This window comes from Lissotriton helveticus, chromosome 1_1 (genome assembly GCF_964261635.1).
Source record: "Lissotriton helveticus chromosome 1_1, aLisHel1.1, whole genome shotgun sequence".
In the NCBI taxonomy this organism is placed as follows: Eukaryota; Metazoa; Chordata; class Amphibia; order Caudata; family Salamandridae; genus Lissotriton; species Lissotriton helveticus.
Genome location: NC_136057.1, coordinates 1,738,320,200 through 1,738,392,288, shown reverse-complemented (window position 1 = coordinate 1,738,392,288; position 72,089 = coordinate 1,738,320,200).

The following is a 72,089-nucleotide window of genomic DNA, read 5'->3' as shown; positions in this document are numbered from 1 at the left end:
GGATCCAGTCGGGTGCCCCTTACCCTGGCTGCAGCGCACCGGCCTTCTCGCAAAGGCAGACACCGGTGCAATCCACATAGTCTGTTCCATTATGAGTTCAATGTGGGTGAGTCCCAGCTTTTGAGGCTCTACAACAGTAAAAGCTAGAAAAATTAGTTGTTCAAAAAGCAAAAAATCTGGGCAGCACAGATGGTCAGAACCACCTTCTAACAGAGACAGTTAGTTGTAGATTCCTTACCTTTAGAATTTCCCCCAGGCATCAGTCTGGATCCGGAGATTTTTCTTTAGCAGTATCCCTGCACGTTGGTAGGTGGCATTGGTCAACTGTTTGCTTCGTAGTCTCCAGGACTAGGTCACGGTGCCTACTGAAGACGCCACCCCGGCACGCTGATGTCAGTTCTTTCTTTTTCTGTGCCTGCCTAGTGCAGGTCGTAGAATTTTTGACTAGCTTTTCGTGACTTTTTATCTACTTTTTGTGTCTTTCACTCCTGGTGCATCCATACGTCGGACTTGCTTCAAGCCCTGCGGCGCCTGTCACAAGTTGTCTGACGGATCTGCACCTTGTGTGCTTGTGGTGTCTGGAGCGCAACCCGAACTACTGCTCAGACTGGCGTGTCATGAACCCAAACACTTTGCTGGAGCGGTCCCGAAAGTTACTGGAGGCCCGGCGGTCGGCTCCGCGTTGCTCCCGATCTTGTTTGAGAGTAAGGTCTCGGCCGATGGTGTAGCCCCCACTCCTCGTCGCACTACAAGTCGTCGGTCATCGGGTAAGTTCAAATACAAGAAGGCGAAGAAGCACAAGCGCTCTTCACCTTCTCCCCAGTCGGTCGGCTAATGCGACGTGGGATTCGGACCCGGACAGCCATCCGAACAGATGCCAAGGGGTACATTTGTTTCCCTGTTCATCCCTGGTGTTCCCTACCGACCAGAGGGTGGTGATGAGGACTGGGAGGGGTTGCTGGACCCTTTAACAGACCAGCTTGAAGACCTGGACTGGTGAGAGGACCAGGGTGATGCTAGTGGTCTGGACACTTCTCTAAACGCTCGTTTGCTTTCTCAACCTAACGTGGCTATGGAGGAGGGAGCATCCTACACTGTGGTGGTAAGGGTGGCTGAGGTCTTGGGATTCGAGTCCCCTTCAGTGGAAGTCAGGACTAACCTCCTGACAGAGGTGCTTCAGTCCACCGTTCCTCTTCTGAACCCCTATTGCTGTTCAATGAGGCCCTCACTGACGTTCTCCTGGGTACTTGGTCCAAGCTTAGCACAGGGGCACCTGTGGAGAAGACAGTTGCTGGCTGCCACTGCCTGGTTCCAGGCGACCCAGTGTTCCTGACCCAACACACTTCCCAGAGAGCTTGGTAGTCCAAGCCTCTACTTCAAAAGGCGCTTTCCTTCTGCCCCTCCAGATAGAGAATCCATAAGCTGTACCATTTTGGGAAGCATATGTTCTCTACCTCCAGCTTGGCACTGCGGTCCGGGAATACAGCGTGCCTCTTGCATATGGATACCATTTGGGATACGGTCACGCAGATGCTGCCTCAGGGCCTGGAAGAGGCCTGGACCGTTTTCTCCCCGGCAGTGGTGGACGAGAGAGACGCAGCCAAATTCGCCTTCAGGTGTTGACTGAAGCACACAAGAGGTGTGGTGCAGTGGCCAGGGCGGCTTGTCATGTATTCCTATAGGTTCTGAATCGATCCCCCTATTCCTGACCCTATTCTGGTTAAACTAACTATCAAGTTAACTAACAGTCAGCCCATGAGGCAAGAAAAGCCCCCATGATGCAGATACCGTTATCTGACGCAGTCACACTACGGCACAGGAACGTGTTATCTGATTAGGTCATAACGCTTGAGATCTAATTAGACAAGCGACATTCCTCCAGCCCCTGATAAGGCATACGACGTTCTCATAACAAATCAAACCTATGACAACCTGGAAAATCCGTGCGGCCATTGTTTTGATTTCACAGAGAACTTCAGTAAAAGAATGTGCTAACGAGCAAGTCGTATGACATCTTTATTGACGCATCTATGTCCATCCTTACGTCAATCTCGGCACCTTTAAGGTATAAATATTGCCGATCTTGCCCTATGCAAACACACGCGTGGTGACGAGACGGAGCAGCCATACTTGCCGAAGCCCAGAAGCAGAGCAGACCCCGCTGGCAGCAGCCCCGCCTTCCTGACGCGCTGAGAGACGCGCTGCTATCTCTTGCCGAGAGACCCAGCACCGGCGCTTTCGGGCAGCCCTCGCAGGCAGCCTGGAATATCGAGACCAGAGAAAGAGATACCATTCCTCATTCATCCTAACTTCCAGGTACAGAACTGAATAACCCCTCACAGAGAATTCTTTAGTTATTCACTTGGCAAAAACAAACTTAACTTAAACTGTAACTTTCTATTCCCGCCCACGCATTAGACTTAGGTCAGGTACACGGGGTAGGCGTATTTAGAAACACCAGTTGAGTACGTTTAGTCAAATGTATATGTGTATGTAAATATATTTTAATCATTTTAAAACATCATATGGCTCAGAAACCATATCAATGTTTTTACAGTATTATTTTATACTATTGCTTTTAATGTATGCACTTTACTTAACTATAAGTATTGCAATAATATCGATCCATTTCTCTTGTACGAGAAAAGAGACTGATCAATAAATAACACCTTTTTATTGAACACGCCCGTCTCTTCCTTTTCTCTACAATCTGATGAGACTAAGAATGCACGTACTGACTGAGTAAAATAATTGCCTTGTGCTCACACGACTCTGGAGATACACTCTTGATTAGGGGAGAGCAAAGTTGTCATGTTCTATGGTTGTCAGAAACTAAATCCCTTCTTGTCTAATCAGGGGAGTTAATTCTTTCCTGAACATTCGAGAAAGTTTCTAGCGAACTCTGAGCTACGCTGGCAAACCCAAAACTTAAGTCTAGTATCGACAGTAGTAGACCTAGTTAACGTCTGGCCTAGGCCTTTACTGCTGTAGGTATTATTCCAATGCGCAGAGCCTATTGGGAAGATAGGAACTACACTACATGGCGCCCAAAGCGTTTGGAAAGGGCGATAAAACTAACGTAAGACATTTAGAGTAACTCAGTCGTGCTTTCTCACTCAGACCCCTTTTCCCAAATACTCCAAAGACGTCTGGAGTGGGTGAAAGGTAATATCCTCCAAAACCTCACAGGAGGGAACTCCTATGTATGGTTCTTGGTATAAGTCAACGTTGAAGGATACACTGTTCCAAAATGTTGTGCATCTAATCTTTGTTCCATAAGAAACCTGATCTGCAAACAAACAAAATAACCACCCTGACAGTAAAATGTCAGAAAGTGATGAAGAAAGAGAGGCAGTTAGATTAGCAGCTGAAATAGCAGCAGCAGATACTGCACTAAAGGATGCAGACGCGGACATAATACTCATTCCGGTCAGCAAAAGGAAATCTATAACCTTAAAACTTATAGAAAATGGACTGACACCTAGAGGTGGCACAGTCATATTCGTAATTGAGGCACACGAATATCGGCAGACAGAGGTATACTATACATGGATAAATTTTCCAGCAGCAAATGCTGTAACAAAGTACTTCCACTATTACAAAATAGAGGTTCCACCCGACATTTACACTCCTTTCGAGGAGGTGGAAGTACCACTCAAATTCCAAGAGCATTTGCTCTTATTTGATGGCGCCCTAATACATAATAATCACATCACCAGGCTCGGTCCTTTAGGTAGACCAGGAGCAACGTGGCCGGTCTTAGCCGGATACACACCACACCCAGACATCGAAGGAATGTCTACTGGAGAGCTGTTAATACAGCTAAAACAATTACTAAGAATTCATAGACAATTAGTCCAGTATGTAATGCGGACTTCAACAATTCAGCCAGCGATTAAACTTCCACAGCTGACCCCTCACCAGGGGAACACAAATAAAATCACACCACAGAACATCCAATCCTGCCTAGGTAAAGTTCCGGCTAAACGAGAACAAATACCATTCTGGTTGGCACAGAAAATCACCCAAATAGAGGCGGTGTTTCCTGACACCACCCCGCTAGAAAAACACCGGATTCTGACTATATGTCTCCCAATGGGAATCGCACCACACATAGAGGACTGTGATACTTGGGGTACAGTCTTTGCTTCAATCTACACAAAAACGCACGGTGTTCCATCCATTTCGGTAATACCAGATGTGCTAAAACAAATTCAAGATGAATACGGTCCAGAACCAGCTTTAACTCTTGGTATGAAATTACTGAAAGACTTCAAGCAGGTCTCGGCTATATTATTAGCCAACATAAAAGGTGAAGCAGCAAACGTGGCGATCCGCCAGAGGTTAAAAGAGACAGATATAGCAGACCAACCAGCTGAAATTGCCAGAATCATAGAAAAATCTTATGAAGAACTAGGTAGAGATAGTTTAGGTGGAATACCAGTAAAACCGCAACTGACTGAAAGTCCAGAAAAAATATTTTTTAATAATAATTCACCAAAAAAGAACTGGGATGGAAACAAACAATCCAATCCAAAAGAAAAGAAATTCCAGTCCCGAGGAAGGTCTCCTAGGCGAAGGGAGAAATCTCCGAACCAGAGACACAGGTCACCCCAGAGTGACCCCTCTGGGAAAAGATATAACCTTAGAAATAGGGATAATATTAAAAAACCTGATAGATATCAAGACATTGATACACGTCCCTCTCAATCTTTTCAGACTTCCTCGCAGAAATCGGAAAGAAGAGGACGATCAGAACAAAGAGAAGAGCACGCCAAGTCCAAAGACAAGGAACCTGCTCAACAAAAAAAGAAATTACAATTTCCAAAAAAGAAGGTAGCCAGTATCAAGGTAGTTAACAATGCCGAGAATACTGAGGACACATCTGAAAAACGGAGAGTGGGCTCAGACAATGCTAGACAGCGCAGCAGAAGTGAGCATAGCTCGCAAAGTCCTTATGAATCATCTGGAGACAGTGGACACGAATGAATATCTTCAAGTGGAAACTGCAGACACCAGAGTTAGCAAACCCCACAAGATATACGAGATAACATTACGTATAGAGGGATATAAGACTAGGAAAATAAGGGGACTATTTTGGGATAACCTCTCCAAGGGCTATGACATCCTTCTAGCTGAAAAAGACTGGCCACCAGAGTTTGTCAGGGAGTGCCCTCATGGCGAAGAAGTAATTATGCCTGCCTTCTCGAATCAAATCCCGATTCATAAAAAATACACACTTGCTAGAAAGTGGGCAGTGGCCTTAGCACCTGCTTTATATAAAAATCATGTAGGATGGGATGAGGATTCTCCTCCTCACAAAATCCAGTTAAAATCACAACCTACTGCACAAAGGCAGTACCCAATTAAGCAAGAAGCTAAAAAACAGGTAAATGAAATACTAGATCAGCTAGAATACCAGGGGGTGATTGAAACTTGCACCTCACAAATGAACAATCCTTTGTTTCCGGTCTCCAAACCAGACAATTCATATCGTCTAGTTTTGGATTACCGACACCTTAACACATGTTGCAAAACCTTTGCAGTGCAAAACTCACACAGTGCTGCACTAATGAATAACATAGTGCGCAAAAAATACAAAACAACCTTGGACATCTCCAATGGATTCTTTTGTCAAAACATAGCACCAGAGAGCAGATATTTAACTGCATTCTCAGTAAATGGCACTCAAAAGCAATTTTGTCGGTTAGCCCAGGGGTACAAGAACAGCCCGGGGGTATTCTCAGCGAGAGTAACAGAATTACTACAATTATATGATAATGAAGCATTATCTTATGTCGATGACATTTACTTAACAGATGATGACTTGGATACTCACTTGAAAAGAGTGAACACCATAATACTTGGGTTCGCAGCAGAGGGTTACAAATTCAACTTTATAAAGTCCAGAATTGCCCATCTGACGGTCCTGTTCTTAGGATATGAATTATCAAGTATAGCCTGGTTGACAATTTTCTAAAGAACTAGAAGAATTAAAAAATCTAAAATATGAAAAGACATATCCTCTACCAATCGACATTCTGCCTCTACGACATTACGCCTGTGTAATCTATACAGACGGACATGCTCAACCCTCCGTTTGGGGAGAACATGCATACAACCCCACATGTGAGATTACAAAAGAAGAGTGGCGCGGAGGTAAACTAAGACCTCTATTAACAAAAACACACTCAGTTGAAACTAATTCAGAACTACAAACTGAAATAATAGCATTAAAAATGGCGCTAGATAATGCGAATCGCGAATTCCCGACACTTATAGTGTCAGATTCATATTACTGCGTCAAAGCATATAACAAGGATTTGCAGACATGGATTCAGAACGGTTACAAAGATGACACAGATGCACCAATAAAGCAGAAATTGCTCTGGGAACAAATAGCTCTTTTACAAAAAGAACTACCAAAGACTCACGTGACACACTCACTGAGTCATCAGCGTACATTAAAATACATTGACGGTGAAACAATGCTGGCGGTGAAAACGTCATCAAAAGGCGACTGCTCAGCGTTACCGATCAACTATCCACTCAATTATACATACATAATCGATGCAAACTCCGTCCCTTTTGCTCGAATCCCTGGAGTGGGGGATAGAGTGATTCCAAACATGGACAGGAGAAGCTTGTTAATCGCAGACGCACACATGGGCGAGGGTCTCAGACACCTCAAACTGAAAGATTCTCTGGAAGAATTACAATCACGGTACTGGTGGCCAGGCATGAGCCTGCATTACACCATGTTTGTAAAAAACTGCCCAAACTGCAACAGAGATCGCAGTGGGGAGAGAAACAGTTTAATACCTCGTCGTATCAAGGCAGATAATATGACCAATAAAAAGCAGGGCTTGCGATTAACATATACAGGCTAAGTTTCCACTTATAATGTAGATCACCAGCACTCGGCTGACGTCCGGACTGTTATACAAAGATTTGCGAGTCTAAATGGCATATACGCTAAGAGTATGTTACGTTTGACCATAGTCTTCACTCTAGCCCTCCGGCCGGGGGGGAAACATGGCCAAATGAGCACAGCCCAGCGGGAATCTTCTCACTTCCTTCCTGAGGGTACGGGATGGTGTAAAGAAAAAACCAAGGCAGAAAGCAATCTATAATGGAAAGGATATTAGGTTCGGGAGCTGGGTGGGTCAAACATCTAATAAGTGTCCAACGTAGTCTAAATAACTTGCCAAGAAATTCTCTGAAGGGATTCAGTCTGTACGAATTATTATTTGGAATTAGAATGATTATCTCTGACCTCGACAGTCAGACTTCAGTGGTTAAAGAAAAAAGCTTTGATGTCAAAGACCGTTTGGCTATTTTGCAGGACTTAAACAAAACAAGAAAAGACCTGAGCAACATACAGTTGAAACAACAGCCAACAACCACTGAAGAATCACCACCTGTCCCAGCAAGACCTGTCTGGATTCCAAAAGTCGGGGATCTAGTCAGGGAGAAGATCGCGGTAAAGAAGGAATTTGGGCCTTCTTACAGAAAAGCAGTTCCTGTCTTGTCTGTCAACGGGACAAGATCAGTTGTACTACCGCCACTTGCTGGTAAAAAGGAGAACCGAGTTGTATCCATCGACCTGGTAAAACCACAACATGTGGCCGATAACAAACAGTAGGCCAAGTGGACTCCCAATAAGTAGCAGAACACCAAGGTTTGCTACCAGTACAGAGGTCCTAACAAAGAGGCTCATCACATTCGAAACGCCTACAGAAGAACAACAAGGACTATGCAACGATGCAATAGAACTCAGACCTCTGAAAACCCAAATAAAAACATTTAGCAGAGACACACCAATCTATAATGAAGTACCAAGTGAAAATGCAAGAAACAAAAATCCTGAAGCAATTGGAACAATTGACAGAACTGCATCCGGCTACTTCATCAACTTCGATGATTCCTCTGAAAGCCTCAGTGAATCAAAGACACAGCCATCATCAAAATCCTTTAAAGACAAAGCTAAGGAACTTTTGAACCAACTGAAAGAAACATATCTGATTTCTCCATGGATTGAATTTTGGGTGGGTTTTGGTGCATTTATCCTCATACTTTGGCTCATCATGGTATTAACTTTGGGACGCTTCATTGAGGGAAAATATGCTAAAATGGACACAGCAAGTCAGAACATCAACTTGGTCCTCAAACCACACACATCTTCACACGTCGAGAAAAGAGAACTTTCTTCAGCCAACTTCACAGCCAATCCTATACCTGGTGGGGTAGCCTGGGACAACACTGACTATGAAATTTATGGTCCGGTCGAGATCCTGAAATACCCACACCAAATCAAGATCTCCTTGAGTGACTTTGCAAAACCAAACTCATTTGCTGATGATTGGGACTTCGAAGGCATTAATAACATGATGTCTGACTTAGTAATGTCTGCTAAATTTACAAAACATGATTATTTGCAAGGTTCTACAAATTATGATAGTATGTATTGCTATAACCACTATGGTAACCATTTTTTACATAAATCTGCACAACCTAGAAATGTTTTAAATTATAATCAATGGGAACATTGTGCAACACCTCCAAAAGGGAGCTCAAGAACTGTTTACGACAAATATTCATATTTTTCAGGTTTTAACACAAGTAATGCTGAAACATTTTATTATAAATTGTCAAACAAGACAGGGATGAAAACCATGATAACCAACACAAAGTTGATATATTCAGATTCATTCTTCGAAGAAATGAATACTTTAGGATTTAATTATTGGGACAAAAATGTTGATTTGAAAAGTGTTTGGGGTACAAAAGAATGGCAAGTACAGGGTTTAGAAGCTTTGTTTAGAGCTTGCATGATCCCAGAACAAATGATATTTTTAAATGACACTGTTCAACAAACCACCTGTCTTGGCCTAGCCAAAATCAAAGATTTAAATAAACCGTCTATTCCAAAGCCAACAATGTTTAGCAATAGCTCTGATACAGATGAAGAGATAGACGTAAACCATATATTAAACCAAAACAGAACACATCCTAATTGGAAACAATGGTTGATCTGGCCCACAGATACAAATAACTGTCAAGACAGATTCCTGAATAAAACACAGGGGTTCAAAATGACCAGGCCAGACCCTAGATATCCCCAAAGACATCACCCAGGGATAATAACAACCTACAGTGTGGGCAAATTATGCCTTCAGTGGCTACAAACTTCCACACTGCCTGAAATTAAGCAACACCTAACTTTACTTACTGATGGTGCTGACTTGCGTGATTTCATAATGGGACCACGCAAACAGCGTCAAAAGCGTTTCATAGCAGCCTCTGTATATGCAGCATACAATGAGGCCTGGAAGGTTAATCAAATTGAAACAGCAGAGAGAATACAGGAAATTGACCGTATTAATTTGGAAAAATCACTTTCTGTAGTGGACAATGGGTTAATGACTCTGTCCTCCAGAATTTTTTCTTTGGACAGCATTGTGTCGTCAGCAATCGATATATTATCGCAAGACTTACTGTTATTACAACATGGTCAGTCACAATTGCGTTCTATTGTACAGCTTGGCTGGACGTTACAAAATCTGCGTTCAGGCTATGTGCCTTGGCGTTTAATCAACACAACGTCACTATTCCAAATCTTTAACCTTACTGATAGACAAATCGGTATGGCGCAAAAGGGTGCTGATTATACAATCTTGAGCATTGAAAAACTAGAAAGATTACCAATGATAATGTCAGAACGACCTGTCAGTGAATGGATAATCCACGGAATCATAAATATTCCAATCTCAACCTTCAGGTTTCAATACTGCCAAAAATATATACAGGCTGGCATGTACGAGAAATTGGGAAAGGGGTACCTTAAAACAACTTGGAACCTGCCCTATTCGCATGCATGTGTCAGTAATAAAGGACAGAAAGTGTTTCTTAGTGGCAACAATTGTGCTATGTCACTAAGCGGCACGCTTCTGTGTAACGGGATTAGTTTGCATGGAGCCTGTGAAGGGAATTCATACAACCTTTCATGTCACCAGCAAGGCGCACCTGCAACCGAAATAGAACCATTCTTTCAAAGACTCTATAATGGGAGTTACATTCTTATTGTAGACCGCAAATGTTGTAGTCTTATGCCCGGGACTCCTTATCTAGTCACTACGACTGCGAAGGTCAAGTGCTGTGGACGTTCTTTGTTCCCGAGCTCTTTTCCAGACAGGGAGGCAAGGGCTTGGCCCAGTTTGAAAATTACTTCTATTCGAATAGATACTTTAAGCAGAATGAAAACAGTGCTTCTTCAGACGCCTACAAGGCTCACGTCATCAAAAGAAACGTATGATCTACAAGTCGCAAGGACGACTGCAGAGATACATACATTATTATCGACTAATTCCCCCGTACATTTCGCGGAAATCCTGAGCGAAATCTTAAATATTTCTGATACCACTGGGGTCTCAAAGGTATTTAAGACAGTATTTTCGATGGCATTAACACCATTCAAAGCCATACTGGGTATTTTTCCAGATTTCGTCCATTCGATTTTTGGCGGACTTCCCCTGATACTGGGACTAATTGCAGGAATCCTATTCTTAGTCCTTATTTTTCGTTATGGCAACCCATGTCACAGATCAAACTCTCGCGACAATGGAAGATACAATCCTAGCCATTGGATACCGGGACCGGATATCAAAAATCCTGGGACTATCCCGGCTTAGAGACCTGAACATGACTTGGTTTCTATCATTTCGACCAATGTGGCAAAGATGTGTTTTACCTGTATTGAGATGTCTGCTATGCGGAGAAGAATGCGTGTTAGACACCTGTCTGACGCTACAATCGGATGCGCCAGTGGATGCAGATACATTGTTGGTTCCTACCAAGGTTCACGCTTTGTGCTGCCCTCAAAGGCTGCCAATCCTGATGACGGCATTCGTGGAGTCTTCACCACTACGATTGAAGAGTAGTGAAGTTCAAGATGAAAGCAGCATTAATCAGGTACGACCTTCTGTCAGCAATGCGAATCAGAATGTCAATGGAGACTATCATGCGCACGAATGCATGGTTACAACTATTTCCGACTTAGTGGAACTTTCCCATGAAGCTGTTGACAGTTTTTTCGAAAGCCTTAATGATATGATGTTCTCTCCAGAACAGAAATAGAGACTTTTGAGCAAGCTCGCACACGGCGTTCCCTGAATTCGGCCTTCAACTTTGAAAATAAAGTCACATGAACAATTTTTCCCACCAGTTCACGGACAACAATTTTTTAGCAGCCCCAAATTATTTTTTACAAAATTTTCGGGACACTTATCTTCTGCTTAAAGTAAGAAACTATTCCTAGAGAACTAAGATTTCTATTTTTAGATACTTTATAAACTTTAGTTGCCCGATGGTATGTTCACAAATATTTTATTATGTGATGAAATGGTCTCGACCTTTCTTTCTGTATAGCCATATTAAGAGCCATTTCATGTGTATTTCTCATATACCAAATAAGCAATAATGTCTACAAATGCGTGTTTACTTTAGCGTTTAATTCATAGCTTAAGTGCATACAATATATATGACTGCAATTTTTCAGTATATTTGAAAATTTCAAAATGCATTTATGTATTTTGGGGTGGTGAGGTGTACACTATACTCTATAGTATGTTGTACTATGTTATACTATGCATAGATTAGTAAATATGACCATAGTTAGCGTGGAGTGGGTGTCATGTATTCCTATAGGTTCTGAATCGATCCCCCTATTCCTGACCCTATTCTGGTTAAACTAACTATCAAGTTAACTAACAGTCAGCCCATGAGGCAAGAAAAGCCCCCATGATGCAGATACCGTTATCTGACGCAGTCACACTACGGCACAGGAACGTGTTATCTGATTAGGTCATAACGCTTGAGATCTAATTAGACAAGCGACATTCCTCCAGCCCCTGATAAGGCATACGACGTTCTCATAACAAATCAAACCTATGACAACCTGGAAAATCCGTGCGGCCATTGTTTTGATTTCACAGAGAACTTCAGTAAAAGAATGTGCTAACGAGCAAGTCGTATGACATCTTTATTGACGCATCTATGTCCATCCTTACGTCAATCTCGGCACCTTTAAGGTATAAATATTGCCGATCTTGCCCTATGCAAACACACGCGTGGTGACGAGACGGAGCAGCCATACTTGCCGAAGCCCAGAAGCAGAGCAGACCCCGCTGGCAGCAGCCCCGCCTTCCTGACGCGCTGAGAGACGCGCTGCTATCTCTTGCCGAGAGACCCAGCACCGGCGCTTTCGGGCAGCCCTCGCAGGCAGCCTGGAATATCGAGACCAGAGAAAGAGATACCATTCCTCATTCATCCTAACTTCCAGGTACAGAACTGAATAACCCCTCACAGAGAATTCTTTAGTTATTCACTTGGCAAAAACAAACTTAACTTAAACTGTAACTTTCTATTCCCGCCCACGCATTAGACTTAGGTCAGGTACACGGGGTAGGCGTATTTAGAAACACCAGTTGAGTACGTTTAGTCAAATGTATATGTGTATGTAAATATATTTTAATCATTTTAAAACATCATATGGCTCAGAAACCATATCAATGTTTTTACAGTATTATTTTATACTATTGCTTTTAATGTATGCACTTTACTTAACTATAAGTATTGCAATAATATCGATCCATTTCTCTTGTACGAGAAAAGAGACTGATCAATAAATAACACCTTTTTATTGAACACGCCCGTCTCTTCCTTTTCTCTACAATCTGATGAGACTAAGAATGCACGTACTGACTGAGTAAAATAATTGCCTTGTGCTCACACGACTCTGGAGATACACTCTTGATTAGGGGAGAGCAAAGTTGTCATGTTCTATGGTTGTCAGAAACTAAATCCCTTCTTGTCTAATCAGGGGAGTTAATTCTTTCCTGAACATTCGAGAAAGTTTCTAGCGAACTCTGAGCTACGCTGGCAAACCCAAAACTTAAGTCTAGTATCGACAGTAGTAGACCTAGTTAACGTCTGGCCTAGGCCTTTACTGCTGTAGGTATTATTCCAATGCGCAGAGCCTATTGGGAAGATAGGAACTACACTACAGGCTGACTCCGGAACACCGGGGCTCAGTTCGATCCCCGGCGCCGGAGGCAGATTAGCCCAGCACCATGCGACTCTGGGCAATAGCTTGCTTAATCTTCCCGACGGCCACCAGCGCCTTGAAACGGTATACACCTGTTACAACGGATCTTTTACTCCGCACTACCATTACAACGCGACTTTTACTCCGCATACCATTACAACGCATTGCGCTGGGGGGCGCTCTAGGATAGGGAATAAGTATAATTTACTATCCAACACCTTCCCTAGGGTCCACGGGGACTGGAGTTAGAATAGTAAATTATACTTACCACTATCCAGCGCCCCAAAGCGCTATGCGTTGTAATGGTATGCGTTGTAATGGTCGCGTTGTAATGGTAGGTAGTTGTAACGGTATGCGGAGTAACGTCATATATCCCCTTGAAACCCTTAGGGGTAATTGTTTGTGCTTTACAAATACCAGTATTTATTATTTATTTCACAGACTCACTGTGTAAAACGATTGCCATGTCGGCAGCCCCTAGGCGCTACGTCTGGTTGAGGTTATCTGGCTTTTCGGGGGATGTGCAGTCGACTTTGATGGACATGCCTTTTGATGGCTATCTCCTTTTTGGTAAAAAAGCATACTCTGCGGTGGAGCGCTTGAAAGAATTTAGGACTGCGGCTAGATCTTTGGGCCTCACTTCGCCTTCTTGCCCACTCCAGTCTGCCTATTGTCCCTTTCGTGGCTACGGAAGGGGCACCCAACCATGTGCAGCACAGTCTCCACAGATTCACGCAAGCTGCCCAGCCTCTGCATGGCTGTGGATGTGGGACCCAGTCACGAGGCCACAGGGCAGACCTGTCTCATGTCAGAGGATCATTTGGCACTTCTCTTCCGGGTAGTCTCAGCTTTCTTGGCCAAGGGAGCTATAGAGATGGTCCCTGTGCCAGAAGTAGGTCATGGTTGCTGTTCCCGCTATATTCTGGTGTCCAAGAAGGACAAAGTCCTGCGTTCTATTCTAGACCTCCGGGCCCTCAACGGCTTCCTCTGGAATGAGAAGTACAAAATGCTCACGTTAGCCCAGGTCCTCTCTGGCCTTGACCCCGGAGACAGGATGGTGGCGTTGGACTTGCAGGACACCTATTTCCATATTCCCGTCTTGCTAGCCCAGACGCGATCTACAGTTCACGGTGGGTGATGAGCACTTTGTTTACCGTGCTCCCCTTTGGCCTTACCAGTGCCCCTCAGGTGTTCACAAAGGTGATGGCGGTGGTTGCAGCTTCATCTGCGCAGATCAGGGGTTTGAGTCTTCCACTATCTCGATGACTGGCTGTTGAAGGTGGACTCGCCTCAGTCTGTCTTCTCCAACCTCCAGACGATGGCAGGCCTCCTGCATTCACTGGGGTTCACTATAAACGTTCCGAAGTCACACCTGACTCCCTCTCAGATGCTCCCTTTCATCGTAGCTGTTCTGGACACAGTGGAGTTTCGGGCCTATCCTCCCAAACAGCAAGCCCGGGAATATTTGAGCTGTGATACCGATGTTTCAGCCTCTCTGATTTCGGTGAGAATGACTCTATGGCTTGTGGGCCTCATGGCGTCCTGCTGGTAGATCATGCCCGATGGCATATGCAGGCTCGGGGGAATCTTTCAGACTCTGTTCAGATATCAGAGGGAACTGCAGTGGTGGTTAATGAACCAAGCTTTGATCATAGGCAGATCCCTCTCCATTTCCCATACCACATGTGTCACTCCTGGAATGGGGAGGCCATTTGGGAGAGGCGGAATTCAGAGGCGTCTGGTCTCTAGCGGAGTCCGGGCTTCATTTCAGCCTGCTGGAACTCCAGATGATCCAACTGGCACTGAAGGCATTCCTTCCCTCTTTCAAAGGGAAAATGGTGCAGGTGTTCAGAGACCACCGCCATGTGGTACAGCAGGAAGCAGGGCGGGGTGGGGTCATGGACCCTCTGTCAGAAGGCTCTTTGCCTCTGGACATGGCTGGAACATCTGGGCATGACCCTGGTGGTTCACCTGGCAGGTTCTCTGAATGCCAGGTCGGGCAAACTCCACTGTCAGTGCTTGGTCGATCACGAATGGTGTTTTCATTCTCAGGGGCTACAAGTTCTTTCAGTGGTGGGGATAGCCTTGGTTAGATCTGTTTGCCAACTAAGAGAACGCGCAATGTCCGCAGTATTGCGTGTTAGAGTTTCCAAGGTGGCACTCACTTGACAAAGCTTTTGGTCGCCAGTGGAACTGCGGCCTCTTGTGGGTCTTCCTGCCTGTACCACTTCTACCCCGAGTGCTCAAGAAAATCAAGCGCGACCGGGCCAAAGTTATTCTTGTGCCTCTGGATTGGGCATGGAGAGTCTGGTACCCCAAGCTCCTGAGCATGGCCATTAATCCTCCAATCAGACTGCCCCTTAGGGAGGATCTTCTGTCGCAGCAGCAGGGGATGGGTCTTTAACCGAGCCTGTCCAGCCTCCACCTCCTTGCAAGGAAATTAAGCGGCGACAGTTGACCACTTTCGACGTTCCGCCTGTCTGGAATGTCATCTTGACAGCCAGGTGTCCCTCCACTTAATCGGTGTACTCCTGTAGATGGAATAAGTTTATGGCATGATGCACAGCAAAGTCTGTGGATCCTTTTTCTGCCCCTCTTTCAGAGGTCCTTTTGTATATACTTTGGCCTAGCAGGGCTCTGATCTGGGCACTCTCAAAGGCTATCTTGCTGCTATTTCTGCTTTTCTTCGGCTGCCACATCAGCCATCCTTAGTCAAGTCTCATATTGGTAATAGATTCTTTAAGGGCATTACTCATCTATTACCTTCATCTCCTTTCATAATGCCCCAATGGAACTTGAATATTGTCCTCATATATTGTGTGCTCCCTTCAAGCCTCTTCATAACTGTCCTCTCAGGATCCTTACTCTCAAAACTGCCTTTCTTGTGGCCATCACCTCTGCTCGCAGGGTGAGTGAGCTTCAAGCTCTGTCTTCCAAGCCTCCTTTCTTCTCTGTGCATCTGAACAAAGTGATGCTTAGAACGAGCCCTTCGTCTCTCCCTAAAGTGGTTATGCCATTTCACGTAGGACAATCTATCACTTTACCCACCTTTTTCCCATCTCTACACCCTTCAAGGAGGAGGAGAGACTCCACCATCTGGAGCCTAAATGTGCGCTGTCATTCTACCTTGACTGCACCAAAGATTTCCGGCTGGATGATCAACCCTTAATTGTGTATGTAGGTGCCAAGAAAGGCCGGGCTGTTCAAAAACGTGCCATTCTCGATGAGTTTTCCTGTGCATAAAGATCTGCTATGCTTTAGCGAAGAAGGATACTCCAGTGGGGTTGCATGCTCATTCAGGGCTTGAGAGAGGGGTGTTCTTACTGGCGATTTTTCCATTTTAGCGTTTGTTTTTAGAACTGTAATTGTTACTCTGTGCTGGGAACTTGTGGAGCTCTGTTTAAGGCTCCGGGGGGCTCTTTTAAAATACCTTCCTATGTTAGGAGGTTAGCGGTTCTGTTTTACCGCTTTACTGCTCGCTATAGCGCATGCCCTGGATAAAAGGGAGCGGATGGCGCGCGCGCGCACTATTGCTGCCTGACAATTACTCAATCAAGCTGTGGCAGGGCTTGAGAGAGGGGTGTCATTCCTGGCGATTTTCTGTTTTAGCATTTGTTTTTAAAACTGTAATTGTTGTTCTGTGCTGGGAACTTGTGGAGCTCTGTTTAAGGCTCCAGGGGGCTCTTTTAAAATACCATCCTATGTTAGGAGGTTAGCGGTTCTGTTTTACCGCTTTACTGCTCGCTATTGCGCACGCCCTGGATAAAAGGGAGCTGATGACACGAGCGCGCAGCGGACGCGCGCAGCTGGCGCGCCAAAGGCAAGCCCGTCTGCACCAGTCCGCGTCCGGAACGCGGCCAGCTCCAGCCACATTGCCCGGGAAGGCTCAATACTAAGAATTATTTGGAGTAAGAAGCAATTACTTGCTCTCTCTGCCGGAAACTGCGATAGGCCTGCATGCTTGGTCCCAGGATCAGAAGGATATGAGGAAGGCAGTCCCAGTGAGCACCGATGGCGGACTTGTAACTTCAGGTTGGACAGGGCCAGGGAAGATAAAGACAGGCAAGGAGTTCATTCATATAGGTTATATACGGCCCCCTCTGAGAACGCCATTAAGGCATGCCTTATCAACTGTAGATTACTGCCAAAACATGCCGATGATATTTGGCTTAATCTAAAGACGAATACCTGGGACATTATGTTCCTTACCGAAACCTGGCTGCGAGATAGCTCTAATCCTTGTATAACACTAGCTACTCCAGCAGGCTTCAGGATTTCTACGGTAAATCGGGCCGAAAATAAGGTTGGTGGGGGCCTTGCAATCATTATAAGAGATGATGGGAGATTACATTTAAGGGAATTGAGAACTTGGGGCAAATTGAGGCTATGTCTTACTGTGTTAGACCCGCTAAAGCTTCTCCTGTGGCAGGATTATTGGTCTATAGACCCCCCCTAATGCCCCTCGAGCCCAGTTGCTGAAACTGTATGACATCATTGCTGCCTTATCACTGAAATATATCAACCTGACAGTCTTTGGAGATTTAAATGTCCATATGGACGACTCCAATTGCTCCTTAGCAGTGCAGTTGGAAGATTCTCTAAAAGGTTTTAATCTGACGCAAAAGGTAACTGCACCCACACACATGGCAGACCATATGCTTGATTTACTTTTTACTAATGTTATAACATTACAGGCAGAGGATCCGCTCCCTATAACATGATCAGATCATTGGTTGATTCCTTTCAGTATTTGTGGGCCTCACCGCAATGACTTGGCAAGTACTACCCAGGTAGTCAGGAGGAACTGGAGTAGGGTCTCCACTGACTCAATGGGCTTCTTATTGTAGCCCACCTCCCCCGTGCTTACTGGTGATCCTAACCATGATACACTGATTTTTAACCAGTGGGTTACCTCCGCACTGGATATTAAAGCCCCAAAGAAAAATAGGAAGTTTACCCGGAAAAGACCCTCTGCGCCTTGGTTTACGGACGAGCTCTGGGTGGAGAAGAGTCTGTGCAAAAGGTTGGAGCCTGCCTGTCGCAAACACTAGGAGACGGCAGACATGTGCACTTCTAAAACAGCGCTAAAAAAATGTCATGCTTTAAAACGTAAGTCCATTAGAACCTTCTTTGCCAATCAGATTGGCGCCTCAAACAAATCAGCGAAAGAAATTTTTAATATTGTACAGGGCTTCATAAAACCTGTCGCATTGGAAAGTACTATTCCATCCTGAAAAACTTTATGTGAAAATCTAGATACCTTCTTCATGACAAAAATTCAGGACATTTATTCCTCCTTACCACTTCCGGGACCACCAGATCTTCCATGTCAGACATTGGCGGTGACTAGTATGTGGGAAGAATTTCGTCCCTTAAAGTTGAAATCTTCGGCGGGGGAGCTTATTAAGATAAAATTGGGCTCTCCCGTGGATTCATGCCCTGCTAGATTCTTTAAACTTCTTGCACCCTGGTTTCTGCCGCTATTGCATGAAATTTGGACTGCATCGCTGGTAACAGGGGTCTTTCCAGCTTGTTGGAAAAATGCATTTGTCCAGCCTATCTTAAAAAAGGTAAATGCAGATCCTCTGGAGCTTAAACATTTTAGACCAATTTCTCTCCTTCCTGCTCTGGCGAAAATCCTAGAACAGGAAGTACAGAAACAGCTTAAAGACTTTCTAGAATTAAACCTTCTGTAGTAGGGGATCTCTGTGTATAGTCCTAATCTAGTGAATAGTCCCGCCCATGTGCGCGCACCCCGGAGCAATCAAAAATAATCTCTTAAATTGTCAAAACATGCAGAACTGCACAGACACTTAAGAGAGAATTTAAAGACAGATAATGCAGCCTATATCCACAGGCTACACTGTCCAGTACTTCAACTAGGAATTCCACCAAAATCCACAAACAGCACAGCCTGTCCAGGGTTTTCTACAGAGAAAACCTTGCCTTTAACAGCAAACCCCTCTGGAATGATAGAGAGGAAGAAGTGGACAGACAAGCCCCATAGGCTGCCATTATGTGGCTCAAAACAGGATACTGTGCCTTTAAGAGAACTTTCCAGAAGCCTCACAGTATCCCAGAATGCACTGCAGGTCCCTTTTACTTTCAGTTCTTTTTTCCGGCTCCTGCTAGCAGGACCCTGGAGCATTAGCTCTTCTTTTTTGAGCTTTTTCTATATTTTTGTAAAATTTTGATTTTTACAGCTTCACTCGACGTCTTTGGCCTTTATCTACATTCTGCTGTGTTTTTTTGGCAGAATTTCTGCAGTATTCTTGTCTTATACTACTTCTAGTCTGACAAGTGCTTTATCTGCAGCTGTACTAAAGACCAAAGCTGGAGCTCACAGGTTTGTATTCTGTGTTTGCCTGTGTCTTTTGACACCTGTCTTCTCTGTGACTTCTTTTCTGGGAAGCTTCGGCTCCCAGGTTTAGAACCGAGGAGTTTGAAGGCATCTTCAGCCTCTGGGGTAAGGAGAGGGTGGGTCCTCTACCGAGTCCCATGCTGTAACCTCTGGGGTTCTCCCCGGTAAGGGCACGTCTGAGCTATGACGCGGTTCCGGTCGGCTACGAGGACGTGGAGTGCCTCGACGTCATGGAGATGCCTCGACGTCATGGAGATGCCTCGACGTCATGGAGATGCCTCGACGTCGATGGAGATGCCTCGACGTCGATGGAGATGCCTCGACGTCGATGGAGATGCCTCGACGTCGATGGAGTGCCTCGACGTCGATGGAGTGCCTCGACGTCGATGGAGTGCCTCGACGTCGATGGAGTGCCTCGACGTCGATGGAGTGCCTCGACGTCGATGGAGTGCCTCGACGTCGATGGAGTGCCTCGACGTCGATGGAGCGGTGATGCTCGACGTCGATGGAGCGGTGATGCTCGACGTCGATGGAGCGGTGATGCTCGACGTCGATGGAGCGGTGATGCTCGACGTCGGGGAGCGGTGATGCTCGACGTCATGGAGCGGTGAGGCTCTACGTCATGGAGCAGTGATGCTCCTTTTGGGGCGTTAATCGTTTGGGCTCCGCTATCTTCCGTTAGGTTCAGAGGTCACCGTTATGGATGGCTCGGCGTCTCGGTGGTTGACACCGTAGTGACATTTTGACGTCGGAGTGTTGGTTGTCGTAGAGACAGTCACTGTCTTAGTGATGGTGACGTCGTAGTGAGGTCGACGTCATGGGCCGGCGCTTGACGCCTGGGTCTTGTTCCAGGCCTCGCCCCGTGGTGAGCCTCTCTTCGTAGGAAGGGACTTTGTGTTCCCGGCACCGTCCACTCACGACGCCGAGGAACCCTTCTGATGGGGAGTCTGTGGCTACTCACCTCGTGTAAGCGAGGGACGTTTGTCCTTTTGCTTAGTTTTGAGTATTCGCGTACCTACTCATCGGCTAGGTCACCTCCTGCTCTGCCACCACTGGTGAGACCACCGGGGGTGTTTCGGAATTCTCTAGGTTCCCTCTCCCACCTACCAACCCGGGGGCCTTTGGCCCCTCAGTCTGCGAACCCCCGTGCATTGATGCCAGGGGTGTGTCTTCCATGAGTACGGGGAGTCTCTCTCCGACTCTTAACTGGTTGGCTGTACTTAACTTTCGTCCACTACCACCTGCCAGGAGGTTCTGGCTTCGAACGTACTCCTGACTTGGTCGCAGGGGTGGTTGGCATGTAGACATCATGCTGTGGCCCGCTGTTGCTGGGCCGTTGTGGTAATATCCCTGTGTGGGGGTGTTTTCTTCACGAATTAATGGTTCCCCTGCCGAGAGACAGGAGGGAAGCCTTACAAGAGATAGTCTCAGATCTAAGCATCGGTGTCGGAGCGGAGTTTTCTCTTCTGCCGACCCCCAGGTATGGTGGGTTTGTCCTACGTTGCCGTACTTGTATTCGTCGGGCGTCTCTGCAGCCTGCGGTTCAGCAGTGGGCTTCTACTCTCCCGTTCTTTGGGCAACCCTTGGGCTGCCATGAGGGTAGTGAGTGGCCCGCAAGAAGTCTGAATCGGAGACTTTTGGAAGGCTGTAGGTTTGGGGCGTGGAAAACTGCTTGAGGCCTTCTGCCCTTTATAGCGGCGTTTATCCTCCCAGGATTTGTCTGTGGTCCCGTGCCGCCATTTAATACTTCACAAGCATATTGTGTGCATACGCAGGAGAGCTTGATGCCCCTCGGCGAACAAAGGCCGGCCGGGTCTAAGTCAGTCTTCGGTTCATCAGCCCTCCGGCAGCAATTCCTCCGGTCAGCTCGCGGTTTCAGCTGCGCGAGCTCCAGGCGGGGGCCGATATCCTGTTAAGGAAAAGGGCGATAGAAGATGTACCTCTGTCTCAAAGGGGAAGAAGTCTGTGCTCCCGGTTCTTTCTGGTGCGCGAGCAGGACAAGAAAGAGTTCAGGCCCATTCTGGATTTGCGACAAGCAAACAAATGGATTCGCAGAGAGAGAGAGGAATTTCGCATGCTGTCATTGCATCAGGTTTATCCTCAGCTGCAACAGGGAGATTGGCTCTGTGCCATAGATCTACAGGATGCGTACTTCCATGTGCCCATTGCACACAAACACAGGACGTTCCTGCAATTCCAAGTCGGCGCCAATCATGATCAGTACACAGTACTGCCAGTCGGGCTGAAATCTGCGCCCAGAACATTCTCGAAGTGCATGGCTGTGGTAGCTGCACACCTGAGGAAAAATGAGGTGTTTGTCTATCCGTACCTGGACGATTGGTTGATCAAGGCCTCCTTCTTCTCGGAAGCTCAAACACTCTTCCAGAAGACGTGCGTTCTCTTGAACAAGCTGGGGTTGCACATCAACATGTCCAAGTCTGTCCCGATTCCGGTCCAGTGCATACAGTACATGGGAGCCTCCATCAATACGCTGTCAGCAAGCGTGTCTCCTTCAGAGGAGAGATGATTATCACTCCTTCGGAAGGCTCAGGCTCTTATGACCGCTCCATCTACAACAGTGAGGATGGTGTCTTCTCTACTGGGGTCAATGGGCTCTTGTATCTTCCTCACGCCACACGCACGGCTGCACATGAGACCTTTGCAGGGGTGCTTGGAGGATCAGTGGGATCAGAGGAAAGGATCTTGGGACGACAAGATACGACTGTCTCTGCGTGCTCTTCAGTCTCTGAAGTGGTGGTGTTCAGCGGAGAATCTCCTCAGAGGGGTTCCCTTTCACAAGGACATTCCCACACAGACTATCGTGACGGATACGTCTCTCCACGGCTGGGGGGCGCGTTCCAGGGAACTGACAGATACAAGGAACGTGGTCCCCGATGGAGTCCACGTATCACATCAATTTCCTGGAACTTGGAGCTTTTCACTTGGCACTTGGCGTTTCTTCCGTCCTTCCAGACCAACTCTCTGCTTGTACAGACGGACAATACGTCCACGATGTATTACCTCAACAAGCAGGGGTGTTCGAGATCGCTTACTCTGTTGCAGGAGGCGCAGGCGATCTGGCGCTGGCTTCTAGCCAGAGGACTGACGATAACTGCTACCCATCTGCCACGTATGCAGAATGTTCAGGCAGAGGCACTGGGCAGACTGATTCAGGAACACCACAAATGGGCCATAAACGACGAAGTACTAGGAGGAGTCTTCGGAAGGTGGGGGACTCCAGACGTAGATCTGTTCTCCACCGCCGAAAACAGCGAATGCCGAGACTTCGCCTCCAGGTACTACCAGCGGGGGACGCTGGGGAATGCGTTATGGATTAACTGGCGAACAGCTTTCTGTACGCTTCTCCACCCATTCCCCTGATTCCGGCGGTACTCATCAAGCTGTCCCAGTCCAGGGCGCGGATGATCCTGATTTCCCCGAATGGCCCAGGCAGTGGTGGTTCACGGACCTGCTTCACCGGTCTCTCCTTCCTCACATACGGCTGCCGTGCAGGCCGGACCTTCTCACGAAGTTCGGGGGGCAGATGTTGCCCCCCGACTTCTCGTCTTTGAGTTTGGCAGCATGGCTCCTGAGATAGTGCAATATGGCCATTTGAATCTAGCAGAAGATTGTATGGACATACTGGAGGAGGCTAAGCGACCTTCCACTAGGACTTCTTATGCTTACAAGTGGAAGAGGTTTTGCATCTGGTGCAAGTCCAAGGATTATGACCCAACAACGTGTAGGCAAGATGTCATCCTTCCGTATCTTCTACACCTGGCGCAGTCTGGCCTTAATGTCCATTCCATTAAGGTTCATTTTGCTGCGCTGACTGCCTACAGGAAATGGCCTTCACAGACTTCCTTCTTTCAGATCCCTGTGATCAAAGGTTTTTTGGAAGGCTTAAAGAAAGTGTTCCCTCCTGTCCGGCTTCCTTCGCCTTCATGGGAATTGAACGTGGTGCTGTCCAGATTGATGAAGGAGCCTTTTGAACCTTTTCATAAGGCTTCGTTGCAGCACCTGTCCTGGAAGGCGGCGTTCCTCGTGGCCATTACATCGACCTGCAGGGTGAGGGAAATTCAGGCGTTGTGTTGCCAAGCACCTTATACTGTATTTCATGCTGATAAGGTTGTTATGCGTACTCGCCCTAAATTTCTTCCAAAGGTTATATCTGATTTCCATGTTAACCAGACTATAACTTTACCTAAGTTTTTCTCAGAATCCTTCATCTCCAGCGGAAATATCTCTGCATTCCCTGGATGTTAGGAGAGTGTTGAAATTTTATCTGGATAGAACTAAGGATATTCATAGGTCAGACCAATTGTTTATCAATTAGGGATCAGTCAGGACCGGTCTCGCTACCTCTAAACAGTCCATCTCGAGGTGGATTGTGTCCTGTATACAATTGTGTTACCAAAAGGCTAATAAGACCTTAGGGGGTAAACCTAAGGCTCATTCCACCAGAGGCAAAGCTGCCACGACTGCTTTGCTCTGTAATGTTCCAATTGCAGGAATCTGCAAGGCGGCCACTTGGACGTCGGTCCATACCTTTGTTAAGCATTACTGTCTGGACACTGATGCCAGGGCAGATGCTCAGGTTGGGCAGGTTTCTCTGCGAAATCTGTTTGCACGGTAGTGGTGTTATTTCTCTGTTCTCCACCGCCGCTTTGGTGTGGGGATGGGCTTGCCATTCTATTCACTAGATTATGACTATACACAGAGATCCCCTACTACAGAAGGAGTAGTTTCTGTCCTGTAACTCCAGTTCTGTAGTAGGGGTATCTCTGTTATAGTCATAAGCGCCCGCCCTTCTCCCCGGTGGAGAGAGATATTCATGTAAGGAATGCTACAGGTCTGGCGTGTTACGCCTTCAAAAAGAACTGAAAGTAAAAGGGACCTGCAGTGCATTCTGGGATACTGTGAGGCTTCTGGAAAGTTCTCCTAAAGGCACAGTATCCTGTTTTGAGCCACATAATGGCAGCCTATGGGGCTTGTCTGTCCACTTCTTCCTCTCTATCATTCCAGAGGGTTTTGCTGTTAAAGGCAAGGTTTTCTCTGTAGAAAACCCTGGACAGGCTGTGCTGTTTGTGGATTTTGGTGGAATTCCTAGTTGAAGTACTGGACAGTGTAGCCTGTGGATATAGGCTGCATTATCTGTCTTTAAATTCTCTCTTAAGTGTCTGTGCAGTTCTGCATGTTTTGACAATTTAAGTGATTATTTTTGATTGCTCCGGGGTCCGCGCACATGGGCGGGACTATTCACTAGATTATGACTATAACAGAGATATCCCTACTACAGAACTGGAGTTACAGGACAGAAACTACTCCATCTTCTTCATGACTCTCAATTCGGCTTTAGATCCGGGTATACTATGGAAACAGCTTTGCTGGAAGTGGCAGAGACTATTCGGGAAACCACCGATCAAGGGAGTTGTGCGATGCTGGTGCTGCTGGACGTGTCCGCAGCTTTTGACACTGTGACGCACAGGATCCTTTTAAACAGACTTGGGGATCTTGGGGTGTCAGGCACAGTCTGGGCATGGTTTCGTTCATTCTTAGAGGGACGCATGCAGCAAGTGGTTCTCCAACCCTACACTTCTACTGTTAGCCCCCTAAAGTGTAGAGTTCCGCAGGGCTCAGCCTTGAGCCCAACTCTCTTTAATGTGTACCTCACTCCTTTGGCAGCAGTAATTGAGAAATTTGGGGTGAAGGTCCTCTTGTATGCGGACTACACACAATTAGTGTTCTCCTTTAAAGACAATAGTGAGACGGCCTTTGTCAATTTTAAGAAATGTCTTCTGAATATCTCCTCATGGATGACCAAGAACTGCTTGAGATTGAACACAGAAAAGACAGAGGTTCTCTTCTTCAATCAATCTACGATCCCACGGTCAGAGCTCTGGTGGCCGGGTGAGTTAAATACCCTGCCTCTTCCAGTTACCTCTGCCAGAAATGTGGGCTTTAAGTTTGACACACAATTGTCTAGCAAATTGCCAATGTCTCGGGACAATGTTTTTGGAAGATGAAGGCTCTTCGGAGCTTTCTCCATTATCTTCCCTTGGAGCGTAGGAAGACCATGGTGCATGCATTGGTCACTTCCTAACTTGATTACGCGAACAGTCTGTATATGGGACTTCCGGAGTACTTATTAGGAAGACTGCAGACTGTTCAGAATGCAGCAGCAAGGCTTGTGCGTAACATGCCAATGCGGCACCACATAACTCCCCACCTGATTAGTCTTTTCTGGCTACCAGTGAAAAGAAGAGTAGAGTTTAAAGCCCTTACATTGGCCCACAGAGCAATGAATAACATTGGTCCTCTATATTTGAGGCAAAGACTCGTACAATACAGCAATAAGAGAGCACTCCGATCTAATGAGAAGAACTTTTGGTCATTCCACGGTTTGCAAAGGCAAGGACCGGAGGTCGCTCCTTCTCGGTTAAAACGGCAAAGTTGTCGAACACCATGCCTGACTATTTAAGGAAGATACACTCTGAACAGATCTTCAGGAGAGCATTAAAAACGAGGCTCTTCAGTCTTCCTTAACTCCTTGCAGGTGTCACGCAACTAGTTCAGCAGCACTATCAGCGCCGGGACATCCCCGTTGGTGGTAGCCGTGCGCTTTATAAGTCCCCTATTATTATTATTCCACTAGGGCTACGGCAGCAACCACTACATTGGCACGCGGCGTCCCACTTCTTGATATATGCCAGGCCGCAACGTGGGCAATTTTGCACATGTTTACCAGACATTACTGCCTGGACAGCCAAGTACGGAGGGATGGTATTTTGCCTGTTCTCTCCTCCAGGACTTTCTCATCTGAACTTGGTTTGCAGACCCTTCTCCGGGGATGGTATTGCTGGGGTATCTATACTGAAGGTAAGGAATCTACAACTATCTCTTTCAGATGAACAAGTTACTTACCTTAGGTAACAATGTATCTGTGAGAGACATATGTTAGTTGTAGATTCTTTACCGCCCCACCCATCCTCCGCACTCTGCGAACTGATTTTTAGGGATAGGGACTTCCACACAGAGCCCTAGTTGTGAAACACCAGTGGTCAGTTACTTGCATGGCTCTGCGCTTCTGGCATGGAAAGTTGTCAGAACTGGCGTTGGCGCACAGGGGTGGCATCTAAGTAGGCACCGCAATGTCCTCCTGGCGTCCACAATGATGGACACGGAGTCAACTGATGCGCAGAGGAACTGCTAAAGATAAATCTCCAGATCACGACTGACACCTCGGGGAAAATCTAAAGGTAAGGAATCTACAACTAGCATATGTCTCTTACAGATACATTGTTCTGTAGTAGGGGATCTCTGTGTATAGTCATAATCTAGTGAATAGTCCCGCCCATGTGCGTGGACCCCGGAGCAATCAAAAATAATCTCTTACAGTGTCAAAAAATGCAGAAAATGCATAGACACTTAAGAGAGAATTTAAAGACAGATAATGCAGCCAAAAGGCTACACTGTCCAGTACTTCAACTAGAAATTTCCACCATAAAATCCACAAAACAGCAAAGCCTGTACAGATTTCCCTTGCTTAACAGCAAAATCCCTCAGGAATGATAGAGAGAAGAACCTGGACAGACAAGCCCCATAGGCTGCCATTATGTGGCTTAATTAGGATACTGTGCCTTTAAGAGAACCTTCCAGAACCTTCTCTCAGTATCCCAGAATGCATAGCAGGTCCAACTTAGCCTCAGTTCTTTTTTCCGGCTCCTGCAAGCAGGACCCTGGAGCATTGAGCTCTCCCTTTCAAGGGTTTTTGTTGGTGTTTTACACTGATTTCGATTTTTGGTACTTTTAAAGTACTCTGGTGACTTTCTTTCTGTGTTTCTGCACTCTTTTTTGTCCAATAATGCCTGCATTATTCGACAAGTGCCCTGAGTGCTCAAGAAAGAAGGCCAAGACAGACTCCCATGAGGTCTGTATTCTCTGCCTTCCCTCTTCCCACATCCCTGAGGAGTGTAGGATCTGCAGAAGCTTCTCTGGAAGGACCCTGAAGGAGAGGGAGAAGATCAGGCTTCAGGGGCTTGAGGAGAGGAAGCTGAAGGCACGAGGTGGGTCAGGAGGGGCTCCTTCTACCCATGCTGAGGCCTCTGGGGGGCTCCCCAGGGGCAGGAAGACCAGCCCGCGCCCAAGGTCTCCGTCTGGGTCAGTTGCGCTGACCACGACGTCGAGGGGACGGTCAACGGCCAGTTCCAAGTCTCCCCAGGGCTCTGGGTCGAGAAAACGTCGCCCGTCGACGTCGAGGAACGTGTTCCGGCCGCCGTCGAAGCCGGTGTCGATATCCTCGTCGTCGCTGTCGGCGTCGAGTGATCGACATCGGAGGGCCCGGCGTCGGCGCTCGCCGTCGAGGCGACACCGCCGTTCGCCGTCGAGGACATCGTCGTCGAGGGGATCCTCGTCGTCAAGGTCGCCGTCGAGACAAAAGGCATCTCCGGCGCCGAAGAGGTCGACGTCGAAGCATTCCAAACGGCCGACGTCGAGACGGTCGAGAAGATCGACGTCGAGAAGGTCGGAGAGGTCGACGTCGAGGAGATCCAAAGGGTCGCCGTCGAAGCGATCCAGGAAGTCGACGTCGAGACCGGCGAAGAGGTCGAGGTCGCCGTCGAGGCACCATCGCCCGTCGTCGAGGTTTCGTGGCTCGTCGATCTGGTCGGGGTCGACGTCGAGACGAAGACACGGTTCGACGTCGAGGAGTGTGATTCGGTCGACGCCGAAGGACCGTTCGACGTCGAGGGGACATCGGTCGTCGTCTGGACACCGGTCTTCAGCGTCTGTAGGTCCTAAGGACAGGCCCAAGACTGTGGGGGGCTCCCCACTCTCTGGTAGAGGTGATGGCTCGCCGGGACCGGCGCATTCCGGGGTGGATACTCCGATGAAGCCGTCTACGCCTCCTCCGCGGCCTGCTGTGCCGAAGGGTCCTCCTCCGAAGGCCTCTACCCCGCCTCCGAAGCCGGCTCCGCGGGACCCGCGTCCGGTTGCCCCTCCACCCCCGATCCCACCGAGGGAGGTGTCGATGCCTAAGTTCCCGACGCCTCCGAAGAAGACTCCTAAGAAGCCTGGAGCTCCTGACCCTGGGAGGCCGAAGGAGCGTCCGAGGCCCAAGAGGTCGAGGTCTCGCTCGGGGAGACGGGACAGATCGAGGAGTGGCCGCGGATCTTCATCACGATCCAGGCATCATCACAAGAGACGTCGGTCCAGGTCACGTTCTCCTTCTGGGACCCGTTCCTACTCGCCCACGCTGTCCGATTCGCCGGAGACTAGGGTGTCTCCGATAGACGATATTAGCACATTTCAGGAGGTTCTCCTGCGTGGTGCGGCGAAGTTGGGCATTGAGGTTGAAGCGCCTACGGCTTCTACCTCGGTAATCTTTGAGACTTTACACAAGAGGCACTTGTCTCGCCCCCTGTTACCTCTGGTGCCGGGGCTCCTTGAGCCCGCCGAACAGCTATTCCTGACGCCGGCGACGGTGAGATCTGTCCCTTCCAGGATACTGAAAAAGTACAGGGCTCCGGACTCAGACCCAGCCTTCTTGAGGAAAGACCCGGTACCGGATTCAGTCATCGTGACTGCTGCTCGGAAGCTTCATTCCACCTCCCCTGCGTCCACGGTGCCTCCGGACAAGGAGAGCCGGTGGATCGATTCTGCTGGTCGCAAGGCGTGTGGGACATCCGCCTCGTCCATGAAGGCGGCCAGTGACTCGGCTTTGCTGGGACGTTACGACCGGTCCCTTTGGGACTCGATGGAGCAGTTCGCAGACCTCGTCCCTCGAGACCGCAAGGAGGACTTTGTGGAGATCGTCAAGGAGGGGATGTTGGTCTCTAATCAGGCCATCGGCGCTGCAGCAGACATATCGTTGCTGTCCGCGCACGGATATTGCCACGGGATTCACCAGAGACGCCATGCTTGGCTCAGGTTGACATCGTTGAAACCGGAGGCACAGCAACGCGTGGCGAATCTCCCGTTTTCCGGAGATACCCTCTTCGGGAAGCACGCGGATGATGAGATGGCCAGGATGAAGGCCGAAGCGGAGACCCTGACGGCAGTGGGCCTGGAAAAGCCCAAGGAAAAGAAACCCTTCCGACAGTACCAGCGTCGGTTTGGGGCGCAGGGTCGTGGAAGGGGGCAGTCTGCTGGTCAACATCAACAGCGGCAGCAGCAGCAGCAGTACAGGCAGCCCTTCCAGAAGCGACAGGGTGGTAGAGGTCGTCAACAGTCCTCTACCGCGACCAAGGGCCCGGCCGGGTCCCGTCCCTGAGCTGTTACTTCCCCCTCGTCCGTTACCCGCTCCGGTGGGGGGAAGCGTTCAATTTTTTCTGGCAGAGTGGAGAAAAATTACTCAGGACAAGTGGGTGCTGAATATTGTTTGCAATGGATACAGTCTACGTTTCACCAGCCCTCCTCCATCGATTCCTCCCGTCAGCTCGCAGTATCAACTGCGCGAGCTTCAGACGGAGGCGGACGTTCTGCTAAGGAAAAGGGCGATCGAAGACGTACCTCTGTCTCAAAGAGGAAGAGGTCTGTACTCTCGGTTCTTTCTTGTCCGCAAGAAGGACAAAAACGAGTTCAGGCCCATTCTGGATTTGCGGCAGGCAAACAAGTGGATTCGCAGAGAAAAGTTTCGCATGCTGTCGTTGCATCAGATCTACCCTCAGCTGCAACGGGGAGACTGGATGTGTGCCATAGATCTACAGGACGCATACTTCCACGTGCCCATTGCATGCAAACACAGAAAATTTCTGCGCTTTCAAGTCGGCACCAATCACTATCAGTACACGGTGCTACCCTTCGGACTGAAGTCTGCACCCAGGACATTCTCAAAATGTATGGCAGTGGTAGCGGCACACCTGAGGAAGAACAAGGTGTTTGTCTACCCGTACCTGGACGATTGGTTGATCAAAGCCTCCTCCTTCTCGGAAGCTCGAGCACACTTCCAGAAGACGTGCGTTCTCTTGAACAGGCTGGGGTTGCACATCAACATGTCCAAGTCGGTCCCGATTCCGGTGCAGTGCATCCAGTACTTGGGGGCCTCCATCAATACGCTGTCAGCAAGCGTGTCTCCTTCGGAAGAGCGACGTTTATCACTCGTTCGGAAGGCTCAGGCTCTCATGAAAACTCCGTCTACGACGGTGAGGACCGTGTCTTCTCTACTGGGATCGATGGCCTCTTGCATTTTTCTCACTCCTCACGCACGGCTACAGATGCGTCCTCTGCAGGAGTGCTTGGAGGATCAGTGGGACCAGAGGAGAGGTTCTTGGGACGACAGGATACGACTGTCTCTACATGCTCTTCAGTCTCTGAAGTGGTGGTGCTCGAAGGAGAATCTCCTCAGAGGCGTTCCCTTCCACAAGGACATTCCCACACAGACCATCGTGACGGATGCGTCTCTCCTAGGTTGGGGGGCGCATTCCGGAGATCTGCAAATTCAAGGGACGTGGTCCCCGACGGAGTCCACGTACCACATCAATTTCCTGGAACTGAGAGCTGTTCACTTGGCACTGAAGGCCTTTCATCCGTCCTTTCAGACCAACTCTCTGCTTGTTCAGACGGACAACACGACTACGATGTATTACCTCAACAAGCAGGGGGGCTCGAGATCGCGCACTCTGTCGCAGGAGGCGCAGGCGATCTGGCACTGGCTTCTGGCTCGAGGACTGTCGATAACGGCCACCCATCTGCCAGGTGTGCAGAATGTTCAGGCAGACGAGCTGAGCAGAATCGTGCAGGAAAACCACGAATGGGTCATAAACGACGAAGTACTAGGAGAAGTCTTCGCAAGGTGGGGAATTCCAGACGTAGATCTGTTTGCCACCGCCGAAAACAGCAAATGCCGAGGCTTCGCCTCCAGGTACTACCAGCCAGGGACGCTGGGGAACGCGTTATGGATCAACTGGTCGAACAGCTTTCTGTACGCTTTTCCACCAATTCCCCTGATTCCGGCGGTTCTCATCAAGCTGTCTCAATCCAGGGCGAAAATGATTCTGATTGCCCCGGAATGGCCCAGACAGTGGTGGTTCACGGACCTGCTTCACCGATCTCTCCTTCCTCACATGAAGCTGCCGTGCAGGCCGGACCTTCTCACGAAGTTCGGGGGGCGGATGGTGCACCCCAACCTCTCGTCTTTGAGTTTGGCGGCATGGCTCCTGAAATAGTGCAATATGGCCATCTGAATCTCCCAGAGGATTGTATGGGCATACTGAAGGAGGCTAAGCGACCTTCCACTAGGACTTCCTATGCTTACAAGTGGAAGAGGTTTTGCATCTGGTGCAAGTCTAAGAACTATGACCCTACGTCATGCAAGGAAGATGTCATCCTTCCATATCTGCTTCATCTGGCGCAGTCGGGCCTTAATGTCCATTCCATTAAGGTTCATCTGGCTGCTTTGACTGCCTACAGGAAAGGCCCTTCACAGACTTCCTTTTTCCAGATCCCTGTGATCAAAGATTTTTTGGAAGGCTTGAAGAAAGTGTTCCCTCCTGTCAGGCTTCCTTCGCCTTCATGGGACTTGAATGTGGTGCTGTCCAGATTGATGAAGGAGCCTTTTGAACCCATTCATAAGGCTTCGTTGCAGCACCTGTCCTGGAAGGCGGCGTTCCTCGTGGCCATTACATCGGCCCGCAGGGTGAGTGAGATTCAGGCATTGTGTTGCCAAGAACCTTATACTGTATTTCATAATGCTAAAGTTGTTATGCGTACTCACCCTAAGTTTCTTCCCAAGGTTGTTTCTGATTTTCATATCAATCAGACTATCACTTTGCCTACGTTCTTTCAGAATCCTTCATCTCCGGCGGAAAGGTCTTTACATTCCCTGGATGTGCGGAGGGTGCTGAAGTTTTATCTTGATAAGACTAAAGATATTCGTAGGTCAGACCAATTGTTCGTCAATTATGGCTCAGTCAGGACAGGTCTTGCTACCTCTAAACAGTCCATCTCGAGGTGGATTGTGTCCTGCATACAGTTGTGTTACTACAAAGCTAATAAGACCTTAGGAGGTAAGCCTAAGGCTCATTCCACCAGGGGCAAAGCTGCTACGACAGCTATGCTCCGTAATGTTCCCATTGCAGAGATCTGCAAGGCGGCCACTTGGAAGTCGGTCCATACCTTTGCTAAGCATTACTGCCTGGACACTGATGCCAGGGCAGACGCTCAGGTTGGGCAGGCTTCGCTGCGGAATCTGTTCGCACAGTAGTGGCGTTATTTTATTCTCCACCGCCGCTTGGTGTGGGGATGGGCTTGCCATTCTATTCACTAGATTATGACTATACACAGAGATCCCCTACTACAGAAGGAGTAGTTTCTGTCCTGTAACTCCAGTTCTGTAGTAGGGGTATCTCTGTTATAGTCATAAGCGCCCTCCCGCCTCCCCGGTGGAGTGTTGTTCATGATCATAATGCTACAGGTCTGGCGTTTCCTACGCCCTCGAAAAGAACTGAGGCTAAGTTGGACCTGCTATGCATTCTGGGATACTGAGAGAAGGTTCTGGAAGGTTCTCTTAAAGGCACAGTATCCTAATTAAGCCACATAATGGCAGCCTATGGGGCTTGTCTGTCCAGGTTCTTCTCTCTATCATTCCTGAGGGATTTTGCTGTTAAGCAAGGGAAATCTGTACAGGCTTTGCTGTTTTGTGGATTTTATGGTGGAAATTTCTAGTTGAAGTACTGGACAGTGTAGCCTTTTGGCTGCATTATCTGTCTTTAAATTCTCTCTTAAGTGTCTATGCATTTTCTGCATTTTTTGACACTGTAAGAGATTATTTTTGATTGCTCCGGGGTCCACGCACATGGGCGGGACTATTCACTAGATTATGACTATAACAGAGATACCCCTACTACAGAACTGGAGTTACAGGACAGAAACTACTCCTTACTGAAGGTAAGTAACTTGTTCTTTGGAGTCTGTGGGACATCAGGAGCAGCAGACCGGTCCGCTTCTTTGCGGTGCCTGCAGATGCAAGGGAGATTACTTCTGGTGTATTTGATGCACACAGGCATGGAGAAGAACTTGGAAGAAGCACAGACGACGCAGAAGACTGGCTAGATGACGAGACCAGGAGCAGCAGAAGTCTTCCTTGTTGCAGTCTCTGTTTCAGACGAAGTCCACGGTGCCCAGACGGTTGGAGTCGTTTCTGATCTGAATCTTGTTCCACAACAAATCTGAAAAGCCCCCCACAGGTAAGCTCTTAAGTACCCTAAGGAAAGGGTCGGATGATTTAGAGGTCCCTCCCAGAGGAGAGGCTGGACAGTGGGGAGGATACTCCCATGTCATTTTTCCAGTTTCGTGCCAAGCGGGAGCCACTGGCTCCCTGAACTGGTTTCAATTGGAGTATGCAAGGAGGGCACCAAATGTGCCCTTCAAAGCAGTCTGTCGGTACGGGCAAGTGGCCCAGCCCAATACACTACGTCCTGTCTGGGATGTGATTATACCTCCTGTAGGAAGGTGGATACCTGACTGTGGTTACCCCCAACTTTTTGCCTGGTGTTTTGCTGGTTTTTGACTTAGTTGGCCTGGGATCCTGCTATTCAGGACCCCAGGTTCCTGCTCTCTCTGTTAAAATGGACTCCATGTACCTTAGGTACATATCCAATTGGATACTGGGTCACCTTATCAGTCCCTGTACAGTGTACCTTAGGTACCCAGGGCATAAGTGCACTCAGGGCCTACCAGGGGCTGAAGCATGTATTATGCCACCCCTGGCTGGCCATCTAAATCTGACACAACTGGCTGCATGACAGCTGGGGCAAGGTGGTGTAAACACCCTTTGCTGTAGATATAGTATACCTATATCTAACCCTAAAATGGACACATATATTCCTATGGAAGGCCTTAACAATCCTGAAGGCAGAGTGGTTGGAATTATGTGAGATGGTGCTCTGGCATGAGCTGAGCCCGTTTGCAGCTTGCGGAACCAAGTCCTAATAGCTGTTCCATGATAACGCTATACAATATACTCTTAAGTGCATTATCTACCTCGCGGTAAAATGCTAACTCTGGTATAACATTATCAAAACATGTCGAGTAAGGTGTCATACGATTTGGAATACTACCCCCTCGCCAATTCTGGCGACGGGGGTAGCATTCCACCCTTCTAGAGGGACATGACATGTATGTAACTGTGAACCCCGGTTAAAGTTAACTCGAGCCTCAGCATCACAAAATGGATGCTGCCACCACAGACACAAGTCTGACCTCCTGCTGCTGGGAGTCCTTCCAGCGAGGATGGCTTGGACAAAGGGTTTCCTGCCTTGGGAGGTGCTAGCACCACCCCAGACAGGATTTTGTGTATTGAGGTAGGGAGGCCTTAAAGGAATGAGACATGCCTGGGGCACACAAGGTGCCCTGTGCATACACCGGTTCAAACCAGTTGTTGGGTGTGAGAAGTTGGCCTGATGTGCAGTGTTCACTATTCTAGTGATCACTATATATCAGTCCAAACAACCCTTATTGATGATTGGTTGTAAGTCAACCTCATAGACCAGCTATCCTAGTAGCATGGATACGAGCAGTCTAAGGCTAAGACTCTAGAGGGCGTGTTAAGCCAGCTGTTTTACCATCACATTACCCCTTGAACACCCAGTGAAAGGACACCACACAAGTGTTATGAAAATAAACAATGTATTTATTAGAATCACAACAACCCTGTACTCTTTATGAGGACAGGGTGCTAAGCACACAACAAAACTCTTATGAAAATACTTAAGTTAGCCCGTTATACACAAATGCCCGAGGGGCACGAAAAACCATATACTTAAAAAGTGGAATGCGAAATTACTAGCAGGTAAGTACAGGACTAATAGGCTTTGGACTCGCTAGGACTTGACTATAGAATCGTTAGATTACTTCTAGGAGACCTAGGGGACTCGGGTGCAGAGTGTGCACTCTCACGCGGGATGCGGGACAAAGTCTATGGGAGCTAGTAAAGGCAAAGTTAGTGTTCACGGGCGAACCCGACCTGGTAGGAAGAAAACGACAGTGGATCCTGACCCTAGGATAGTGAGGCTATGCTGGGACACCGAAGTGCCGAAGTTACCTAGCCCAGGGGCTGCAGCTGCATAGGTCTGAAAAGACGTCGGGAATCTCGTTGCCGGACCAGGAGCCTGGAAGAAGGAAGTTGCTGGCAGGCGACCAGTGAAGGAAAGTTCGATGGATCCAAGCCTGGATCAAGGAAGAAGAAAACCTGAAAGCAGAGGGGACCAAGTTCTTGAATCACTAGCCAGTGATTAAGTGGGCACCAGGATGGCACCGGGCGAAGTCACCTCGACTAGGTGAGTGGGCGACGCTGGCTCTGCAGATCTCACGGACCAGGAGGCGTTGTCGGCGACCAGGATGGAGAGGCGAGCTGTCCCACGATGGATGAAGCTGTCGGCGTCGAAGTCACCCCGGATTGGGCAACAAGCCTTGGCTAATTCAAGCCCACGCGGTGGACTCAAAATGGCGTCTTGAGTGGACCAGGAGGGTCCGGAGTGCTCCTCTTCTGGAAGGGAGCAAGGGCCAGTCTGGAGCAACCAGACTAGCAGCAGTGATGTCGTCGGGCGTCGTTCAGGAGGCCACAAGCCAGCGGGCTAGTAGCCAAACAACGCGGTGAGCAGCAAAAAGCAGAAGGGCCCCACGCCGATCGTGGAGATGCTGGGGGGCTACTCTTCGGTGCTGGAGCTGCTCAGGGTCGGGGCTTCTCGGACCCCAAAGCACTCACCAGGAAATTTACTCGGTGGGCTTGCTGTGCAGAAGTCGTGCAGTCTTGGCGATGGTCGGTCCCTCGAGGTCTCGTCGCACCCACGGTTCTCAGCTGTGCTGTAGAGGTGGGTAGAGGTCAGAGGTGCCAGGGAAGCCGGGTCTCGTCGAGCTGGGCAGTCGGATTCCGGAGGAAGGACGTGCAGCAGACCGCAGTGTTCTTGGATGGTGCCTGCGGATGCAGGGTGACTACTCCTTAGCCACAAGGGAGAATCTTGAGGAAGAAATCGTGAAGTCCTTTCGTGGAAAGTGGTATCTTGATTCCAAAGATGATCTGATGTGGAAGGGGGCCAGTCTCTACCTTTATCTTGGAAAAGGGGGCTGGCACGCGACTAAGTCCTGCCCTAGGGGTGGGACCAGGAGGGGGGTGGTTACACCCACTTCCTTCGCGGGCTTTTCCCCAGCACAGGGTCTGGAGTGTCCCTGGAACTGGTTCAAGCCAGCCTATGCACAGTGAGCACCGGGGTGCCACTTGCAGTCACCTTCCTCTGTAGCCCTGCCTACCTGGAATACACAAAACCCTGTCTGGGACGGTGCTGGCACCGCCCCTGGCAGGAAACCCTTTGTCCTTGCCTCCTGCTCTGGGAGGACTCCCAGCAGCAGGAGGGCAGACTTGTGTCTCGGTGGCAGCATCCATTTTGTGGAGCTGAGGCTATGTCTGACTTTAACCGGGGTTAGGGGTTACATACATGTCGTGTCCCTCTAGAAGGGTGGAATGCTAACCCCGTCGCCAGAATTGGCGAGGGGTTAGTATTCCAATTCGTATGACACCTTACTCGACATGTTTTGATAAAGCGATACCAGAGTTGGCATATAACCGCGAGGATTATAATGCACTTAAGAGTATATGGTATGCGATATCATGGAAACGGCTAAGGGATGGGTCCCGAAAGCCGCAGACAGGCTCAGCTCATGCCAGAGCACCATCTCACACGATTCCAAGCACTCTGCCTTCAGGATTGTTAAGGCCTGCCATAGGAGTGACTGATAGGAGATCTGTGTGTCCATTTTTAGGGTTAGATATAGGTATACTATATCTAAAGCAAAGGGTGATTACACCACCTTGCCCCAGCTGTCAAGCAGCCAGTTGTGTCAGATTTGGATGGCCAGCCAGGGGTGGCATAATACATGCTGCAGCCCCTGGTAGGCCCTGGGTACACCTATGCCCTGGGTACCTAAGGTACACTGTACAGGGACTGGTAAGGTGACTCAGTATCCAATTTAGATATGTACCTAAGGTACATGGAATCCATTTTACAGAGAGAGCAGTAGGCCTGGGGTCCTGAATAGCAGGGCCCCAGGTCAACTAAGTCAGAAAACCAGCAAAACACCAGGCAAAAAGTTGGGGGCAACCATAGTCAGGGATCTACCTTCCTACATAACCCCCCCCCAAACGAAAGGAGATAAGGCTAGCCTTGCCAGGTAAGCCTATATTGCCTGAGTGGCCATATAAGGAAGTAACAGCACTGGCATGGTCACCCCCTATCTCATGGTCCACTAAGCAATCCCTCACCCTAAAGGTATCTGAGGGTCTCCACCATAGGGAATCTCTACCTGTGGTGTGTTTTGGCAAAGGAAAAGGCTGGTGCTGAAATGGAGTACTGAAGTGAGGCTCCACTAATTTTGGGCTCAGCTTCCTCCAATCATTTTCCATCATAGAGGCCTTTCTTTCCAAGACTGAGTTGTTTTGGGCTCTCAGGGTCAACCTCTGGCTACCTACAGCTGGAGGTTGGGTCCCTCTGTTTGGCTTACTGGAGGGACAGGTCAGGTCTGGGGCCCTCAGGTCCCAAGTTTGGCTGTGCCCAACAGTGTCCATCTGTGGGAGGTCCCTAACTAATTTTAAGGGGGATCCCTCAGGAGTATGTTTTATTTTCACTGGGCTAGGACTACTAGCTTCAGTGCCCTTAATCTGCTGATTGGGAAATTCTTTTGGACAGGGGGCCCCTTGGGGTCCACCACTGGCCTCCCTGACCTCTACAGCCCTGGGCTGACTGAGGCAGGGTAGAGAGGGGCAGGTTACCTGCTCCAGACTGGGTCCCACCTTGGAAGGGTCCACTGACATCAGGGGTTCTGCCAGGCTAGGCCTGACTACCTCTGTGGCAGTTTCTTCACAAGGGGTCAGATCAGTTCCCTGAGGAGGCTGATCTTTTCCTAAAGTCTGGTGGGAGGGAGATTTCTCTTCCTCCTCAATGCTCTCTGTCTGAGTGGAGTGATCCATAGTTTCAGGCTTCACAACACTATCATCTGTCTGAGTTTGAGCTGTGGCCATCACAACTCTCCCAACCTTTTCAGGAGGGGGCTCAGTTTGGGTGTGGGCTGTTACCATGACAGCCTTGACAACCTGTTCTGGGAAGGGAGTTGTCTGAGATTGGGTTGTGACTGGCACAACCCTCCTGACCTGTTCAGGGAGGACATCTTGGACTGGGGCTGTGACTAACACTGCCCCACTAACCTTACCATGGGGGTTTACCATTCTAGAATGGGTTTCTTGCTCTACCTCAGCCCAGGCTGAGGTCTCTAAATCATTCCCCAGTAGGCATTCTACAGGCAAGTTGGTTGACACTGCCACTCTCTTGGGGCCAGTGACACTTCCCCAGCTGAGATTTACTACTGCCATGGGATGAGTTTTCTTCACTCCATCAATGTTTACCACCTGGTATGTGGCACCAGGTAAAAGTTGCCTTGAGGGGACTAGACTCTCAGTCACCATGGTGATGCTAGCCCCTGTATCTCTATAGGCCTCAACTTTCATTCCATTGATGAGGGGCTCCTGTCTGTACTTGCCCAAAGTGTTGGGACAAGTTGTGAAGTTGGCAAACCCCATGCCAGTCTCACAGACAAGAGTATCTAAGTTTGGGGACCTGGTTAGGCCAGAGTCCCCAGGAACTCCCAAAGTAAATGCACCCAAATTCTTGGGGGCACTCCCACCACCTGGGGGATTACTACTAGTAGTAACAGGAGGTTTGGGAATGTTACTTGGGGGTATGTTTTCCTTATTGTTATTCTTTGGGCAACTGCTGTCAGTTTTTAAATGACCCACCTGTTTACAGGGATAACAATAAGGTTTCTTCTGGTTGTTGGAAGGATTCTGGGACCCACCCCCCTCAGAGGATTTTTGGGGCCCTGATGTGGTTTGATCTGTAGATTTATTCCCACCCTTCTCTTGAGGCTTGGTTGATTCCTTTTTCTGGTCACCACCTTGGTTCTTGGGCCTAATCCTGGTTCTGACCCATTTGTCTGCCCTCTTACCCAATTCTTGTGGAGAGGTCAGATCAGAGTCTACCAGGTGCTGGTGTAATAACTGGTTCTGACAATTATTTAAGACTTGCTCTCTCATAATAAGATTATACAATCCTGTGAAGTCAGTAACCTTGCTACCCAGTAGCCAGCCTTCCAAAGCCTTAGTGGCACAATCAACAAAGTCAGACCAGTCCTGAGACTGAGTTTTCTGGGTGTCTCTGAACAGCAACCTGTACTGCTCAGTGGTTAAACCAAACCCATCAACCAGTGTATTCTTCAGGACCTGGTAATTGTTAGCATCCTCTACTCTTGTAGTGAGGAGCTTATCTCTACCTTTACCATCAAAGGAGAGCCACAGTATAGCTGCCCACTGACTCTGGGGAATGCACTGCACAGTGCAGGCCCTCTCCAGAGCAGCCATCCATTTCTGGATATCATCCCCTTGCTTAAAGGTGGGAACTATTTTAGTCAGGTGTTTAGTATCTAAACCCTTCTCTCTATCTCTTGGGAGATTGCTGCCACCAGTGGGAGCTAACCCACTCATCTGCTGCTCCCTTGCCAGGGCAAGCTTCTCTTTGGCCAGGGCAATTTCTTCCCTTTCAATCCTTAGTTCAGCTTGTCTCATCCTAGCTTCATGCTCCCTTCTCTGAGGGGAAGTAAATCTCCTCTGTGGAGGATTCCTTCTCCCCTGAGAAGAGGCATTAGAGTGCAGAGATCTATTGGAGTCCCTAGAAAGAGATCTATCTCTCCTAACTCCAAGGTTAGGCCCAATTCGGGTTAGTACTGGGGGTCCCTCAGATCCTAGCCCAAGTAAGTCTAAGTTGGTCCTGGTTAGCCTTCTGACTACCTCAAGACCTTTGTCTACCTCATCCCCAGAGAGTTCCTCCTGATCCTCCTCCTCCTCAACTGCATTGGCAATGTTGGGGAGGTCTGGATCCCCAGAGGTTCCCTCTAAGGCTGGCATATTCCCATCTAGCTGAGAAAGCTTTCTCGCATTATAAGTCTCTAAGAGACCTATTAAAAAGGGAATGGTGGGGTTAGACCCCTGCTTCAGTTTTCTGGAGACACAGATTTGTCTCATCTCCTGAAAACTGAGAGCTGCATATCTTGAAGTGACCTGTGGAGGGTCAACACTGACCAGGGGAGTCTCAGTAGATTCTCCCTGGGTAGACATGCTTTTCTAGTGAGGTGTAAGTGGTGCACTTACCTACACTATGTGTTTGCCTACTGATCCCTTGCTAGAGTTGTAGTTTAGGGTGTGCTAGGCCCTAGGAGCTACAACAGCTGGTTCAGTAGAACTCAGAGTATTCTAAGCTAAGTTATATGTACCTTTAGTACTTATGTGATCTTTCACAAGATATTCTTAGGGCATGTGTGGTAAAACAACAGCAAGCTCAAATCCCAACCGCTGCTCACCAATGTGAGAAGTTGGCCTGATGTGCAGTGTTCACTATTCTAGTGATCACTATATATCAGTCCAAACAACCCTTATTGATGATTGGTTGTAAGTCAACCTCATAGACCAGCTATCCTAGTAGCATGGATACGAGCAGTCTAAGGCTAAGACTCTAGAGGGCGTGTTAAGCCAGCTGTTTTACCATCACATTACCCCTTGAACACCCAGTGAAAGGACACCACACAAGTGTTATGAAAATAAACAATGTATTTATTAGAATCACAACAACCCTGTACTCTTTATGAGGACAGGGTGCTAAGCACACAACAAAACTCTTATGAAAATACTTAAGTTAGCACGTTATACACAAATGCCCGAGGGGCACGAAAAACCATATACTTAAAAAGTGGAATGCGAAATTACTAGCAGGTAAGTACAGGACTAATAGGCTTTGGACTCGCTAGGACTTGACTATAGAATCGTTAGATTACTTCTAGGAGACCTAGGGGACTCGGGTGCAGAGTGTGCACTCTCACGCGGGATGCGGGACAAAGTCTATGGGAGCTAGTAAAGGCAAAGTTAGTGTTCACGGGCGAACCCGACCTGGTAGGAAGAAAACTACAGTGGATCCTGACCCTAGGATAGTGAGGCTATGCTGGGACACCGAAGTGCCGAAGTTACCTAGCCCAGGGGCTGCAGCTGCATAGGTCTGAAAAGACGTCGGGAATCTCGTTGCCGGACCAGGAGCCTGGAAGAAGGAAGTTGCTGGCAGGCGACCAGTGAAGGAAAGTTCGATGGATCCAAGCCTGGATCAAGGAAGAAGAAAACCTGAAAGCAGAGGGGACCAAGTTCTTGAATCACTAGCCAGTGATTAAGTGGGCACCAGGATGGCACCGGGCGAAGTCACCTCGACTAGGTGAGTGGGCGACGCTGGCTCTGCAGATCTCACGGACCAGGAGGCGTTGTCGGCGACCAGGATGGAGAGGCGAGCTGTCCCACGATGGATGAAGCTGTCGGCGTCGAAGTCACCCCGGATTGGGCAACAAGCCTTGGCTAATTCAAGCCCACGCGGTGGACTCAAAATGGCATCTTGAGTGGACCAGGAGGGTCCGGAGTGCTCCTCTTCTGGAAGGGAGCAAGGGCCAGTCTGGAGCAACCAGACTAGCAGCAGTGATGTCGTCGGGCGTCGTTCAGGAGGCCACAAGCCAGCGGGCTAGTAGCCAAACAACGCGGTGAGCAGCAAAAAGCAGAAGGGCCCCACGCCGATCGTGGAGATGCTGGGGGGCTACTCTTCGGTGCTGGAGCTGCTCAGGGTCGGGGCTTCTCGGACCCCAAAGCACTCACCAGGAAATTTACTCGGTGGGCTTGCTGTGCAGAAGTCGTGCAGTCTTGGCGATGGTCGGTCCCTCGAGGTCTCGTCGCACCCACGGTTCTCAGCTGTGCTGTAGAGGTGGGTAGAGGTCAGAGGTGCCAGGGAAGCCGGGTCTCGTCGAGCTGGGCAGTCGGATTCCGGAGGAAGGACGTGCAGCAGACCGCAGTGTTCTTGGATGGTGCCTGCGGATGCAGGGTGACTACTCCTTAGCCACAAGGGAGAATCTTGAGGAAGAAATCGTGAAGTCCTTTCGTGGAAAGTGGTATCTTGATTCCAAAGATGATCTGATGTGGAAGGGGGCCAGTCTCTACCTTTATCTTGGAAAAGGGGGCTGGCACGCGACTAAGTCCTGCCCTAGGGGTGGGACCAGGAGGGGGGTGGTTACACCCACTTCCTTGGCGGGCTTTTCCCCAGCACAGGGTCTGGAGTGTCCCTGGAACTGGTTCAAGCCAGCCTATGCACAGTGAGCACCGGGGTGCCACTTGCAGTCACCTTCCTCTGTAGCCCTGCCTACCTGGAATACACAAAACCCTGTCTGGGACGGTGCTGGCACCGCCCCTGGCAGGAAACCCTTTGTCCTTGCCTCCTGCTCTGGGAGGACTCCCAGCAGCAGGAGGGCAGACTTGTGTCTCGGTGGCAGCATCCATTTTGTGGAGCTGAGGCTATGTCTGACTTTAACCGGGGTTAGGGGTTACATACATGTCGTGTCCCTCTAGAAGGGTGGAATGCTAACCCCGTCGCCAGAATTGGCGAGGGGTTAGTATTCCAATTCGTATGACACCTTACTCGACATGTTTTGATAAAGCGATATCAGAGTTGGCATATAACCGCGAGGATTATAATGCACTTAAGAGTATATGGTATGCGATATCATGGAAACGGCTAAGGGATGGGTCCCGAAAGCCGCAGACAGGCTCAGCTCATGCCAGAGCACCATCTCACACGATTCCAAGCACTCTGCCTTCAGGATTGTTAAGGCCTGCCATAGGAGTGACTGATAGGAGATCTGTGTGTCCATTTTTAGGGTTAGATATAGGTATACTATATCTAAAGCAAAGGGTGATTACACCACCTTGCCCCAGCTGTCAAGCAGCCAGTTGTGTCAGATTTGGATGGCCAGCCAGGGGTGGCATAATACATGCTGCAGCCCCTGGTAGGCCCTGGGTACACCTATGCCCTGGGTACCTAAGGTACACTGTACAGGGACTGGTAAGGTGACTCAGTATCCAATTTAGATATGTACCTAAGGTACATGGAATCCATTTTACAGAGAGAGCAGTAGGCCTGGGGTCCTGAATAGCAGGGCCCCAGGTCAACTAAGTCAGAAAACCAGCAAAACACCAGGCAAAAAGTTGGGGGCAACCATAGTCAGGGATCTACCTTCCTACACTGGGGCATCCCAGCCCCAGCTCTGGCGGGAAACCGGACAAAGGATAGGGGGTGTAACCACCCCCCTTCCTGGTCCCACCCAGGGGAGGGACCTAGTCAGTAGTGCAGCCCCCTTTAGGAGAATAAAGGTAAGAGCTGGTCCCATTCCAAATTAGATTATCCTGAACTATTCAACAAGAAGAAACTCTGGCCTTCGACGTTCTGCTCCACAGAAGACTGAAGAATCTCCCTTGTGGGCAAGGAGTGTCCACCCTGCAACTGCAGGCACCATCAAGCGTCCAGCGGCTTCACTTTGTCGTCTTCCCTCGAGGATCCAGACTTCAGAGCCCGACGAGACCCGGATTCCCAGACCTCTCCGCCCTCAACTCACATCTGCAGCAAAGCGGAGACCCGTGGGTGCGACGAGACACGTGGGACCGGCCATCTTGAACGAACCTGCACTTCGCTTCCAGCACGACTCCCGAGGTAAACTCGACCAAGTGCTTTGGGGATTGAGAAGCCCCAGCCTCGAGCAGCCCCTGCTCTGAAGATCAGCCCTCCAGCATCCACGAGATCTGCGTGGGGCCCTTCTGCTTGTTTGCTGTTCGACGCGTTGTCTGGTCACTTGTCGGCTGGCTAGTGGCCTCCTAGACGACGAACCTTTGAATCTTTGCTGCTGGTCTAGTTGCTCCAGACTGGCCCTTGCTCCCTTCCAAAAGAGGGGCACCCCGGACTCTCCTAGTCCGCACCAGACGCTTTCTTCACTCACCGCGTGGGTTGCCTTTGCCAAGGCCTGTTGCCTCCAATCCCGGATCCAACACCACCGACAGCGAGAGCCTGCGTGGGACAGCTCGTGCCTCCATCCTGGTCCCTGCCCTTTACCTACCTGTAACACCCCTAAATTTAATATTTAGGGGGCACCCTGAACCGTCCTTGCTTAGATCCAGCAACCACAAGAAAAGAAGAGAAGGATGAGAAGCCATGCAGAGCTAACGAGGACGCCGCCTATTGACTTTGCCCCAGCCCTACAGGCCTGTCTCCCCCTAGAACCTGCTTCTGCAAAACCCCAGCGTGTCCAGCGGCCAGCAACCTCAAAAACCCCGGAGGACCTGCCTGCATTCACTTTCCAAGCTGTTTCTCCCGTGAACACCGGACATATTTAAACTGTTGTCCTGGTGTCAACCAGGAACCGCTAATCCAACCCACTCTGCACCCACCTGCCGAAGCTAGGGTGGAAAAACACCACAAGGAGGTCCCCCCCGGCAATCCTTACCCGAGATCATTTGACCCCTGACCTGCCTCCAGACGACGCCTGCAGCCTCAATCCAGAGGACCCCCCCTACCGCGACCAGAGCGGGTAAGAAAATCTAACGTCCAAAGGCACCGCCCCACGGCCTTGTATGCCCAACCCAGCGGTGCCTAACCATCCCACTACATCCCAACTTACCCCTCAAAGCACTGGTCACTCCTGGAAGATCCTCGTCCCCTAGCCTGCAGTGTTTCTTTGTCCCAGAGAATCTCCATTGAAATCAACAGGGCACCAAACCTCAAAACACCACCCTGCACCCGGCCGCCCTAGTGCCGCTGAGGGTGCCCCTTTTGTGCTAACTTGGTCCCCAATTTGCCCTGAGCTTAACCCTAGGAGCTTTGCTCCCACAACCCTGTGACCTGCTTGCCAGCAGCCACCAACCAGAATCCCCCATCCTCCATAGGATAACATTGGGCCACAACACTCTGCACCCGGCCGCCCGAGTGCCGCTGAGGGTGCAACAACAGTGCATCACTGACCCTGGGAGACCCCTGAGTCTAACCCCAGGGCCCTAACCCCAAAGACTGATTACCTTTCTGGAAACCGATAACCTATTTTCCTCATAGAAGAACATTGACACTTTTTCTCCCAAAAAGTTTTGAAGTGTCGACTTTTCAAAACTAAAAATATTTCTTAAAAATCAGGCGAATAACCAAAACGCATTTTCTCAACTGTTTTCAGGAAATGTCCCAGTGCTGGGAGGTATCCAGCACTGAGTAAGAAAAAGTATTGTTAACATAAATTACCTGCTATGTAAATTTCCTTCCATAGGATAACATTGGTGATTCTATGTGAAAATGTTTGTCAACTTTTGAAATGCAATAATATTCTTTAAAAATCATACTCTAACTAAAACGCATTTACTTACCTGTTTTCAGGAAGTGTCCCAGTGCTGAATCTAGGATCCATCCCTATGTTATCAAAAGTAATCTGAAAAGTAATTAACTGCATTTTACCTAAAAAGCCCATTCATTTGAATGTACAATACCTGCAATATGTTGCAAACTGCTGACTTAAAACTGTAACTAAAACCAGTACAAGTTACACTGCAATTTAGAACAGTGTTCATACAAGTAATTTACTAATGAAAAGTATTTTTATGCTTACCTGGGCCAGGCTTGCTTTGTTCTAGAAATAAAACAGTATTTTTTTATACAAAACAATTGGCCTAAAGTTTAGTTCTTGAGTATGTGAATTCATTTGCTGACTGAGTGTGTACATCAAATGCTTAACACTGTCCTCTGATACAGCCTTACTGCTCGACCAAGCTACCACAAATAGAGAGTAAGGTTCTATCTAACTTTAACCTCTGCCAAACCTCTAGTGACCCTTGGGCTCTATACACACTGTACCTCACTTTAGTGCAGTATATATAGAGCCAGTTCTGTAGTAGGGGATCTCTGTGTATAGTCATAATCTAGTGAATAGTCCCGCCCATGTGCGTGGACCCCGGAGCAATCAAAAATAATCTCTTAAACTGTCTTCATTGCAGTCCTGCATAGACACTTAAGAGAAAATTAAAGACAATAATGCAGCCTGTACCTACAAGGCTACACTTTCCAGTACTTCAGCTAGAAATGCCAAGGATATAACCTCAAAAACGCATAAAACACAATCTGTCAAGTTTCATCCATAGAGAATCTTTCCTCCCCTCACCAAATCCTTGGAATGATAGAGAGGAAGGTAGGGACAGACAAGCCTCCATAGGCTGCCATTATGTGTCTGGAAAAGGGATACCATCCCTTTAAGGAACTCTCTGGAGACCCTCGGTATCCCAGCATGCTCAGCCCCTTCCTTTTACTGTCAGCTCTTTTTACCGGCTCCTGCTAGCAGGACCCTGGAGCATTGAGCTCTCCCTTTTTTTGTTTTTTTTGTCTAGAAATTGAACTTTTAAAGTGTTAGAGTGTGTTCGCTCAACGTCTTTTTGCCTTTTCTCACCTTTCCTGAAGTTTTTCTGGTGTTAGGAGTGCTCTTTTATCAAATATGCCTGCCTCATTTGATAAATGCCCTGAGTGCTCAAGGAAAAAGGCAAAATCAGATCCTCACAGGGTGTGCATCCTGTGTCTGCCTTCTTCTCATGTTCCTGAGGAATGTGATATCTGTCTGCAGTTCCCTAAAAGGACCCTGAAGGACAGGGAGAAGACCAGGCTCCAAGGCCTGGAACAGAGAAGGCAGCAAGGACAAGGTGGGTCTGGGCATGAAGGGGCTCCTTCCTCTGCCCCTGCGCAGGCCTCTGGGGGGCTCCCCAGTAAAGAAAAGGCCAGAAAATGCCACCGGTCTCCATCGACGGGGATGGCCTCGGCGTCGAAATGAATGACCACAGTCTGTTCCCCGTCTACCCAGGGATCTGGGTCGAAGTGCCATCGACGTTCGACGCCGAGGGGACTGACGTCGAGATCTCCGACGAGGTCGACATCGAGGACTAACTTGTCGTCGAACCATTATCGACGTCGAGATGGGTCAAGACAACGGTGCTCGCCGTCAAGGCGACACCGCCGGTCACCATCGACGTCGACACATAAGTCAGCGGCGTCGAGACGGAGATCAGCGTCGAGACGGGGGTCGTCGACGCCGAGGAGATCACCGTCGTCAAGGACGTTCGCCGTCGAGCCATCGACGTTGAAGCGACTGCCATCGACGCCGAGCAGACGCTCGTCGATGTCGAGGCGACGTTCGTCGATGTCAAGGCGACGTTTGTCGACGTCAAGGAGACGCTCGTCGATGTCGAAGGGACGCTCAGCGTCTAGGAGGAAGCCTAGACGTTCTAGAACCAGGACGGAGTCTTCGGCTTCAGCGAGCACACGGTCGCGGCGGCGCAGTCACTCATTTACGAGGGGTAGGGCCTCAAGATCGCCCCCCTCTGGACAGAAGAAGAAGAAAAGGAGAGTGGGACAGTCTCCGGGCTCGAAGTACTCTCAAGTTTACTCGCCCTCCAAACCGAGGTCTCCTACACCTCCTCCTTTGCCCGTGGGTCCTCCTCCGCGTACCCCGACTCTCCTCCACAACCTCCTACTCCTCCACCGCCTCCGGTTCCTTCTCACCGTACTCCTCCACCGGCTCCTCCAAGGTCGGCCTCGCTACCTCGGTTGCCGTCGCCGCCTACGGGGCCTCAGCAATCTAGGCCTCCAGTTTGGGCTCCACAGCGCCCTCCTGTCCGGCCCGCGGAACGTCCGAGGCCGTGGAGGTCGAGGTCGAGCTCACGGAGAGATGGGTCCAGGAGTCGCCGTCGCTAGTCTACGAGGTCCAGACAGCGCCGTAGGAGGGACAGATCTAGATCCCGCCACACGGATTCGTCCAGTGCCAGGGGCTTCTCGCAGACCCTGTCTGACTCCCCTCGGATGAGGGTGTCCCCGATCGATGACATTGTCTCCTTCCAGGAGGTGTTGCTGTGAGGTGCCCACGCCCTGGGCATTACACTCACGGTGCCCACGCCCTCGACGTCCGTCATCTTTGAGACCTTGCACAAGATACAGTTATCTCGCCCCTTGTTGCCGTTGGTGCTTGGGCTGGTGGAACCTGCCATGGAGCTCTTCCTCACCCCAGCGGTTACAAAATCAGCACCTTCCAGGCTGCATAAGAAGTATCGGGGCCCTGACTCGGATCCTGCGTTCCTTCGCTTGGACCCTGCGCCGGATTCAGTGATTGTGACGGCAGCGAGGAAGCAACACGCCACCACCCCGTCATCGACAGTGCCTCCTGACAAGGAGAGCCGCTGGATGGATTCGGCTGGCAGGAAGGTCTGCGGGACGGCATCCACGTCTATGAAGGCTGCAAGTGCCTCGGCCCTGTTGGGACGTTATGATCGGTCCCTTTGGGAGTCACTTATACAGTTCGTGGAACTCCTTCCCCGGGAGAACAGGGAGGATTTCCAAGAAATCCTTAATGATGGATGTGAGAAGTTGGCCTGATGTGCAGTGTTCACTATTATAGTGATCACTATATATCAGTCCAAACAACCCTTATTGATGATTGGTTGTAAGTCAACCTTATAGACCAGCTATCCTAGTAGCATGGATACGAGCAGTCTAAGGCTAAGACTCTAGAGGGCGTGTTAAGCCAGCTGTTTTACCATCACATTACCCCTTGAACACCCAGTGAAAGGACACCACACAAGTGTTATGAAAATAAACAATGTATTTATTAGAATCACAACAACCCTGTACTCTTTATGAGGACAGGGTGCTAGGCACACAACAAAACTCTTACGAAAATACTTAAGTTAGCACGTTATACACAAATGCCCGAGGGGCACGAAAAACCATATATTCTAAAAGTGGAATGCGAAATTACTAGCAGGTAAGTACAGTACTAATAGGCTTTGGAATCGCTATGACTTGACTATAGAATCGTTAGATTACTTCTAGGAGACCTAGGGGACTCGGGTGCAGAGTGTGCACTCTCACGCGGGATGCGGGACAAAGTCTATGGAAGCTAGTAAAGGCAAAGTTAGTGTTCACGGGCGAACCCGACCTGGTAGGAAGAAAACGACAGTGGATCCTGACCCTAGGATAGTGAGGCTATGCTGGGACACCGAAGTGCCGAAGTTACCTAGCCCAGGGGCTGCAGCTGCATAGGTCTGAAAAGACGTCGGGGATCTCGTTGCCGGACCAGGAGCCTGGAAGAAGGAAGTTGCTGGCAGGCGACCAGTGAAGGAAAGTTCGTTGGATCCAAGCCTGGATCAAGGAAGAAGAAACCTGAAAGCAGAGGGGACCAAGTTCTTGAATCACTAGCCAGTGATTAAGTGGGCACCAGGATGGCACCGGGCGAAGTCACCTCGACTAGGTGAGTGGGCGACGCTGGCTCTGCAGATCTCACGGACCAGGAGGCGTTGTCGGCGACCAGGATGGAGAGGCGAGCTGTCCCACGATGGATGAAGCTGTCGGCGTCGAAGTTACCCAGGATTGGGCAACAAGCCTTGGCTAATTCAAGCCCACGCGGTGGACTCAAAATGGCGTCTTGAGTGGACCAGGAGGGTCCGGGGGGCTCCTCTTTTGGAAGGGAGCAAGGGCCAGCCTGGAGCAACCAGACCAGCAGCGGAAATGTCGTTGGGCGTTGTTCAGAAGGCCACAAGCCAGCGGGCTAGTAGCCAAACAACGCGGTGAGCAGCAAACAGCAGAAGGGCCCCACGCAGATCGTGGAGATGCTGGGAGGCTGCACTTCGGTGCTGGAGCTGCTCAGGGTCGGGGCTTCTCGGACCCCAAAGCACTCACCAGGAAATTACTCGGCGGGCTTGCTGGAAAGAAGTCGTGCAGTCTTGAAGATGGCCGGTCCCTCGAGGTCTCGTCACACCCACGAATCTCAGCGTGACTGATGATGCAGGTAGAGGTCAGAGGTGCCAGGGAAGCCGGTTCTCGTCGAGCTGGGCAGTCTTGATCCGGAGGAGAGACTTGCAGCAGACCGCAGTGTTCTTAAGGTGGTGCCTGCGGATGCAGGGTGACTACTCCTTAGTCACAAGGGAGAAATCTTAGGAAGAAGTCTTGAGTTCCTTTCGTGGAAAGTAGTTTCAGGATTCAAAGATGATCTAATTTGGAAGGGGGCCAGTTCCTACCTTTATCCTGTAAAAAGGGGCTGGCACGCGACTAAGTCCTGCCCTAGGGGTGGGACTAGGAGGGGGGTGGTTACACCCACTTCCTTGGCGGGCTTTTCCCCAGCACAGGGTCTGGAGTGACCCTGGAACTGGTTCCAGCCAGCCTATGCACAGTGAGCACCGGGGTGCCACGTGCAGTCACCTTCCTCTAAAGCCCTGCCTACCTACAATACACAAAACCCTGTCTGGGACGGTGCTGGCACCGCCCCTGGCAGGAAACCCTTTGTCCTTATCTCCTGCTCTGGGAGGACTCCCAGCAGCAGGAGGGCAGACTTGTGTCTCGGTGGCAGCATCCATTTTGTGGAGCTGAGGCTCTGTTTGACTTTAACCGGGGTTAGGGGTTACATACATGTCGTGTCCCTCTAGAAGGGTGGAATGCTAACCCCGTCGCCAGAATTGGCGAGGGGTTAGTATTCCAATTCGTATGACACCTTACTCGACATGTTTTGATAAAGCGATACCAGAGTTGGCATATAACCGCGAGGATTATAATGCACTTAAGAGTATATGGTATGCGATATCATGGAAACGGCTAAGGGATGGATCCCGAAAGCCGCAGACAGGCTCAGCTCATGCCAGAGCACCATCTCACACGATTCCAAGCACTCTGCCTTCAGGATTGTTAAGGCCTGCCATAGGAGTGACTGATAGGAGATCTGTGTGTCCATTTTTAGGGTTAGATATAGGTATACTATATCTAAAGCAAAGGGTGAGTACACCACCTTGCCCCAGCTGTCGTGCAGCCAGTTGTGTCAGTTTAGTTAGTCAGCCCAGGGGTGGCATAATACATGCTTCAGCCCCTGGGAGACTTCTGGGTACACCTCAGCCCTGGGTACAGGGACTTGGAGAGGGCCCAGTGCCAATTCAGTACCTGAGTACAATTTGGATAGAGAGAACAGCTAGGCTGTGGGTCTGATTAGCAGGCCCACAGCCAGGGAAAGTCGTAAACCAGTGCAGCAAAAAGCAAAAATCTGGGTGATCATAGGATTGCAGACCCTACTCTCCTACATGACCCCCCCCCCAAACTTTGGGACAATAAACTAACCTTGACCAGGTGAGTCTTCTTGCTCTAAGTGGAAATACCTGGAGAGCCCATCAGCATTGCTGTGATCAGTACCAGGTCTATGCTCCACTGTAAAATCCATCCCCTGTAGGGAAATGGACCACCTAAGCAGTTTGGGGTTTTCACCCTTCATCTGATTTAGCCACAAGAGGGGCTTATGGTCTGTCTGAATGGTGAAGTGAGTGCCAAACAAGTAGGCCCTCAGCTTCTTCAGGGCCCAGACCACAGCAAAGGCCTCCCTCTCAATAGCTGACCAATTTTTCTCTCTGGGTGTCAACCTCCTACTAATGAAAGCAATAGGCTGATCATTACCATCAAAATTCAGTTGAGACAGAACAGCCCCCACACCCAACTCAGAAGCATCTGTTTGGACAATGAATGGCTTGGAGTAATCTGGACTCTTTAGGATAGGTGCTGTGCACATGGCCTGCTTTAGGTCATCGAATGCTTTCTGACAGCTTGCTGTCCACTGAACTTTCTTTGGCATCTTTTTGCTTGTCAGGTCATTAAGAGGGGTCACTATGGACCCATAATTTCTGACAAACTTCCTATAGTACCCAGTCAGGCCCAAGAAAGCTCGAACCTGAGTCTGGGTGATTGGAGGAGTCCAGTCCTTGATGGCCTGTAGCTTACTCTCCAGTGGCTGAACCTGGCCTCCACCTACAAGGTGGCCCAGGTATACAACCTGTGTCTGCCCTATCTGGCACTTTGTGGCCTTGATAGTGAGGCCTGCCTTTTGCAGGGCCTCTAACACTTTCCTCAGGTGGACCAGGTGATCCTCCCAGGTGGAGCTAAAGACAGCAATATCATCAAGATAAGCTGCACAGAAGTCATCCAGCCCAGTGAGGACTTGATTCACCAACCTTTGGAAGGTGGCAGGTGCATTTTTCAGTCCAAAGGGCATTACCACAAATTGATAATGCCCTCCAGGGGTAGAAAATGCTGTCTTGGGTTTGGCCTCCTCAGCTAACCTGATTTGCCAATACCCAGCTGTCAAATCAAATGTACTTAAGAAGTTGGCAGAAGCCAATTTATCTATAAGTTCATCTGCTCTTGGTATTGGGTGGGCATCAGTCTTAGTGACTGCATTGAGGCCTCTGTAGTCTACGCAAAACCTCATCTCTCTCTTACCACCCTGGGTGTGAGGCTTTGGCACTAGAACTACTGGGCTAGCCCAAGGGCTATCTGAGGGCTCAATGACTCCCAGCTCCAACATTTTCTGCACTTCAGTTTTGATGCAGTCTCTAACATGATCAGACTGTCTGTAGATTTTACTCTTGACAGGCAGACTGTCTCCAGTGTCAACATCATGGGTACACCAATCAGTTTGGCTGGGTGTCAGAGAGAACATATGTCTGAAGGATTGCAAGACTTGCCTGCAATCCTGTTGCTGATGTTCAGTGAGGCTGCCACAAAAGACAACACCATCAACTGATCCATCATCAGGATTCTGAGTGAGCAGGTCTGGGAGAGGGTCACTCTCTTCCTCCTGTCCCTCATCTGTGGCCATGAGCAAGCTCATGTCCTTCCTGTCAACATATGCCTTGAGCCTGTTAACATGGAGCACTCTGAGAGGGCTCCTGGGAGTTCCAAGGTCCACCAAGTAGGTAACCTCTCCCTTTTGCTCAATGATGGTGTGGGGCCCAGACCATTTGTCTTTCAGAGCTGCTGGGGCCTGTGGCTCCAGCACCCACACCTTCTGTCCTGGCTGGTACACAGTCAGAACAGCCTTTTGGTCATGCCAAGCTTTTTGAAGTTCTTGGCTGGCCTCAAGGTTTTTGGATGCCTTCTCCATATACTCAGCCATCCTGGAGCGGAGACCAAGTACATAGTCCACTATGTTGGTTGCAGGCTTTTTGAGAGGTCTCTCCCATCCTTCCTTCACCAAACACAGGGGTCCTCTTACAGGATGCCCATACAGAAGCTCAAAAGGGCTGTAGCCAACCCCCTTCTGTGGGACCTCTCTGTAAGCAAACAAGAGGCAGGGGATCAGGACATCCCATCTTCTCCTAAGAGTTTCAGGTAGTCCATGAATCATCCCTTTCAGGGTCCTGTTGAATCTCTCAACAAGCCCATTGCATTGTGGGTGGTAGGGTGTGGTGAACTTGTAGTTCACACCACACTCCTTCCACATTGCAGTCAGATATCCTGACATGAAGTTTGTACCTCTGTCAGAAACGACCTCCTTAGGGAAACCCACTCTGGAGAACACTCCAACTAGGGCTCTTGCCACTACAGGGGCTGTAGTGGTCCTAAGGGGAATAGCTTCAGGATACCTGGTGGCATGATCCACTACCACCAGTATAAACTTGTGCCCTGATGCTGTCTGGGGTTCCATTGGACCAACAATGTCAATCCCCACTCTTTCAAAGGGAACCCCCACCACAGGTAGTGGTATGAGGGGGGCCTTTGTTGTGCCACCTGACTTACCACTGGCTTGGCAAGTGACACAGGAGCGACAAAACTCCTTGGTATTCTCATTCATATGGGGCCAGTGAAAGTGTGAGACAAGCCTGTCCCAAGTCTTTGTCTGACCTAAGTGACCTGCAAGGGGAATTTCATGGGCCAAGGTGAGAAGGAAACCTCTCAGAGACAAGGGGATGACCAGCCTCCTGGTTGCACCAGGCTTGGGGTCTCTTGACTCAGAGTACAGGAGTCCATCTTCCCAGTATACCCTGTGGGCACCTGTGGCATTCCCTGCAGCCTCAGCAGCAGCCTGCTGTCTGAGGGGTTCAAGGGAAGGGCAGCTCAATTGTTCCTTCCCCAGGTCTGCTCTGGAGGGTCCCCCTGAGCCCAGAAACTCAACTTGATCAAGTTCAAGCTCTTTAGGCTCAGTTTCCCTCAGTTCTCTCAGATCAGCCTCCTCAGAGACTTGATCCTCAACCTGGGGTAAGGGGGAAGGCAAAGCCTTACCCTTACTGCTCTTCTTCTTGGAAGGTGTCTGGTCCATCATTTCAGGATCCAGCACCTGTTCAGTGGGGCATTTTCTGGCCTGTGACCTAGTCACAGCAAGCACATGTGCTGGCAAGCCTAACATTTCCATGTGAGTCCTCTGCTCCACTTCTGACCATTGTGATGACTCCAAATCATTGCCCAACAAACAATCAACTGGGAGGTCTGAACTGACTACAACTTTCTTTTGTCCCTTCACTCCACCCCAGGAGAAAGCCACAATTGCCACACTATGACTAGTAGTGACATTGCTGGCATTGGTCACCAGGAAATCAGTACCTGGCATGATCTGTCCAGGGTCCACAAAGTTAGGTGTCACCATGGTGACACTGGCACAAGTGTCCCTATAGGCCTGAGCCATTTTGCCATTAATCAAAGGTGTCTGCCTGTATTTGCCCAAAGTATTGGGACTTATCTCAGGGGACATATCCATATCCCCTGTACAGACAAGGACAGCCTGAGTGAGTGTGCCAACTAAGTTGTCAGACCCCTCAGTACCCAAGGTTAACCCAACTAATGCCTTGGGAGGTACACTACCACTACTGACTGTACTAGGGGGTGCAGTTGCCTTAGGGGCTGTAGTGGCAGGAGTTTGTCCTCCTCTTTTGGTGCACTCACTAAACCAGTGAGATTTACTTTTACAGTACTGGCACCACCTTTTTGACTGGCCTTCTTGAGTCTTCTTCTTCTGGGAAGCCTGACCCCCACCCTCTTTGGTTTGTTGGGGACCTGGTGAAGACTTCTGGTCATTTTGCTCATTCTTAACATTACCCTTCTGGTCTGCTTTCTTCTGACCACCCTGGTTCTGGTTCTGGTTCTGCTTGATCCTTGTCCTGACCCATTTGTCTGCCTTCTTTCCCAATTCTTGGGGAGAGGTCAGATCTGAATCAACAAGGTGCTGGTGCAACAACTGGTTCTGACAATTGTTTAAAATTTGTTCTCTCATCATTAGATTATACAATCCTGTGTAATCTGTAACCTTGCTACCCAGCAACCAGCCCTCCAAAGCCTTAGTGGCACAATCCACAAAGTCAGACCAGTCCTGAGACTGAGTTTTCTGGGTGTCTCTGAACAGCAACCTGTACTGCTCAGTGGTTAAACCAAACCCATCAACCAGTGTATTCTTCAGGACCTGGTAATTGTTAGCATCCTCTACTCTTGTAGTGAGGAGCTTATCTCTACCTTTACCATCAAAGGAGAGCCACAGTATAGCTGCCCACTGACTCTGGGGAATGCCCTGCACAGTGCAGGCCCTCTCCAGAGCAGCCATCCATTTCTGGATATCATCCCCTTGCTTAAAGGGGGGCACTATCTTAGTCAGGTGTTTAGTATCTAAACCCTTCTCTCTATCTCTTGGGAGATTGCTGCCACCAGTGGGTGCTAGCCCACTCATCTGCTGCTCTCTAGCAAAGGCAAGCTTCTCTTTGGCCAGGGCAAGTTCTTCCCTTTCAATCCTCAGTTCAGCTTGTCTCATTCTAGCTTCATGCTCTTTTCTCTGAGGGGAAGTAAATCTCCTCTGTGGAGGATTCCTTCTCCCCTGAGAAGAGGCATTAGAGTGCAGAGATCTATTGGAGTCCCTAGAAAGAGATCTATCTCTCCTAACTCCAAGGTTAGGCCCACTTCGGGTTAGTACTGGGGGTCCCCCAGATCCTAGCCCAAGTAAGTCTAAGTTGGTCCTGGTTAGCCTTCTGACTACCTCAAGGCCTTTGTCTACCTCATCCCCAGAGAGTTCCTCCTGATCCTCCTCCTCCTCAACTGCAGTAGCAGTGTTGGGGAGGTCTGGATCCCCAGAGGTTCCCTCTAAGGCTGGCATGTTCTCATGCAACTGAGAAAGCTTTCTGGCATCATATGTCTCTAAGAGACCTATCAGAAAGGGAATGGTGGGGTTAGACCCCTGCTTCAGTTTTCTGGAGACACAGATCTGTCTCATCTCCTGGAAACTGAGAGCTGCATATCTTGAAGTGACCTGTGGAGGGTCAACACTGACCAGGGGAGTCTCAGTAGAATCTCCCTGGGTAGACATGCTTTTCTAGTGAGGTGTAAGTGGTGCACTTACCTACACTATATGTTTGCCTACTGATCCCTTGCTAGAGTTGTAGTTTAGGGTGTGCTAGGCCCTAGGAGCTACAACAGCTGGTTCAGTAGAACTCAGAGTATTCTAAGCTAAGTTATATGTACCTTTAGTACTTATGTGATCTTTCACAAGATATTCTTAGGGCATGTGTGGTAAAACAACAGCAAGCTCAAATCCCAACCGCTGCTCACCAATGTGAGAAGTTGGCCTGATGTGCAGTGTTCACTATTCTAGTGATCACTATATATCAGTCCAAACAACCCTTATTGATGATTGGTTGTAAGTCAACCTTATAGACCAGCTATCCTAGTAGCATGGATACGAGCAGTCTAAGGCTAAGACTCTAGAGGGCGTGTTAAGCCAGCTGTTTTACCATCACATTACCCCTTGAACACCCAGTGAAAGGACACCACACAAGTGTTATGAAAATAAACAATGTATTTATTAGAATCACAACAACCCTGTACTCTTTATGAGGACAGGGTGCTAGGCACACAACAAAACTCTTACGAAAATACTTAAGTTAGCACGTTATACACAAATGCCCGAGGGGCACGAAAAACCATATATTCTAAAAGTGGAATGCGAAATTACTAGCAGGTAAGTACAGTACTAATAGGCTTTGGAATCGCTAGGACTTGACTATAGAATCGTTAGATTACTTCTAGGAGACCTAGGGGACTCGGGTGCAGAGTGTGCACTCTCACGCGGGATGCGGGACAAAGTCTATGGAAGCTAGTAAAGGCAAAGTTAGTGTTCACGGGCGAACCCGACCTGGTAGGAAGAAAACGACAGTGGATCCTGACCCTAGGATAGTGAGGCTATGCTGGGACACCGAAGTGCCGAAGTTACCTAGCCCAGGGGCTGCAGCTGCATAGGTCTGAAAAGACGTCGGGGATCTCGTTGCCGGACCAGGAGCCTGGAAGAAGGAAGTTGCTGGCAGGCGACCAGTGAAGGAAAGTTCGTTGGATCCAAGCCTGGATCAAGGAAGAAGAAACCTGAAAGCAGAGGGGACCAAGTTCTTGAATCACTAGCCAGTGATTAAGTGGGCACCAGGATGGCACCGGGCGAAGTCACCTCGACTAGGTGAGTGGGCGACGCTGGCTCTGCAGATCTCACGGACCAGGAGGCGTTGTCGGCGACCAGGATGGAGAGGCGAGCTGTCCCACGATGGATGAAGCTGTCGGCGTCGAAGTTACCCAGGATTGGGCAACAAGCCTTGGCTAATTCAAGCCCACGCGGTGGACTCAAAATGGCGTCTTGAGTGGACCAGGAGGGTCCGGGGGGCTCCTCTTTTGGAAGGGAGCAAGGGCCAGCCTGGAGCAACCAGACCAGCAGCGGAAATGTCGTCGGGCGTCGTTCAGAAGGCCACAAGCCAGCGGGCTAGTAGCCAAACAACGCGGTGAGCAGCAAAAAGCAGAAGGGCCCCACGCAGATCGTGGAGATGCTGGGAGGCTGCACTTCGGTGCTGGAGCTGCTCAGGGTCGGGGCTTCTCGGACCCCAAAGCACTCACCAGGAAATTACTCGGCGGGCTTGCTGGAAAGAAGTCGTGCAGTCTTGAAGATGGCCGGTCCCTCGAGGTCTCGTCACACCCACGAATCTCAGCGTGACTGATGATGCAGGTAGAGGTCAGAGGTGCCAGGGAAGCCGGTTCTCGTCGAGCTGGGCAGTCTTGATCCGGAGGAGAGACTTGCAGCAGACCGCAGTGTTCTTAAGGTGGTGCCTGCGGATGCAGGGTGACTACTCCTTAGTCACAAGGGAGAAATCTTAGGAAGAAGTCTTGAGTTCCTTTCGTGGAAAGTAGTTTCAGGATTCAAAGATGATCTAATTTGGAAGGGGGCCAGTTCCTACCTTTATCCTGTAAAAAGAGGCTGGCACGCGACTAAGTCCTGCCCTAGGGGTGGGACTAGGAGGGGGGTGGTTACACCCACTTCCTTGGCGGGCTTTTCCCCAGCACAGGGTCTGGAGTGACCCTGGAACTGGTTCCAGCCAGCCTATGCACAGTGAGCACCGGGGTGCCACGTGCAGTCACCTTCCTCTAAAGCCCTGCCTACCCACAATACACAAAACCCCGTCTGGGACGGTGCTGGCACCGCCCCTGGCAGGAAACCCTTTGTCCTTATCTCCTGCTCTGGGAGGACTCCCAGCAGCAGGAGGGCAGACTTGTGTCTCGGTGGCAGCATCCATTTTGTGGAGCTGAGGCTCTGTTTGACTTTAACCGGGGTTAGGGGTTACATACATGTCGTGTCCCTCTAGAAGGGTGGAATGCTAACCCCGTCGCCAGAATTGGCGAGGGGTTAGTATTCCAATTCGTATGACACCTTACTCGACATGTTTTGATAAAGCGATACCAGAGTTGGCATATAACCGCGAGGATTATAATGCACTTAAGAGTATATGGTATGCGATATCATGGAAACGGCTAAGGGATGGATCCCGAAAGCCGCAGACAGGCTCAGCTCATGCCAGAGCACCATCTCACACGATTCCAAGCACTCTGCCTTCAGGATTGTTAAGGCCTGCCATAGGAGTGACTGATAGGAGATCTGTGTGTCCATTTTTAGGGTTAGATATAGGTATACTATATCTAAAGCAAAGGGTGAGTACACCACCTTGCCCCAGCTGTCGTGCAGCCAGTTGTGTCAGTTTAGTTAGTCAGCCCAGGGGTGGCATAATACATGCTTCAGCCCCTGGGAGACTTCTGGGTACACCTCAGCCCTGGGTACAGGGACTTGGAGAGGGCCCAGTGCCAATTCAGTACCTGAGTACAATTTGGATAGAGAGAACAGCTAGGCTGTGGGTCTGATTAGCAGGCCCACAGCCAGGGAAAGTCGTAAACCAGTGCAGCAAAAAGCAAAAATCTGGGTGATCATAGGATTGCAGACCCTACTCTCCTACAATGGACTGATGGTCTCCAACCAGGTGATCATTTCGGCTGCGGATTCCTCCCTCCTGGCAGCACATGGATACTGCCATGGTGTTAACCTGAGGAGCCACGCCTGGCTGCGTCTGACGTCCTTGAAGCCCGAGGCGCAGCAGAGGGTTGCCAATCTACCCTTCTCAGGTGAGACCCTCTTTGGAAGCATGCGGACGAGGAAATGGTCCGCATGAAGGCGGAGGCGGAGACATTGACGGCCGTCGGCTTGGAGAAGCCGAAGGAACAGAAGAAGACCTTCTGTAGTAGGGGATCTCTGTGTATAGTCATAATCTAGTGAATAGTCCCGCTCATGAGTGTGGACCCGGAGCAATCAAAAATAATCTCTTAAGCTGTCTAAAAATGCAGTCCTGCAAAGACACTTAAGAGAGAATTTAAAGACATATAATGCAGCCTATATCCACAGGCTACACTGTCCAGTACTTCAGCTAGACATTCCACCAAAAACCACAACCAGCACAGCTTGCCAAGTTTTGCTCACAGAGAAAAACGTCCCCTTTTACCAGTAAAGCCTCAGGAATGATAGAGAGGAAGGGGAGGACAGACAAGCCCCATAGGCTGCTATTATGTGGCTCAAAAAGGGATACCGTGCCTTTAAGAAAACTTTCCAGAACTTTCTCAGTATCCCAGAATGCCCTGCAGGTCCCATTTACTTTCAGTTCTTTTTTCCGGCTCCTGCTAGCAGGACCCTGGAGCATTGAGCTCTCCCATTTTTGGGTTTATTATAGAATTTTTTGCACTTTTAAAGTGTGTGAGTGCCTACACTCGACGTGTTTTGGTGCCCTCTTCCTCTTCTAGTGTTCTGAGCAGTTCTTTTATCAAAAATGCCTGCATTATTTGATAAATTCCCGGAGTGCTCAAGGAAGAAGGCCAAGTCGGACCCACACTCTGTGTGTATCCTGTGCCTCCCTTCTACTCATCTTCCTGAGAAGTGCGAGATTTGCCAGACCTTCTCCTCCAGGAACCTGAGAGACAGAAAGAAGATCAGGCTCCTAGGACTGGAAGAAAGAAGGCTACAGAGTCAAGGTGGGTCTGGGCAGGCTGGATCTGCTTCCTCTGCCCATGCTGAGGCCTCTGGGGGGCTCCCCAGCGTCAAGAAGGCCAGAAAGCGTCGCCGTTCTCCATCGACGTAGATACCATCGACGACGGCGTCGAGAGGCATGACGGCAGTCTGCTCCCCGTCTCCCCAGGGCTCTGGGTCGAGGCGACGTCGACGATCGGCGTCGAGGGGATTGACGAGACCGCCGTCGAGGTCGCCGCCGAAGACATCATCATAGTCGTCAAGGCGACACCGCCGTTCGCCCTCGGCGTCGACTTGGCGCTCGCCGTCGAGGCGACACCGCCGTTCGCCCTCGACGTCGACTCGACGATCAGCGTCGAGAAGGAGGCGTTCGGCGTTGAGGCATAGGTCGACGCCGAGACAGCGTTCGTCGGCGTCAAGGAGGCGTTCTTCGACGCCGAAGAGGCGCTCGGCGCCTAAGAGGAAGAGATCATCCTTCAGGAGGCGTTCTGGAGCCAGAAGCCCTTCCAGATCCTAAGGGGCACGACGGCGATGTCGGTCACCGACAGGGGGCGCCACCTCTCGATCGCCTACACCGAGGAAGAAGATGAGGGAGTCACCGGGCTCGGTGTACTCTGTGGTGTACTCTCCTCCCAAGCCGAAGTCACCTCTTCCTCCTCCTCCTCCACTGCCGAAGGAGCCGCCTCCGTGTACTCCTCCGCCACCACCTCCTCCTGTGCCTCCGCACGCACCGCCACGGCCTCCGAGGTCGGTCTCCTTGATGCACCTCCCTATGCCGCCTAAGGGGGCGCCTCAGCCGAGGTCCCCGGTCAGGCCACCACCGCAGGTTCCGCCGCAAGCACCCACGGAACGTCCAAAGCCTTGAAGACTCAGATCTTGCTCCGGACAGAGAGGAAGATCAAGGAGTCACCGGCGCTCCTTGACGAGATCCAGACGACACCGTAGGAAGGGTCTGTCTAAGTACAGCACTGATTCGTCCAGCGCAAGGGATTATTCCCCAACGCTATCGGAATCCCTTTGGATGAGAGTATCCCCTGTGGACGACGTGGTCTCCTTTCAGGAAGTCTTGCTGAGGGGTGCGGCCAAGCTGGGCATCCAACTGACTGTGCCCACGCCTACGACCTCCGTAATATTTGAAACTCTCCACAAGAAACACCTATCTAGGCCTCTGTTGCCCTTGGTGCCTGGCTTAGTGGAGACCGCCATGGATCTCTTCCTCACTCGGCGGTGACGAAAGCAGCCCCCTCCAGGCTACTCAAGAAGTACAAAGCTCCTAAGGCGGACCCGGCTTTCCTCCGATTGGATCCAACCCCGGATTCCGTGATTGTGACTGCGGCGAGGAAGCAACACGCCACCACCCTGTCCTCCAATGTGCCTCCCGACAAGGAGAGTCGCTGGTTGGACTCAGCGGGCAGGAAGGTGTGCGGGACGGCCGCTACCTCTATGAAGGTTGCCAGTGCATCAGCACTGTTGGGGCGCTATGATCGGGCACTATGGGAGTCCCTCCAGCAGTTCGCCGACCTCCTCCCACGGGAAAAGGAGGATTTCATGGAGATCCTGAATGAGGGATTGCTGGTGTCCAACCAGCTGATCAGAGCAGCTGCAGACTCGTCCCTCCTTGCAGCCGACGGGTACTGCCATGGAGTTAATCAGAGGCGCCACGCTTGGCTCAGATTGACGTCACTGAAGCCTGAAGCCCAGCAGAGGGTGGCCAACCTGCTCTTCTTGGGCGAGGCCCTGTTCGTGAAACACGCCGACGATGAGATGGCCTGCATGAAGGCGGAGGCCGAGACTCTCACGGCTGTGGGCTTGGAGAAGCCCAAGGACCAGAAGAACTACCGCCCGTTCCAGAGACGGTACGGGGCGCAGGGCAGAGGGCGAGGTCAACAGTCTGGACAGCAGCAACAGCAGCAACAGTTCCAGAGGAAGCCCTTCCAGAAACGTCGGAGGGGCAGGGGTGGACAGCAGTCTGCCGCCGCAACCAAAGGCCCGGCCGGGTCTAGGCCCGGAGCGATTATTTCCCCGTCATCCATTACCCGCTCCGGTGGAGGGGGAAGCGTTCAATATTTTCTGGCAGAGTGGAGAAAAATTACTCATGACAAGTGGGTGCTGAATATTGTTTGCAATGGATACAGTCTTCGGTTCATCAGCCCGCCTCCAGCAATTCCACTGGTTTGCTCGCAGTTTCAGCTGCGCGAGCTCCAGGGGGAGGCCGATACCCTGTTAAGGAAAAGGGCGATAGAAGACGTCCCTCTGTCCCAAAGGGGAAGAGGTCTGTACCCACGGTTCTTTCTAGTCTGCAAAAAGGACAAGGACAAGTACGAGTTCAGGCCTATTCTGGATTTGAGACAAGCAAACAAGTGGATTCGCAGAGAAAAGTTTCGCATGCTGTCCTTACACCAGATTTACCCTCAACTGCAAAGGGGAGACTGGCTGTGTGCGATAGACCTGCAAGATGCATACTTCCACGTGCCCATTGCACAGAAACACAGGAAGTTCCTGCGATTCCAAGTCGGCGCCAATCACTATCAATACACAGTGTTGCCGTTCGGGCTGAAGTCGGCTCCCAGGACCTTTTCCAAATGCATGGCAGTGGTAGCTGCACACCTGAGGAAGAACAAGGTGTTTGTCTACCCGTACCTGGACGATTGGTTGATCAAGGCATCCTCCTTTGCGGAAGCGCAAGCGCACTTCCAGAAGATGTCCGTTCTCTTGAACAAGCTAGGGTTGCACATCAACATGTCCAAGTCTGTCCCGACTCCGGTCCAATGCCTACATTACTTGGGACCATTCATCAATACGCTGTCTGCAAGCGTGTCTCCTTCGGAGGAAAGACGTTTATCACTCCTTCGGAAGGCTCAGGATCTTATGACCGCTCCATCTACGACAGCGAGGATGGTGTCTTCTCTACTGGGGTCGATGGCCTCCTGTATCTTCCTCACACCACACGCGTGGCTACACATGAGACCGCTGCAGGAGTGTCTGGAGGATCAATGGGACCAGAGGAGAGGAAACTGGGACGACAAGATACGACTGTCTCTGCATGCTCTACAGTCTATGAAATGGTGGTGTTCAGCGGAGAATCTCCTCAAGGGGGTTCCCTTCCACAAGAACATTCCCACTCAGACCATCGTGACGGATGCCTCTCTCCACAGCTGGGGAGCGCATTCCGGAGAGTTACAGATACAAGGGACGTGGTGCCCGACGGAGTCCATGTATCATATCAATTTCCTGGAACTCCGAGCGGTTCACTTGGCACTGAAGGCCTTTCATCCGTCTTTCCAGACCAACTCTCTGCTTGTACAGACAAACAATACGATCACGATGTATTACCTCAACAAGCAGGGGGGCTCGAGATCGCGCACCCTGTCGCAGAAGGCGCAGGCGATCTGGCACTGGCTTCTTGCCAGAGGACTGACGATAACGGCTACTCATCTGCCAGGTGTGTAGAATGTTAAGGCGGACGCACTGAGCAGGCTGATCCAGGAAAACCACGAATGGGTCATAAACGACGAAGTACTCGGAGATGTCTTCGACAGGTGGGGCACTCCAGACGTGGATCTGTTCGCCACTGCCGAAAACAGCAAATGCCGAAACTTCGCATCCAGGTACTTCCAGCAGGGAACGCTGGGGAATGCGCTATGGATTGACTGGTTGAACAGCTTTCTGTACGCTTTTACACCCATTCCCCTGATTCCGGCGGTGCTCATCAAACTAGCCGGTCCAGGGCGCGGATGATCTGGATTGCCCCGGAATGGCCCAGGCAGTGGTGGTTCACGGACCTGCTTCACCGGTCTCTCCTTCCTCACATTCGGCTGCCATGCGGGCAGGACCTTCTCACGAAGTTCGGGGGGCAGATGGTGCACCCCAACCTCTCGTCTTTGAGTTTGGTGGCATGGCTCCTGAGATAGTGCAATATGGCCATTTTAATCTCCCTGCAGATTGTATGGACATACTGAAGGAAGCCAAGAGACCTTCCACTAGGACCTGTTATGCGTAAAAGTGGAAGAGATTTTGCCTCTGGTGCAAGTCCAAGAACTATGATCCGACGACATGTAAGGAAGATGTCATCCTTCCATGCCTTTTACATTTGGCATAGGCTGGCCTTAACTGTCATTCCATTAAGGTTCATCTCGCCGCGCTTACTGCCTACAGGAAATGCCCTTCACAGACCTCCTTCTTCCAGATCCCTGTGATCAAAGATTTTCTGGAAGGCTTGAAGAAAGTGTTTCCTCCTGTCCGGCGTCCTTCGCCTTCATGGGAATTGAATGTGGTGCTGTCCAGATTGATGAAGGAACCTTTTGACCCTATTCATAAGGCTTCGCTGCAGCACCTGTCCTGGAAGGCGGCGTTCCTCGTGGCCATTACATCGGCCCGCAGTGGAGAACCCGGCCTTATGGGCCAGGCGGCGCAGGGCACGCCTAAGATCTCCGAGTTCACCTGCCTCGATCGACAGAGACACGGGACACTCTGTTTGGCGTAGAAAAATAGTTTTATTAGCTGCAGCTAAGCACAGTTATCTAAGAAGTACCACACAGGTAGGTTCTCAAGAGACTGCCACTTTAATCTGTGGCGCACAGTCTATTATACAACACAAGTTTACAATGACAACTCCCAATATACACAAAACTGACAAATAGGAATAGTTTGAAAACAAGCTATCAGATGTCTAAAACACACCCTCCTTTCAGACCCCGTGTGCTCTCCTCCCATCAGGTTAATCAACACTGGTGCCCGTAATTCAGTTTGCAGGTGGCAAAACATGTGTAGAATGCTTCAAAAGAAGAGCTATGTAACAAGAGAACACACGAAGAGAATAGTGAAGGCCAGTTAAATAAGATAAGGTAGAGAAGAATGGTGGGACCCAAACAGTGGAGTAAGTCATGGATTAATCAGTCTAGACATGGCTCTGCGAACTCGGCCAGACCCTGACATCAGTATCGCACACAAGGACAAAGGTTGTTCCTCAACGAGAAAAACATCGAGCAGCTGAAAGTGGCAGAAAGACCATTTTTCCGCGTTAGCCGTGCTGCCTGAGTGAGGCAACATAAAATGGCGACTAAACGCAAAATGGCGGCTGTAGCGAAGCGAGGCCGAAAACTGCGTAACCTCAGACCCTCCTTTTGCCATTCTCAGGCAATGCACAAAAGAACCCATGACAGTCTGAGTCAATATCGATGGTCATGAGGTCACTAAGATGTTGTTGCACCATCATCTTAATGTGTTCTGTCTGTAGTGCTACTGGTTTGGAGACACAGATTGTGGCACAGAGTCCACAAATGGCTGGACCACACTGTAGACAAAGACAACAAGAAAAGACGAGTGCTAGAATCATTCCAAGGAAAGTTAGCACCTTCCATCCCCAAGTGGACAGTAGTCCCCAAAACCATCCCATCACAGACCAATCTCCAGTATCTTGGTGGATAGACTCGGAGATGACATGTAGCTTAGAGATGGCTTGGTATACTGTAGGGGCGTTGTCAGGAATATAAATGCAACAACTAGACCCAATCAGTTTACAAACTCTTCCTTTATCTGCAAGGATTATGTCTAAAACCATTCTATTCTGTAAAGTCATAAGTCGATCCGCCTGAAGCTCAGCAGTCAAATTTTTTAATGCTCCAGAAGTTACATTGATTGTGGCATCAACCACACGGATCAACTGTCTGATATTTTTGCTATTGGCCATCGGACCCCAAAAGGGAAGAAACCCTTTCAGAAAATCCCCTCCTTCTTGCCCTGCTGTATCTTCTGAATCTACTACTCCTCTAGCAACTCTCTTCCTGTGATAATCAGCAGGAGCGGTGTATGTAGGAGGGTGGAGAAAAGCTATATAACATGTTCCCGAGAAGTGTGTGGGAAGCCATGTATAAGTGTTATCATGACGGATGAAATATGTACCTTGTGATGCCACTAATGGTGCGGGTGTAGAAGGAGTATAGACATAAGTGTGGGAGCAGTTGCTCCTCTCTTGCTTAGTTTTGGTGTACTGGCCATTTATTTGTAAGCACAAACGACCTCGTTGGGGTAGTACCCAAATCGGTTCAGAACTCTGTTGCTTGAGCTTGTCAGTAAGGCTAAGAGTATAGCGAGTTATATTCCACCCATCATACGCTCTCTTTTCATCTTTGGGAATCTTGATGATGTCAGCAATCTTTGCCATAGTTACAATGCCCTTTATCAAAGAACTGTGACTGAAATCCACTCCACCATTATAGGATCCACCAAAAGGGTATCGAAGTAAATTCTGGTATGCATTGGAAAACATAGCCAGATAGGCCCAAGCCGAACCTTCATATGAAAAGGGGAGGACTAGATACGGCATTCCTCTTTGTGTATTATGTGGTATGAGACCACATACCCAACAGTCAGTAACATTTACTATCAATTGATGCTGGTGTAACAGTTGAATAAACGAATTGTTAAGATATTCCATTCTTCTCATTTGCTCGTGATCTGGGAGTGAGTAAAATTTATGCGGTGAAACAGTAGTAGAGGGAGTTAGAGGGACAGAAACGGGAACAGGTACTAACTGCAGGACATGAATAAACCATCCTATGCATGCTAATAAACTACTTAAACCTACTAAAACACATAGTGCTACGCCACAACGACCAAATAATAATTTCTTATAATGAGCTCTTCATCATTTTAATATCACTTCCTTTCCCTGCACTATCCATTACTCTAAAGGCGTTGCTCACGATAATCTTCCTAAATCACTTGGCTGTGATTGTTAGCCGTCCTATGACACTGCAAGTCCTGTTGACCTAGTCACTATTCAGATCACAGCTCAAGACTCCTACCGTGACCCTGCAACTTGATGGATAAGGGAAGGGAAAACTTTTCTTTATTAACAGAATTAAAAAGAAAGTCAAGATTAGTTGTCTTTAGGGGATCTTTTCCTCAAATTATATCGTCTCTTTCCAAGCGTTGTCTGGTCCTGGAAGAAATGTTCGGGATCTGTGGTGTTGAGTCTCAAATGAACGGGTACAACTTCCTGTAAAACATCATCGTCCTCTTTCTCTGAGCTAGTCCAATCCAGGTGTGCACTGCTGAACGGCACGAAACTGGGTACCTGCTCACACTCACTGTCACCAATACCTTCTCGGACCCACTGGTCATAAGGCAAAGGCAATGGTACCCTTTTGCAGTGCACACCGTGGATCCAGTGTTTCTTTCCCAGGACCTTGACAGCTGTACGAGTCGTAAGTAGGACTTGCCTCGGTGGCCCCCAGCGAGGTTCCAAGTTCTTTTTTCTCTGGAAGTTTTTCAGGCACACCCAGTCCCCAGGCTGGATGGTGTGTCCGGGATCTGAAGAGGCCTCTGGTAAAGCGTTTTGGACCTGTTGACGAATAACATGCAATTTAGTGGTGAGATCATGCAAATAGTCAACCAACAGTGGGTATGGAATATCTGAGTACTTTTTGGGTCCGGGGACTCCCCAGACATTAGCTGGGCGTCCGAACACAATCTCGTATGGGCTAAGCCCCAAACGAGAATGAACAGTAGTTCTAGTAGAGAGGAGTGCTAAAGGCAAAGCATCAGGCCAAGAAAGGCCCGTGCTGGCCTGAATCTTTGCTAGCTTAAGTTTGAGAGTGCCATTGTAGCACTCTACCAGACCTGCTGACTGAGGATGGTTTGCCGCATGGAATTTCTGTCTAATGCCTAGACCCACACACACCTTTTGCATAATTTGACCTACAAATTCACTTCCATTGTCACTCCAGACAATGCGTGGCAAACCAAACCTCGGGAAGAATTCTTTCAAGAGTATTTTTGCAGTGGACAAAGCAGTGTTGTCCTTTAGGGGGTAGGCCTCTATCCATCTGGAAAAGGCACAAACCACCACCAGGACATACTTGAGATTATTGAAACGTTCCATATGGATGTAGTCTATTTGCAGTACCTCGAATGGGTACGTAGGGGGTGCAAAATGACCTGCTGGAGTTGGAGTTCCCTTTCCTGGATTGTGCATTAAACAAACAATGCAATGTTTCACCACATTTTCTGCACATTTAGGAATACCATCATTCTGCCATACTGGAGCTAAAAGTTTACATATACCCCATGCATTAATATGGGCTGGTCCATGGGCCATAGTAACTACAGGCAGTACATACGCATCAGGTAACAACCATCGTTGATGCTCTGACAATTCCGTCCAACATCCCATACTATCCAACATTCCCGTACTTTCTCTCCACGTACTTAATTCTTTCTCAGTGGCCTCCTTCTGGATCGCTTTCACACTTTCCACTGTGTCTTCACACATACCAGCTTCTGCAACCCATCTAGCAGGACCTGCAACATACATGCGACTTTCAACATTCCTCGCTGTTTCCTTCGCTATGTCATCTGCAAATGCATTTCCTCGACCCACGTCATCAGTAATCTTTTTATGCGCACTGCACTTCACAATCTCTATTTGAGTAGGCAGGGCAAGTGATTCAAAAAGGTCAGTTACCAACTGACCATGCTGTATCTTGGTGCCGTGGGAGGTAAAGAATCCTCTTTCCCTCCACAAACTACCAAAACTATGGGCGACGCCAAATGCATACTGGCTGTCAGTATAGACAGTCACTCTCTTCCCTTTCGCCAACACACATGCTCTTGTCAACGCAATCAATTCTGCAGCTTGCGCTGAATTATGCGGAATGCGTGCAGTTTCTACCACTGTGTACAACGTCGTTACTGCATAAGCAGCTGTGGTTTCACCATTAGGAAGCTTGAAACATGACCCATCTACCCATAGGATCTCATCCGGATCCACAAGTGGTGTATCCTTGAGGTCTATTCGACCCTTCGTTTCCTCTTCAGTGCGAAGAAAACAATCATGCTGATCTTGTACATGGTTAACATCCAAAGCAGGCAACAATGTTGCTGGATTCAGAACATTACATCTTTTTATGTGTATGTGACTAGCTAAAAGTGTTAACTCATATCCGGACAAGCGAGCACTCGTTAAATGCTAAGTTTTCGTCCTGTTAAGAAGAGTATCTACTGCATGTGGCACCATAACATTAAGAGTATGATCTAGCACTAGTCCAGCGGATTGACGAATAGAAATTGCCGCTGCTGCTGTTGCTCTAAGCCAACTAGGTAATGCCTTAGCTACTGGATCTAATGTTGCAGAAAAATAGGCACACGGCCTTTGTTTGTCGCCGAATCGTTGCGTCAATACTGATAATGCGCAACCTTCCCTTTCATGGACATAGAGTGTGAAAGGTTTACTGTAGTCTGGAGTACCCAACACAGGAGCAGAACACAAGGCAGTGCGTAAATCTGTAAAACTCTTTTGACATTCGTCAGTCCAAGGCAAAGGCTGGGGCGTATCTTTAAGTGTAAGTGCCAACAGAGGTTTAGCAAGAAGGGAAAAATTTGGAATCCACTGTCTACAGTAAGAGGTAATGCCTAAGAAAGCACGCACTTCTCTTTGTGTGGACAGTACAGGCATTCGTGCAATTGCATGAATACGTTCTGGAGTCAATCGCCTTCCCTCCTTCGAGAAGAGATGACCTAAATAGGTAACTTCTTGTCGGCAATATTGTAACTTGGAAGACGATACTTTATGATGTGAATCAGACAAATGCTGTAAGAGCGATACAGTTGCTGCCTTATAAACATTTTCAGAATCAGCAGCGATCAACAAATCATCCACATATTGGATAAGAGTGGCACCTGAGGGCCAAGAAAAGGTATCAAGTTGAGTTTTCAAAGCTGACTGTATATTGAAGGACTTTCACAATAGCCTTGGGGTGCGCGCTTAAACCAGAAGCTTCGACCTCCGAGAGAGAAGCCAAAGAGATCCCTACTTTCTTCAGCAATGGGAATGCTAAAGAAAGCATTTTTAAGATCGATCACTGAGAACCAAACTGCTGAAGCAGGAATCATAGTAAGCAAAGCTGTGATATCTGGCACAACAGGAAATTGAGGGACAACAATTTTGTTGACCTCTCGAAGATCAATTACAAAACGGTACACAGGTGGCTGAGAGGGATCAGTACGTTTAAGAATAGGCAAAACAGGACTATTGCAAACGTTTCCTCTAGTCTCTTCAACCACACCCTTTTGAACCAAATCATGAACAATGGCAAACAAGGCTCTCTCACCATCACTGGATATTTTATATTGGGGAACACGTGGCATCTTAACATTGTCTTTAACAGTAATCACATATGGTGGAATTTGCAACAAGCCAACATCATTTGGACCCACAGCCCAAAGTGTAGCAGGAAGTGAACGCAACTCGGGTGGTAGCTGTTCTTTAGATACATACATTGGAGAAGTCAACTTATCACCTAAAGTGAGGTGCACACCAGAGGGTGAACAATACCGTGTAGCATGTAAATGTTTCAGTAGGTCCAAACCCAATAAATTTTCTCCGCATCCTGTCGTTAAAAGGAGTGGAGCTTCCAAATCGTATGGACCAATAGAAATGGGCAAAGGACAAGAGATAGGATTTGAAACTGGGGCGCCAGAGAATCCCACAGAAACATTTGTTAAGCCAGACAAAGGTGCCCCAGGGAGTTTAGAATGCATTATGGAACTTCTCATAGCACCAGTATCCAAGAGAAATGGTTCTGTAACACCTAATGCCATAACATTAACATAAGGTCCTTCCTGATCTACTGGAACTGATATGACTCCCTTACTTTGCCTATGGCTGTCCTAGCTAGAATGGAAAGCAACGTCCTCATTATCAAAACAATAGTCATCATTGTAGTATTGTGCAGATTGAGAATTCTGCTGATCAAAATAATTCGTAGAGTCCTGAGGGGGAGAGGGACGTCGTTCCTGAGTTGGCGCATCACGACCCCTACCTCTGGATATGGATCGAGAATCACCACGACCCTGTGGCGCTAATGATCCACCATACCGCTGTAATAAAATTGGACAAGTATTCTTAAAATGACCATCGTCCTTACAGTAAGCACACTGGTTAGGGCCCAATGGAGCTCGTGGAACTGAGGGTACTGGCTTCTGCAACAACCTCTGAAACTGAGGGGGCTGTGAAAATGGGGGTTGAGCAGAACGAGGGGGATAAGCCTGTTGCAGAAGGACTTTCGTTTTCAAGTCTTTAGTCTTTTTCTCCGCTTTCTCCTTATCTTCCTTATCCCTATTCTCATAATATTGAGCAGTAGCCAATATCTGAGCAGTGGAAGAGACAGCCCAAGAACTCTCCGATTGTTTTAATTTATTCGATAATTCTGGAAGTAAATTAAAAACAAATTTGCCTACGGACAATCGTTGTCCACCTTCAGTACTCCTATCTTGCCCACTATGGTCGATGAAAGTCTCCTCGAACCGAGTAAAGAAGTCGGAGACACTTTCATCCGTCTTTTGCTTACACGCCGCTAACTTATCCCAGTTAACGTGCATCGCAGGCATTAAAGTTTTCATCAAATCTATTATTTTTCCAGGCAATTCTGTGATCAGGACATCCGGTTTGGCCCCACCTACTTGACCTGCATCCGCAGCTGTAATGGCAGCCCAATCACCACCTAAAGCTGCCGCATGATCCAGCCTACGAATCTTGGTCCATATTGCTTGTGGGACTACATT